The sequence below is a fragment of the Silene latifolia genome, chromosome 5 (genome assembly GCF_048544455.1).
Source record: "Silene latifolia isolate original U9 population chromosome 5, ASM4854445v1, whole genome shotgun sequence".
Classification (NCBI taxonomy): domain Eukaryota; kingdom Viridiplantae; phylum Streptophyta; class Magnoliopsida; order Caryophyllales; family Caryophyllaceae; genus Silene; species Silene latifolia.
This window is the reverse complement of record NC_133530.1, coordinates 2,624,552-2,696,640: the sequence shown is the minus strand read 5'-3', so window position 1 is coordinate 2,696,640 and position 72,089 is coordinate 2,624,552. Positions and strand designations below refer to the sequence as shown.

At 39.2% G+C, this 72,089-nt stretch overlaps 1 protein-coding gene, 1 long non-coding RNA gene and 2 pseudogenes across 17 annotated transcripts; 3 read left to right on the top strand and 1 right to left on the bottom strand.

Moving 5' to 3' along the window:
- The first annotated feature begins 10,521 nt into the window (after positions 1-10,521).
- On the top strand, positions 10,522-25,706 carry LOC141656391 (trafficking protein particle complex II-specific subunit 130 homolog). Of its 16 annotated transcripts, XR_012548475.1 has the most exons (13): positions 10,522-10,767; positions 12,046-12,275; positions 13,591-13,772; positions 14,276-14,459; positions 17,131-17,374; positions 18,713-18,879; positions 19,432-19,616; positions 20,050-20,156; positions 20,324-20,426; positions 20,677-20,764; positions 21,038-21,145; positions 21,543-24,490; positions 25,581-25,706. XR_012548475.1 is itself a non-coding variant. In XM_074463262.1 (11 exons), the coding sequence occupies exons 7-11, from the start codon at positions 19,578-19,580 to the stop codon at positions 21,043-21,045; spliced, it is 345 nt and encodes a 114-aa protein (XP_074319363.1). In that variant the 5' UTR covers positions 10,522-10,767; positions 12,046-12,275; positions 13,591-13,772; positions 14,276-14,459; positions 17,131-17,374; positions 18,713-18,879; positions 19,432-19,577; the 3' UTR covers positions 21,046-21,461. The 16 variants fall into 16 exon arrangements, 2 of the variants coding, with proteins under 2 accessions (XP_074319363.1, XP_074319364.1); XR_012548473.1 differs by lacking the exon at positions 21,038-21,145 and having other exon boundaries at positions 20,348-20,426; XR_012548478.1 differs by having other exon boundaries at positions 20,338-20,426; positions 20,677-21,145.
- Positions 25,707-47,621: 21,915 nt separating this feature from the next.
- LOC141657947 (plasma membrane ATPase 2-like) lies at positions 47,622-48,867 on the top strand (annotated as a pseudogene).
- A 1,001-nt stretch (positions 48,868-49,868) lies between these two features.
- Positions 49,869-53,735, bottom strand: LOC141657946 (uncharacterized; annotated as a pseudogene).
- A 1,019-nt stretch (positions 53,736-54,754) lies between these two features.
- Positions 54,755-57,239, top strand: LOC141655796 (uncharacterized). The gene is made up of 3 exons (XR_012548185.1): positions 54,755-54,886; positions 54,984-55,092; positions 56,857-57,239. It is a non-coding gene; the product is annotated as an uncharacterized LOC141655796 (long non-coding RNA).
- Positions 57,240-72,089: the final 14,850 nt, after the last annotated feature.

The window sequence follows — 72,089 nt, the reverse complement described above, 5'->3', positions numbered from 1 at the left end:
TGTTATTATTATTGTTTTTAATTTTATTTTATTATAATAAGATAACGTATGGTATGTGGATAATCAATCTATCAACTGATAATCAACAATGTCTTCCCAAACGACATTTGTCAAAGCACAAAGAGCAGACAAATTAAATAAATACATACGAGGATTACAAAAAACGAGGGAAATGTATTCCTACGACAGTTGCATGTAATAGCAGTGGCGAATTCAGGAAAAAAAGTTTACGGAGTCCTTTATATTTTGGTCTGCGTATATTGAATAAAAATTCAAAATTTTACTCTAGAAGCTTTTTTTTTTCTTTTTGTTGTAAAATGGGGAGACTTTCTTAAACTCAAATTTACATTTTATTTTGAAATTCTAAAATGGTTTTTTTAAGTTTTGAAGGGTACAAGTCAAAACTATGTTTCAAACTTTTAATGACACTAAGTTTCTGGCAATTCTATGAAAATCTAAGACAAAGGTGAATATTTTGAACTTTGAAGTACACAATTAATAAAATTCACCAACAATGAGTGTCCTTTTTTAAATATTCATATAATTACACATAAATAAAAATAAGGAATAAATTACAAAGTATTTTGTACAAGACAAAATGAATAAGAATAACCCATACGAGTATACTATACTCCGTATTACTATGTGTGTTGGTTTAGGAGGAAAATTGCAAAATTTTTCATAACTCCTGCCTCAGTAATGCCCCTCCTTAGGATCCTCAACTGATCTTTGTAGTTCTCGAGAGCCAATGTTAGGGTGTTCATGTCAGTCGCATCCTTACCGACAGACGTAGCTGAATGCTTGCGAGTGCCTCCCATACGGGTCAACTTATTGTTGATGGATGTTTGGTTGTGCATAGACATCAACCACTGCAGTTTGTTGATTTTAGCTTCAACATCTTTCTTTTCCGCATCCAGATCTACGAGTTGCTTGAAGTTATCCCCAACGTTGTTAGCAGCCATCATAGGTTAGTTAGTGAGAAACAGTCAGTTGATTGTATTCCAGCAAAACAACAACAACAACAATAATAACAATATATATCAGCAAAGCAGGCGACGGTATTAAACATAAACATGAAGAAATTAATCGAACAAATCTTGCAAACAACGAAGAAACATCTATCTCAAACTTCTCATGAACACAGAGAAAGTAAATTTTGATTAAATCAATAGAATATAATGAGACGACGATTATTATCATAATACTGATTTTAAACATATATAAGCCTAAAACAATGATATTACCCAAATTTAGCAGAAATAATCAAATTCTATGATCAATTAGTACTACGCCATAGCACAACAAAATAATAATGTAGGGAGTAGACGATGATGAATAAAATAATGCGATAAAATGCGAAACGATGAGTAGAAAAAGGAGGAAGAGAAGAATGATACACTGTATAGTAGAGAGAGTATTCAAGTAGAAGTAATACACGTAAAAATGGAGTTGTAATTTGAGAGTGATAATACTTCTGCTGCCTTCAGGTGATAATAATAGAGATAGAGAGAGAAAGTCCAAAAGTAACAGGATATGGAATTAATGGTATGGAATGAGCAGTGAGCTGAATGAGGAGATAGAGTAGAGTAGAGAACCACTCCAAAATTATCGTCCATATGTTAGCTTTCCCCTCCCCCAAGTAACACTCCCCTTCCCCTTATATTATACACAGTTTGAATTTTCACTTAGGCGCCCTTTTTTTTTTTTTTTTTTTTTTTTTTTTTTTTTTTTTTTTATCTCCTTATCAACAAAAAAAATTAAGATTTATTCATTTTAATGGATATGATATTTTTTATAGAATATTTATTTAATACGAAGTAATATTCATTTGGTAAATTTGTTTTGAGTATTAATCATTTCCTCTTGGTAACAACACGTATTTTGCGAAAAAAAAATTAAATTAATTGGTTATAGATAATTTTGTTACTTTTAATAATGTGATGATTAGATTTAATTTATCTAATATATGTAATTCATAAATTTATATATCAATTTTAAAATATTATCATAAATTTTCATATAAAAATAGGTACTATAATAATTTAATTGATGAAATTTATTCTATCGAAAAAAATCACTTAGATCTGTGAATTTTGTTGTTATGTAAATTACTAATTTACCGAGTCATTAAGATTTCATCTTATTGTAAATTGTGGATCTTCATGCTATTTTAATTAATGTTCCATTTAATTTGTAATTATTTGTAAATTTTTGATGTTAAATGAAATTTCATATTGTATTGTATGGCTTCATATTAGATTCAGTGACGACAAAATTATTGAAATGAAGTAATATTTCTAGAAAAACAATTGGAAATTTGAATATAATGTAAATTTAAACAGGGAATAAAAATGCAAAGCAAATGTGTAATGTACATTTAAATATGTAAAGCATAATAATGTATGGTTTGTAATCTTGTATTATATTTTGGAATCTCTTAAATCATGAGAGAATAATTATTTAAGAGGGAGATTAATTAATCCTTCTAAAGAACGTGGAGTAGGCAATTTTTTTTTTTTTCTTTTTAAATCCCTGATAATAAGGAGCCAATAGAAATTGGCAAAAAAACCTAACTTTTATACTAAGTAGATGTCTTCAATCCGCAGCGAGAACATACTTCGTCCCATCCTCCCTTCCTTTATAACTTCAATAACTTGCAGACAGTCACTCTCCACTTCCACAAATTGAATTCCGCGCCACCGCTTCCTCCAATCCATCCAACACCGCACACGCCTCAACAACATGAGCTTCCCATTGTTTTTCTCGCCCAACCGACACTCCCCATAAGACCTCACCACCCGGATCCCAACATACAATACCCGTAGTAACTCCCTCCCCCTCCTTTACTCTGGCATTGACATTAAGCTTGATGTAGCCATTACCGCTGCTTTCCACCCCCTCCCTTCTTGTGTCGAGCTTGACCCGTTCCCATCACCCCCTCGTTACTCTCCCCAACTCCCTCATGGATAACATCTCTTGCACGCCTTACGACTAGTTATGGTTCCACCGCAATATTATCAAAGATGACTTTATTCCGGTGCTCCCAAATCGCCCAACATCCCACCATCACTTTCACACATTCCGTCACACATAATTCCTTCCAACATGCTTCCACCCACTCCTTCACATCACTCCCTCGGTGCTCCGCCACTCCCTCGATGCCAAGACCATCCCACAATCCCGATATAAATGAAGACTCGGCTCTATAGAAGAATGACAAAAGGAACAAAGATAGTACTCACCTCCTACTCGCGCGGCGATGTTTGCCCTTAACCCATTCGAAAGGCAGGAAGAAATGATTAAGTTTGCCCTCATCCCATTCCACCCCATCCGGCCTAAGCAACTCCGCAACACACACTCCCTCATTCCCCGGCCCACATGGCGAGATAACCCGTTCCGTATGCGAATTTGGAATGCTCGCATGACCCCAGACTTTCGTCTCCTTCCCGTCACCAATACGCCGCCTAAGCCCCTGCTCCATAACCGTACGGGCTTCGAAAATATTTCGTCAAGTGTAGATGAGATTATGCCCAAGAAATGCCGTCAAATACTCACCTTCAGGGAAGTACTTCGCCTTCATAAGTCGGGTCCAGAGACTATCCAGATTAGTAATTAAGCGCCATGCCTGTTTACCCAATAGAGCAAGGTTAAACAACCGAAAGTCTCGAAATCCCATCCCTACCACTCCCTTAGACCGAGCCATTCTACTCCACCCCACACATTGGATTCCTCGCTTACTCTCCTCATGTCCCCACCAGAATCGAGCCACGATCGATCTCAGCTCATCGCAAAAGTTAGCAGGAATTTTAAAAACACTCATCACATAGGTAGGTAGCGAATTAGCAACAACCTTTATAAAAATCTCCTTACCAGCCCTAGACAAAATTTTCCCGCGCCATCCTTGTAGCCTTTTGCAAAGCTTATCACGAATAATATCCGTAAAATTTTTTTGATCGACCAATCACCGTGGGTAGACCCAAGTACCGAGCTTGCTCATCAACCTGCACCACACCCAATCTCGCGGCCACTGCATCACTCCGTCCCCTATCCACCCCCTTACTAAATGAAACCGCCGTCTTGTCGAGGCTCACAAGTTGTCCCCGAAACCCTCTCGCATATCGCCTCAAAATATAATTAACAACCGCTGCGTCCTCAATAGTCGCCCACGTGAAAAAGATGCTATCATCTGCAAAGAGAAGGTGTGAAATAACATGAACCGAGGTGGCTAGATGAGAAAAACTTACCCAAATGATCAAAAGTAGCGTTCAAATCAGTGGAATAAGGTAAGTTGATTGTCCTTAGTAAAAATTTGTTCATATAGTGAGTACATTTTCTTTACGGTAAATTATGATAAGGTATGAGTTATAAGTTATACTTATAACCAAGGGTATTTTCGCTAATTTCTTTTAATTATGAGCCGTGTTTGGATTTGGTAGTAAACTTAACTCCTTTATCTATATATATATATATAAAAGAGAGTTTTTTTCGAGCGATTCTAGAGTGTCCACATCATCAAAAATTAATTTAGGAAAGTTTTATAAATAATATTTTCCACATAAAAAATAAAGTGGAGAATCTTTTAATTATTACAATATCTATATTTCCTATTTTATATTCATGAGAAGTTTCTAATTTTTATATAAAAACTTTGACATTTCATCTGGCAAAAAAATGTCGTTATAAAAATTATGAATATAATATAATTAGATTCGTGGCAAAAAATGCTTTCATTAGAGTATAGATTTCATATGATTTGCACATACGAGTATTAAAGATGGTGTACTTCTTTTAATATGTTATATGTCCCACATTGAAAAACAATGTTAGTGAGGTGATTATAATACGTATAAATTATATAATTGTCCCACATCGAAAGATTAACATAAGGTGGGTGATCCTATGATTATAAATAGAAGTCATCATTGAAACCTATATACCAATCAAAAACCTTTTGAGTCTCTTAAGTATTATTTTGGAGAGCTTTTAAGAGTTTATATCATTATCTTCACAGTATGATACATACATATTTTTTCTATATTATGTATTATATTCAAGTGATGTTTATAATCTTTATATAAAAACTTATACATCTCATTTGCCAAAAAAATATTATAAAAAAAACGTGCGAATATTAATAAATAGTACTCCCTCAATTCAAGACCAAATACAACATTTTCATTTACACACTTGCCAAGACACAAATTACAACATAAATATCTTTAAGTTTACATTATAAAAAATTTAAAATTTGATATTCTCATTGTACTTTACAGGTGAATCAAATAAGATCACACATGACCATATTTTGTCTTACATATTGCAAGGAATCGTAAAGATTCTATTCGTTCATGAATAGTGTAAAAAAAGGAATGTTGTATTTGGTCTTGAATCGATGGAGTATAGTATTTGCTCATTATTATTAACCTGAGTTAGATGTCGAATTATGTACGAAAAAGATGGTGTATTTCTAAGTATGTTATTTGTCCCACATTGAAAAATATGTTGGTGTGGTGAATATATTACGTATAAATAATAGAATTGTCCCACATCGAAAGTTTTGCATAAAGTGAGTGATCATATGATTATAAATAGAAGGTATCCTTACAACTTAAATACCAACCCAAAACCTTCCGAGTCTCTTAAACATTGTCTTGGAGAACTCTTAAGAGTTTATATCATTAACTCCACGATATGATATATATATTTTTTAATTATCTATACACTTTACCTTGAGTATATATTTTGCTACACCGAAATCAAAATCCTGGACTCGCCACTGATCATGAGGTGAGGTATCACATACATGATTATAAATATGAGTCATAACTTAGGGGTATCAACCCAAAATCTGTTGAATCACTTAAAAATTATCTTAGAGAGTTATTATAAGAGTTTGTATTAACGGCAAACCTTAGTTACAACAATACCATACAAATATTAATTACGTAGATATTTATAAAAGCGATTATATATTACTATATTAGTGATATTATAATGTTTATTTTAAGACAATCGATAGTATAATAACTTTATTTAAGACATAGTCATAATTAAAAAATAAAATGGGTGCTAAATATACATAAATTTGTTGTGTCATATAATGATAATCTCTGCACTAAAATAGAAAATTTATGAATTATAATACAATCAAGTGTTGCATAAAAAGATCTTGAATCCACAAACAAATCAATAATGAGCTTTTTTACTTTGATAAATAGTAGAATTAAATCTTTTTAACTTTCAAATATAGGTAATTATTATGCCTCATTACATTTGAGTAACTAAAATACATCATAATTTTTAACCATTAATCAAAATCGCACCAGAAAAAAGAAATATTTTGCATTTGTTTATACATTCTATTGTCCCTCAATTACATCTTAAAAGTCGTGTTAGGAAAAAAAATGTAATTTAAATCATATCATTTGTACATATTTTAATTATGACAAAAAATGGAAAAAACGTACAAATATAAATAAATAGTATAATATTTTCTCATTATTAAATCGGGTTGGATATCGAAATAGGTGCAAAAAAGATGGTGTACTTTTTCGTGTGTTATTTGTCCCACATTGAAAAATAATGTAGGTGTAGTAAATATACTACATATAAATAGTTGAATTGTCCCACATTAGAAAATTAAGATAAGGTGGGGTGATCTTAAAAATTAATTTAGGAAAATATTATAAATAATATTTTTTGAATTAAAGAATAAAGTGGAGAATCTTTTAATTATTATAAAATTTATTTCCTATATTATATTCAAGTGATGTTTCTAATTTTTATATAAAAGATTTTACATTTCATTTGGTAAAAAAATATCATTAAGAAAATTATGAAAATTATGAAAATAACATAATTTGATTCGTGGTAAAAATGATATCATTAGCGTATAGATTTCATATAATTTGTACATATATAAAATTGTATACTTCTTAGTATGTTATATGTCCCACATTGAAAAATCAATACATATATATAAAGCAGAAACTTTTCAAGCGATATTAGAGAGTCCAACTTTTTTAGAATTCCTAATAAGAGTAGATTTCAAAACATATTTAATAAAATTAATCCTAATAAAAGTAGATTTCTTAATATTTAAAACAAATTTTAATAAAATTATCCTAATATAAGTAGATCAAACATATTTTAATCAAATTATCATAATAAAAGTAGATTAAAATTATCAAATACTCCTTTCGTCCGTGCATTTGTTTACCATTTTCATTTCAAGTTGTTTCATTCATTCCTTTACTTTTCTATATTGGGGGTGATTTTTATAAGTATTTGATCACCCATATCCACAATGATCCACTTGTCATTTAACAACACTAACCACAATTGGTCCCTTTCCTTTTCCTTAATAATAATTGTGCCAAAATCAAAGATAAACAAATTGTCGGGACGGAGGGATTAGATAATAGGCACTCATAACAGTTTAAGTTATCGTTTTTGTTTTTCCCCCTCTTATGGTCTCATATAATTGTAATTTGCATTCTTGCATCAAATTTCTAGAAGCTGATGGATAAAAAATGAATTTATTAGATTAAAAGTTTATGTTAAGATGATGCATGTAGTGTAATCTTACATGGTTACATGAACTATAAAAACTACGGTTCCAACAAAATATAATCACTAAATAATCATTGGAGTGTGTCTATAAATCATAAATGCCTCCATAGACATTCAAGCGATCAATACATAAAAAAACAATTCACCGATCTATATACTCCCTCCCATCCACTCTTTTCTTCCTCTTTGAGGTGGGCACGGAGATTAAGGGTGGGGAGTATAATATTGATAAAGTTATGAGTGGGGTTTGGTAATTGGAGAGAGGTATGAATAATTAGGATTAAATATTAATAAAGGAAATGGGTGAGGTTTGGTTATTGGAGAGAGGTAGGAATAGTTAGAATTAAATATTAATAAAGGATATGGTGGGGTTTGATGAGTGGAAAGAGGTAGGAGTATAATATTAATAAAAACTTTCTCAAAAAGGAAAGGGGAAGAAAATCTGAATAATCCGTTTTAGGAAATAAGGAAGAAAAGAGTGGATGGGAGGGAGTATATGTTACCTATTTTTGTTTCGTTAATTTACTCTGTATAAGAATGTGTAGATCATTTAATTTGGTGGTGTATCGAAACCGAGAAGCACTGAAGTAGAATTTCATTAGTTCATACTAAAATATATCTCAGATTTCATTAGTTCATACTAAAATCGAAAAGTTAACTAAAACCTAAAAATGTAGCTTTAAATGTAATTGAAAATTAGGAGCCGATAAGTCAACTGATTAAATAAAAAATGTTTGGCAAACTAACCGAAAGGTTACTGTTTTCTTTCGGTAATATGACATAAAAGGACATAATAAGTACTCCATAATTAATATTTTAAATTGAAGGATTAAAAAAAACAAATAAGTTATTTCTCACATGCTACTCTTATTTTGGTAAAAAAATTATCTACCAAATACTTATAAAAATTTAAGAAAAATGAAAATTTGGTCAAATAGTCTTAATTGTAGATAGTCAGGATTATTTCGGTTAAAAACTGATAGTGCGTGAGACAGTAAGAATGATAACTCTATAATCCGACTATATCTTTGAATGTTATGCAACTGATATTGTTAATACCAAATGCTACAACGTTTTCGTTTAATTTTTGTTATGGGAACCGATGATTAATCAATCCTCATCTAAATCCCCTCTAAATTTTGTTTGCCCCCACTTTCAGCATGGTTTGACTTTCGTTAAATTTAGTAGTTTTCTACCACCAGACCACGGTAATGTAAACCAACGTTATCGGTTGGTAACAAATGATTTTAATAATGTCATAAATTACTAACTAATGTTGTCACATGATACTACTATGTTCCCTATGCATTCTATGTAATAGAATCAGATATATTTTTTATCGTTGTTTAAAGACTAATAATTCTATTGGATTTCGTTTTGATTTGATTTTGCAGGGGGTTTATAAAGAGTTAATACTCTTAATTGTAGATAGTCAAAGTAAAATTATGTTGCAAGAGATCTAGCATTTTATCTGAACACACTAAATATATATAATTATGATGCCCCAGTTGTTTTGTGTAACATCATTTAGTTTTACGTAGTTGTTGTAGGTTAAATTAATTTGCAAGACTCATAAAAGCATGTTTATGTCATTAAGGGTTCATTTTGATGAACTGCATCATGCTTATAGAGACAGCGTTTTATATTTAATTAAAAGTCGGTTGTGTCTGTAACAATAAAAAAAATTACATACTATAACTATGTCACTTTATGTTATACTATTGAATGACAAAAATTTTATGCTAAAAGCACTAATAATTCATCAGTGGTCAACTGCACCAACCACGAATTTTTTTTCCATCAATGATTCAACATAGTTTGACTTTTTTATCAACTTAAGAATATACTCCCTCTCATTCACTATAATGTTCCATCTTTCCAGAAACGGATTATTCAAGTAATGTTCCCCTTTCCTTTTTTTGCAACTTTTACTCTTATTTTATTCATCCCCATGTCCTATCACCAAACCCCACACAACTCTTTTACTCTTATTTTATTACTTTCTTTAATGTTTTGGCCCCACAATTCTTTATTTAACTTCTAAGAGCATCCACATTGAAGAGGATGGTGCATCCTCTTAGCACTATCTCTCTTCTAAGAGGATATCCTCTTCAATGTGGAACCAATTTGGACATCCTCTTTGGAAGAGGAAGAGGAAGACTTCCTCTATTTTTAGAGGAAGTTAATCCTAGGCCCTTGTGCCCATTCTCCCATAAAGTTAGACCATGTGGATTATAATTTATGTTTATAAATTTATCAACTTTTATAAAAATAATTAAAATATAAAAGAGGAAGAAGAGAGGATCCTCTTTGATATGGGGAAAAAATGGAAAAAAAGTTAGAAGGAGGATGATGATAGTGGAAAATGAGGTTTCAAAAAAATAGAGGGAAAAAGAGGAAAAAAGAGGAAATAAGAGGAAGAAGAATCTTTCTTGATGTGCATCTTCTAATTATTAAATGCCTCTCTCCTATCACCAAACCCCACCCAACCCTTTCCTCATTTTTATATAGTTTTCCTAAAGTATTGTGCCCATATGATATGTGAACATTATAGTGATTGAGAGGGAGTATTTTACAGATAATCCTAATAGGTGCCCCGTGCAACGCACGGGCTTTCCAACTAGTAATATAGGATTATATAAAAATAATAGAATTGTCCCACATCGAAAGATTAACATAAGATGTAGTGGTCTTACGATTATAAATATGAGGCATCTTTGGAACTTAGGTATCAACCTAACATCTTTTGCGTTTCTTAAATAAGATGTTTTGACTTTTGATCATATCTAAATAAACGATTAGAGATAAGATGTAAATATTAAGATCTTATAACCAATTTTTTTAAACTAAGTTAATTACCCCGTTGCAACGCACGGGCATCCAAACTAGTATACGGAGTATATAAAGAGTGATTTTAAAACTAAGATCGATTTGGTAACTTACGTTTTCGACAACGAATAAAACACTCAATTACTAAAATAACTCCGGAGATTTACCAATCGCACCAAAGATAGTGGCTCAGAAACCCGTTACAAAAAAAATGTTAAAAATGGCGAATCATTACTATCAATTTATTTCTTCGAATCATGAATACCACATGCTGTTTCTTAGGATCAATCATCTTTAATTCAATGGCGAATGACTTAGCTCAATTTCAAGCTATTAAAAATGTATGCGATCATCTCGTTGTTGCAGGTGAATTCTCTCGCTTTTACGATTAATCGCAAATTTCTTTTGATTCAGTATTTTATATAGGATTAATAGTTGTGAAATGTTAGTTTAATTGTGAAATTAGTTGATTGTGTGATGATGAATTTTCTCTGTTGATGAAATTGAAGTATATTGTTGTTTTATTGGTGTAATTTGATGTTTTAGTGTCGCGAAATCGAAGTTTAATTGGAGTTCGCTGGAATACATAGATCACTGGAAACTGTAACTAGTTTTTTCGTTGAATTTGTTGATAAAACTGAAGTACATTGTTCGTATATTGGTGAAATTTTGATAATCTAATTTGCGAAATTGAATGTGGTAAAGATTTCGTTGCTAGTGTTGTTGGCGTTGATGGATATAGGTTACGATTTTTGAAATTTGAGTTAGGGTTTTAGATTACATAGATCATTGAAAAGGCGAATTTAAGTAGTTTTTTCGTTGAGTTTGTTGATGAAATAGAAGTACATTGTTCTTGTACTGGTGGAAGTTTGTTATTCTGGTGTTGTCGGAGTTTATGCATTATGATTGTTTGAAATTCGAGGTAGTGTTTCCTAAAAAATGTAAGTGAAGTAGTTTTCTCGCTGAGTTCTTGATGAAATCAGTGTATTCTTTATATTGGAGGAAGTTTGTTATTCTAGTGTGCGAAGTTGAGAGGTGGTTATGATTTTGCTACTAGTGCTGTCGGATTTCATTGGATATGGATTGTGATTGTGGAAATTTGAGGTTGTATTTTGTATAAGAAATGCAGGAGACAGTAGATTTGGAACAAATGTCATGATACCTAAATGAAAATGTCGACGAAATAGACAAATGGGAATAGGTAGGATGAAGGGTTTAGTATTGTAATGATTAGTGTTGCCTGGATATGGTTGGTGTTTAGATATTGTATTGTGATTGTGGAAATTATAGGTAGTGTTTCGGAATGATGAATGCAGAAAACAGTAGATCTGGAACAAATGTCCTGTTTATCAAATTGAAACATAGAAGAAATAGACGAATGAGCATAGGTAATGTAAAAGGTTTCATGTTGTTTTGAGGAAGTATTTAAAGGCGTGTCATTCAAACATGAATATGAGTCCCGGTTTGTTGTAGCTACTGGTATCTGGGAAGACTGTTCAATCAAACTCAAATTTATATATGTGTCTTCTAGAAGTTTGCCCTCTCCCATCTTCAATTTTTTTTATGCAGTTGCCATCTGTCACTTGTTATTTGTCAATTGCCATGTACTTCACCATTCATTCACGAGATGTAAATCTATTGCAGTTGAGGATGTGACTGATTTCTGGCCCAAAGTCAACAATTTATTCGATGAACGGCTGCCATTCAAGAATTCTTGTTTGAATAACAAGACACGTAATCCTGTATTTCTGGATAAATTGTCAGCTGATTATAGATTAACTACTGATCCAAGGCGCCACAGCTGTTTCCCCCAGGAACAGTCGCTAATTTGGTTCTGAGAGCCATATGCTACTGTGTTTCCTGTGACATGTGAGGTGAGAAATATATCCTGCAGACGGTCTCTTTCTAAGGGAGTGCTGCATAGTTTCTTGTACATGTGCTATGCAGGAGACCCTGCCCATGTAATCTTTTGTCGTACGTGGGTGTATGTTTCAAGTGTATATTTTTTCTGCCTTGAAGCGCACTTGATCAATGACCTCTTCATTGGTAGGGGAGGGAGAGGGTGGCACGGGGCATTGGCTGCTTCCTTTCTAGAGATGATAAACACTGTTTTTGACATTTTGTCTTCATGCTTAGATGATATTGACTTGGTGGCAGGGATGGGAGGTATAAGATTGTTAACATAAAGTTTGAGGGTTCTGTTTTAAGTTGACATATTCTGTAACTTTTACCCTGTTGGTTGAATAGTTGTTCGCCTTGTATCTTTTTGTTGCCAACTACTACCTTGCCATTTTACTCCCTAGACCCCTAACTCAAAATCCCAGCTGTGCCATGCGCATCACTCTTGAGGGTGTAATCCATTTTTTGGGCAGATGTAGTGATTATTGAGTGGCTGATTTTTCCATGGAGAAAGATTATCAGATTTGGTTTTTCCACTTCAGTTCTTCAAGTATTAGTCAATATTAATTGAAGGACACCAAAGGGTGACACCTCTCTAGAAAAAAAGATACCTAGGGGGTGATGCATGTACACAAAAGAAGAGTTAGATGCTTGAAGTCTTAACTCTCTTGAGTACATTTTCTACAATAAGAAGAAAAAAATGTAAGTTTATGTGAGAGGGGGGCACTTGATTTCTTCTATACATAAACATCAGAAAGCAAAGTCTGTAACCTTGATACATAGAGGCAATATCATTTTAAATAACCTATCGTTCCAAGCACACCACCAAGTAGCTGAAGGAGTTCTTCCTATTCAGTTTGATACTTTTACGTGTATCTGATGTGGAAGAATTATTATGATTTATTTCTGAAACTTTTATAGCAGACTTTTTCGTTCTTTTTATTTTTCGCACAGAATAGATGAGTATGATAAAGATATGGCTATCATGAGATTGACCTATTAGTATACCAAGTCAGCCCAGATGACAAAACAGTTTTATTGCATCAACAATTCATGTATACGTCTAGAAGTTTATTCCTTCTTACCGTGATCTAAATCACATTAGAATTTTCAATAATCTGATCATGTTAGAATATGCATGTGTTCAAATTTGTTTCTTCTTTTATCTGAACTCTAAAGATAGTAGGAGGTGTCATGCACATAAGCTAATGATTAATTATTTGTGTATCCTGTTCTGACATCAACTATTTGTCATTATTAAACCTGACTTTTTGTGATATTTGTTTGCAGGATCTTGATGAATTCAAATCTATCCTTAAACCTCGTGTGTAGTTAATTGTGCAACATGACGAGAAGGAATGGTTCATAGTGTTTATGAATAGAGCTCTTCCCAGTAATGCTCAAGCCACCAAGATGGCAAAAAGAGTGTATGCCCAAGTGGATATAGAATTCAGCTCGAAGAAAAGAGAAAGGTGAAATAGAGCAGTTCGTATATTTATACTTTTGCACCAACTTTTTTTGGAGCATAACTGGGGCCTTGATCAAAACCAAAAACACCTTGATCAAGTGTGTATATACAAAAATTAGTCCGGAAAAGATATTGTGGAGTTATTGATTCTTAATTTTACTGGTGGGTGTTCTGCATCCTTTGTCATATTCAGGAATTTAGGTTTGGAAAGCTTTAAACTAGTCTTCTGATATGTTTATAGAATTAACAATCCGCTTGGTCTTATGACCATTTTTCTGTTACTGGATGAGTTAGTAGTTAATATTGTTCTGTTTTGCTTCTTCACATTGAAGTCAGAGGATCTCCATAGCTTCTCATGCAGGCCTTTAGTTCAATCTTTTAGTCTTCTCCATTGGTAATGGAATAAATGGAGAGAGTAATATGTTAATCATGCACTTTTATTAATGATTTTATTAGGTTGTGGTCCTCTTCTTATGTAAAGTGTGTTCGACTTTTTGCATTACCCAGCTGCTGCAAAATAGATTTACATGGACCAGAAGCAAATTTGTGGGAAGACTTCTAGACCAAGATTATGGAATGCATTCGTAATACATTGGATAGGTGTGCACAATTTTATGAGGACGAGATGCGAAAGCTAAGTGAGCAGCAATTCATGCCAGTCTGGAACTTCTATAACTTCTTTATTCTGAAGGTTTGACAATTTACACTAAATAACTTCCTTTTCGCCCCTTCTTTTTGGATTTCTTCTAAGAGAACTTTTATGGTGTTAAAGGTTTCTGGTGGAGTAAATAAGTTATATGTATAGCTGTATAGGTTGTGATGCCCGGGTAGTAGTTGTACAGTTATACAGTTATAGCTGCTTCAAATTAGTTTAAACCGACGACTGTGGTAGGCTAGGGTACATCTATAATTGTAATCTCTGTTGTATTCTTAATAGATTTCCTTAAGAAGCTTTTCAGGTCATAAGCTAGTTCTGACTGTTCACTCTGTTGGTATATCACTCATGTTCAATGCTTGTGAATTGCTTCTAGCCTTTATTGGTTTTGAAGAGCAACTCATCAAAAACCAATTTTTGTTGAAGTCTCAGTACAATAATTCTTTTCCTGAGATCATGACCACCCGTTGTAACATTACATGGATCAAACTAGCTCTCACCTGCAGTTTCAGTCCCACCCTTGAGGACAAGGGTGATTTTAGGGGTGAGGAAGGTATTAGTATCGAATGTACTTGGTAACTATTCGACCCTCTGACCTCTAGGTCTAACTACATAACTAGTAGGACAGATAAGAGTATTGTGTTTCTTACCCATGTTTTTGACCCGGGGGGTTTGTGCTGGCAATATGGTTTGGAGGACAACCATTGTTACATACCTGAAACTAATAGGGAATAACGAACATGCCATTATGTCCAGAAGAATCTTGATGGAGGCAGGTTTAAAATAAAACAGACTCTGTCCAGTAAATTCTATTGCTAGAATGGCTGAGAAAGCTATCAAGGTTCTTATTAGCTACTACAATCCCTTTTGGCTGCAAATTGGCTCTTATATTATCTTCAATGGTGCATTATTGTTACCTACTGAAGATTCAAAAAGTGAACATGATATTACTTGTGGGGAAATGGTGGTCCTCACACATTTCAGTCTAGGAAGAGATTTTGCATACAAGTTGGGTGATGGCCTGTATCAACATGGTCATTTCATAACTAAGGAATTTTATGCAAAAGGGCATTTTGTTCTTTGTGCTTACACTTGTTCGATGGACAAGTCAGAGGAGTTTGTCACTCAACTATGTGTTTGATCGCGGAGGTGGTACTGAGATCATGATGTCATTTTTCCCTCCAGTAGAGGCAGGTCCATTAGAAGATGGGATGAAACTATTTTGGGTAGTTAATCCTAATGGTGCTGCAGGTTTAAGCCGCAACATGCTATCAACCTTCAAGTACTTCAAAGAGAATTCAAGATGGGGGAAGGAATGTGCAATAAGCAACTGCTACTTTCTAAGGACCATGGCAATTAGTTCCGTTATTTTTATCCAAGTGGAAGTTATGACTGTTGGCCTGTGATGACGGATCTGCAAGCATATGAATGGGAAGGTAGCCAACTTGGAGAACAAACCTATGAAAACAATCAGTGTTATGTCTTTGATCCAGGGGGGTTATGGCGGATACAAGTCGCTAAACATGCAGAGGTTTTTGATCTGGGTGGAAGGTGTCATATTATGCCTCACTTGTATCACTTGTCTTTGATCCTTGAGGACAAGGATCGTTTCAAGGGGGTCGGGTATTGATACACATAAAAAATGAGACTAAGGGTAGCTTAGTCATTTAGCCCTTTTGTTTCTTATTTCCCAAGTCATTAAGCTATATAAGGGCATTAGCTAATGTGTAAAAATCATCAATGAATTTTATGAATGAACTTGTGAGATTTATCTCATTTGTTATAATGGAATATAGGTGATTAATTCACCACAATTCTGCTATTGGGGTAGCCTATCGATCCTTGCGATCGAACAGCTGCATTTCTATCCTCTTGTATTTCCGTCTTAATTTAAATCTATCAGCTAATTTAAGTAGTTTTTTCGTTGAGTTTGTTGATGAAATAGAAGTACATTGTTCTTGTACTGGTGGAAGTTTGTTTTTCTGGTGTTGTCGGAGTTTATGCATTATGATTGTTTGAAATTGGAGGTAGTGTTTCCGAATACATAGAGCACTAAAAAGTGTAAGTGAAGTAGTTTTAGCTGAGTTTCTTGATGATATCAGTGTATTCTTTATATTGGAAGAAGTTTGTTATTCTAGTGTGCGAAGTTGAGACGTGGTTATGGTTTTGCTACTGGTGCTGTCGCATTTCATTGGATATGGATTGTGATTGTGGAAATTTGAGGTTGTATTTTGTATGAGAAATGCAGGAGACAGATTTGGAACAAATGTCATGATACCTAAATGAAAATGTTGACGAAATAGACAAATGGGAATAGGTAGGATGAAGGGTTTAGTATTGTAATGATTAGTGTTGTCTGGATATGGTTGGTGTTTAGGTATTGTATTGTGATTGTGGAAATTGGAGGTAGTGTTTCGGAATGAGAAATACAGAAACAGTAGATCTGGAACAAAGGCCCTGTTAATGAAATTGATACATTGAAAAAATAGACAAATGAGCAGTAGGTAATGTCAAAGGTTTCATGTTCTGTTAAGGAAGGATTTAAAGGCGTGTCATTCAACCATGAATGTTGGTTTGGTTTTCTTCAATTTTATATATGTGTCATCGAGAATTTTGCCTCTCCCATCTTCAAAGTTTTTTATGCTGTTGCCATTTGTCACTTGCCATGTACTTAGCCATTCATTGACAATATGTAAATCCATTGCAGTTGAGGATGCGAGTTATTTCTGGGATTCTGGCCCAACGTAAAGATTTTGTTCGAACAACGGCTGCCATTCAAGAAGGCTTGTTTGAAGAACAAGACACATACTCCTGTGTTTCTGGATAAATTGTCGGCTGATTATAGATTAACCACTGATGCAATGCCCTATTGCCTTGCAACCGTTTCCCCAGTAACAGTCACTATTTGGTGTAGAGAGCCATATCCTACTGTGTTTCTTGTGACATGTGAGGTGAGAAATATATCCTGCAAACAGTCTCTCTTTCTATGGGGTGCAGGCTTCTTTCTTGTACATGTGCTGTGCAGGAGACCCTTTCCATGTAATCTTTTGTCGTACGTGGGTGTATGTTTCATGTGTATTTTTTTTTGCCTTGAAGTGCACTTGATCAATGACCTCTTCATTGGCGGGGGACGGAGAGGGTGGCAGGGGTCATTGGCTGCTTCCCTTGCTGGAGATAATAAACACTGTTTTTGACTTTTTGTCTTAATGCTTACATGAATAACATGATATTGACTTGGTGGCAGGGATGGGGGATATAGGATTGCTGTCAGCACAGAGTTTGAGGGTTCTATTTTAAGTAGAACATTCTTTAACTTTTGCCCTGTTGGTTGAATAGTTGTTCGCCTTGTACTTTTTTCTTGCCAACTACTACGTTGCCATTTTACTCCCTAGTCCCCTAGCTCAAACTCCCAGCTGCGCCATGCGCATCACCCGTGGGGGTCTCGTCCATTTCGTGGGCAGATTTACTGATTATTGGGCGGCAGATTTCTCCATGGAGAAAGATTATCAGATTTGGTTTTTCCACTTCAGTTCTTCTACAAGTATTAGTCAATATTAATTGAAGGACACCAAGGGTGACACCTATTTAGAAAAAAAGATGCCTAGGGGGTGATTCCTGTACACAAAAGAAGAGCTAGATGCTTGAACTTTTAACTCTCTTGAGTAAATTTTCTACAATAAGAAAAAATAAATATAAGTTTCTGTGAGAGGGGGGCACTTTATTTCTTCTACACATCAACATCAGAAAGCAAAGTCTGTAACCTTGATACATAGAAGCAATATCATTTTAAACAACCTATTGTTCCAAGCACACCAAATAGCTGAAGCAGTTATTCCTGTTCAGTTTGATACTTATACGTGTAGTATCTGATGTGGAAGAATTTTATAAATTGATTTCTGAAACTTCTATAGCAGACTTTTTTCGTTCTTGTTATTTTTCGCACAGAATAGATGAGTATGATAAAAAAAAAGATGTGGCTATCATGAGATTGACCTATTAGTATACCAAGCCAGCCCAGATGACAAAACAGTTTTATTTCATCAACAATTCATGTATACCTGTCTTGAAGTTTATTCCTTCTTACCGTGATCTAAATCACATTAGAATTTTCAATAACCTGATCATGTTAGAATATGCATGTGTTCAAATTTGTTTCTTCCTTTATCTGAACGCTGAAGATAGTAGGATGTGTCCTGCACATAAGCTAATGATTAACTATTTGTGTATCCTGTTCTGACATTATCTATTTGTCATTATTAAACCTTACTTTTTGTGATATTTGTTTGCAGGATCTTGATGAATTCAAATCTATCCTGTTAATTGTGCAAAATGACGAGAAGGAATCATTCATTGTGTTTATGAATAGAGCTCTTCCCAGTAATCATCAAGCCACCAAGATGGCAAAAAGAGTGTATGCCAAAGTGGAAGTAGAATTCAGCTTAAAGAAAAGAGAAAGGTGAAATATAGCAGTTCCGTATATTTATTCTTTCGCACAAACTTTTTTGGAGCGTAACTGGGCCCTTGATCAAAACCAAAAACTTTGATCAAGTGTGTATATACGAAAATTAGTCGGGAAAAGATATTGTGGAGTTAATGATTCTTAATTTTACTGGTGGGTGTCCTGCAATCTTTTGTCATATTCAGGAATTTAGGTTTGGAAAAAATGCCATGTGCTTTAAACTAGTCCTCTGATATGTTTAGAGAATAAACAATCCGCTTGGTCAGATGACCATTTTCTGTTACTGGATGAGTTAATAGTGAATATTGCTCTGTTTTGCTTCTTCACGTTGAATTCGAAGGATCTCCATAGCTTCTCATCTAGGCGGTTAGTTATATCTTTGAGTCTTCTAGCTGAAATACTCCCTCCATTAATTCCATTTCCGTCAACATATCGTAATGGAATGAATGGAGGGAGTAATATGTTAATAATGCACTTTTATTAACGATTGTATTAGGTTGTGGTCCTCTTCTTATCTAAAATGTGTTTTCGACTTTTTGTATTACCCAGCTGCTGCAAATTAGATTTACGTGGACCAGAAGCAAATATTTGAACGACTTCGAGACCAAGATTATGGAATGCATTCATAAAATACATTGGATAGGCGTGCACAATTTTATGAGGACGAGATTCGAAAGCTGAGTGAGCAGTGATTCATGCCAGTCTGGAACTTCTATAACTTCTTTATTTTGAAGGTTTGACAATTTATCTCTATAGTCTTGACTCTTGACGATAAATGTTGAATTGCTATCATTCTGGATTGTATCAAGACTCTATAGTCTTGACTTTTGAAGATAAATGTTGAATTTCTATTATTCTGGATTGTTTCAAGACTCTTTCTTTTCGCCCCTTCTTTTTTTATTTCTTCTAAGAGAACTGTTATGGTCTTAAAGGTTTCTGGTGGAGTAAATAAGTTATATGTATAGGGTTGTGATTTCCTGATAGTAGTTGTACAATTATATAGTTATATCTGCTTCAAATTAGTTTAAACCGATGACTGGCAGACAAGGGTGCATCTATAACTGTAATCTCTGTTGTATTCTTACAAGATTTTCCTGAGAAGGTTTTCAGGTTATATGCCCTTCTCTATCTCCTTTTAGTCTGAAACTGTTGTGTTTGTTGCTTTAGGAAAGCCTAGCATTTATGTTTGATATGGCTCATCTTCATGAAGACACATTACCCGAGTATGATGAACTTGAAGTTCGAACCTTGTGGCTCGTGATATCTGGAAACAGGTGAGTTGTTTTATGCCTACAATAGATTGTTCGTTCCATCATGCTTTAGGTGTTTTTCTTTTGGTAAAAAACGACCTTATATTTAGGGGTTGTTTGTAAAAAGATTACCCTACTTTTATTATTTAGTTGTCCACTACCTTTATTTTATTGATTTTTGCTTGCTAAAGTTCAGTTCCTTCAGATGGCCTCAGGGTTGGCCAACTTGCTGCTGTAAATTGGAGGATGGAGAGGTTGAAAGACTCAGATGACAAAATAGTTCCTCAAAGCAATGTAAGTCATTAAATTCGTATTGACTCCCCGGCATTTTTTTTAACCGTGATTCATGAGCCTCGTTTACAACTGTTGATGATCATCTATCTCATTTCCACTCAAATCTCAAGGGTTACTATTCTTTGGATGTGAAATATTATAAAATAAGCCAAAGTGTTGATCACCTGTGCTTTAAAATGTTAAATATATCATACATGCATGGGAGCCTTTGAGATATCGGGGTAAAGTTGCTGATCATCATAATCTGCAGGAGGTATTGTATGAGGTAGATGCAAATTCAGAAAACTGGATGATTGCGGGTAGAAAGCGAGGGCATGTTGCTCTCTCCACTAAGCAAGGTAAGGCTAAATAAAATCCATCTCACGGAGTGTATACTTGGCTCAATATGATTAATACTCCATATTTTCATTTGGAACATTTTCCGTTTTCCAAAATCCATATAAAACTACATTTCCAGTTTGGGTAAGAAATACTCCGTAATCCATTAAGTAGTTTTAAGTACGCTGTATCATGCGAGATTGTGAGTGTGTACCCATATTCTTCTTTCACAGTTTGTTTTCCGTCTCTCAAAACATTGGTTCATAAACAATTGTAATGTTCGCTGGCTGTAGAATTGTGATCTCAATTTATGTGTACCGTTGGTGGTCGGCTATGTGCGACCACTGCATCTTGTGCTGCCAAGTATCGATGAGTCGAATATCAGTTCTACACCTCAAATGGTCAGTGTCTTGCCTCCTCTTTTCAGTTGCTCCTACTGCATACCCACTTAACCCTTCTGGACCCGTTAAGTAGTTTTAAGTAGTTTGCGATTGTTTCTAGAAAGTGGCGGTTTCTGTAGGCACACAAAATTCATCAGTATCTAGCTTACGGGTTACATGTCAATATAGTATCTAATTACCTCCACGGCTCCACCCCATGCCCACATACGGCAAATGAATTTTTGTAAGATGTATTATTACTTGAATCTGTAGATTCTGAAGATGTGAGCGGCTCTTTGATGCCCAGATTATTGGTCTATATATCAGTTCTCTGTAATTTATTCCTGACTTTTCAGGACTTTCTAGTCTTTGTTTTCGGTTGAGTGATTTATTAACACGATTTAACGGCCTTAAACAGCTAAACCCCAACACCCTAAAGCAGGGAGCCTAGGATGCAATTTCTGATCTTCGGAAAAGTTTGTATTGTGCCAGCAATGTGAGTTAGTTCTTCCTGCCTCAACAAATTCTTTCCGTTTTCCTTATTGTGCTGTTATAAGTTTCAACAGATTATTATTCTGGTTCGTTTTCCTCATCGACTTGTTTCAACAGATTCTTTACATCTCGTTTTTAGATAACTTTTACTCTCAACACAATTTACTAACATAACCCCATCTTAACATCGTCTCCAGTTTCATCAACTAACCCACCATTTACCGTGAATCCGTGACGCACTACAACCTGAAACCAGCAACACAAAGCCCATTGCTACCCAGCTAAAACACCCTTACAACGCCGACAACAAACGAAAATCACCCTCAAAATCACTTGTATGCCGCCGGAAAAACTACCCACACCACCATAATATACAGCTATTCAGAAACTCTCCTTAATCCCATTGAGACGACATGACTATCGTGCTTATATTGATAAGATTCTTGACCGGTTCAAAATGAAAGACTCTAAAAGAAGCTTTCTACCAATGGGTCATGAGATTACACTAAGCACGTCACAGTGTCTTACTGAACCCAATTAATATTGAACCTTGATTCTTGACTCCAACAAGCGCATATAAAGTTATAAACCATTGTGAAGATGAGAATTTGAAATCGTATCAAAAACCCTAAAATATCGACATATCATAAGCTTTTTTCTTTCGAATTTGTTCGTTCCTTTCCAAATGTCTAATAGAATAGCTAAGATGCCACAGGCCTACTTTGCACTACGTACGGCTATAACCATAACAAGAATATATGATTTGTTAGTACGTGTAAAAGTGACAACAAAAATTTCCCATTATAATGTGACAAGATTTCCATTTATAGCTTGATGTCGACATATTTTAACGCGGCATATAAACGCTAGCACAATAACTTTACCGGATAAGCTGACCATTATGAATCGGAATTTCAATCTGGCTACGGGCTGGGTTTGGGTCGGTCCAGGCTCACCTCAATGAGCCCTTAACTGGCCCGTGAACGAAGCAGGTCGGGCTGCAGAGGAAGTAACCTAGACCCGGTCGGTGGTGGGTCTTAGGCGGGTTGTCACTGGGCCAGGTTGTCAGGCCTTGTTATTTTTTTAACTTAGCCTAAAATGACGGGCTAGGTTCGAAATTTAAAACCCATACCCGACCCGAATATGGGGACAGTTCTGGCTAGTCAACATACAGGCTTGGTAGGCCGGGCCAAATGTAACCTAGGGGACGAGTTGGGCTAGGGTGGCCCGTTACTTCGGCTAGGTCTATTCAATATGTTGTGAATTGTGATCTTCATTCCTATGGATCAATGTAATTACTCAGATTGACCATTGTTTCATTCAAACTTATCGTTGTCTCGTTGTGACATGTCCCTTACTTGGATTGTATTATTAATTCAATTCTAAAGATAAATTAAAAGGAATTTAAAAAATTAATCGTTCCATCGTATTATTATCATTTCAATTTGACGTTTGAGGTCAAAAATCAATTACTTTGACCATAAATAAGTATTCAAATTATAAAAACTACTACGAAGTAAGATATTATAATAAAATATTTACATTTATTGTATATAAGTCTTATATAAGCATGTTTTTTTTAATGTAAAAAATGAATACAATTGGAGAAACCGGGTTAAAGTAGTGTCTTGAAACCGTGCAAGTCAAATTAGAAAGATTCTTATAGGATAAATGGAGTACTATAACTTATCGATTGATAAAGCTCTCCATTTTCAACCAATATCTCTCATTTTTAGAACAACAAGTCTCTCTTGTCTACTTCAAAAAAAAAAAAAAAAAAAGTCTCTCTTGTGATGAACATATCTGTCACAAGCTTGCGATGAGTCAAATAAACTCATGTGGATAGATAAGACAAAACAGATTGTTAATTTGTTACTCGTTAGGCATTCTCCTTTTGTCTTATATTCCCGCCACAAATAAGAATTTGTGTTTTTAGAATCACTAGATCGACGAGTCCATGACTACATTTGTCCTTATATGTTCAAATGTATGATATCAAGACGGATACCTCTATCTTAAGGGTAATTAATACTCCCTCTGTCCCGGTCATTTGTTGTCCTTTTCTATTTTGGGGTGTCTCAGTCATTTGTTGTCATTTCTATTTTAAGAATGAACTTGATGAGTAATTTGATCATTCTCATTCAATTTGTTCCACTTGTCATTTAGTTATTCGCCTTTTGCTCATTCCTTGGTCTTTGTGCCAAAACAAAAGGACAACATTTGAACGGAACGGAGGGAGTATAAAATTAGAATATGTGCCAACTTTAGCTTGTGTATGCATGCAACTATTCCAAGATAAGGGTATCTAACATATCACATTATTATCATAAAAGTCATAAACAACATCATGCATCTAATTCTTTGCCTCCCACCCTAATATTCACTTTCCAACATTATAAATTAGTGTCTATGGTACACCATTATATCATATAGTACATCAATCTTCAAAGTTTTTTAAACACCAAATTCAGATTAAGTACTATCCAAGACCTACCTGAAAAATGTATAATCCATTTCACAACAACAACCAAGGATACAACCATAACGGGGCCGGCTATGACAACTACAACCACAACAACTATGGCTCAAACACCCATGGTCACCTTCCCGGTATGGGCGGCTATGGCTCATCCCACGTCCCTGGGGCGATGGGTGGTTATGGCTCGACCCATGCCCCTGGTGGCTATGGTGGTGTAACCCAGTTTCCTGGGACGGGTTATGGAAATGGTTACGGGTCTGGTCATAGTCATGGTCATGGTGGTCATGGTCATAATGGTGGCTTCATGAACCATGCTGGTGGTCTCTTCAAGGCTAAGGGCCATAGACGCCGTCACTATGATGATGGTCACAGCAGCAGCGACGACAGCGATTAAGGTCAAGTATTTATTTCATTATCTTTTCACGTACGGCAAGTTAAAAATTTTAGGGGTATTCTCTCGTGTACCCCAAATTTTTTTCGTTTTCTATGGTGTACGGTGTACCCCTCGTTTTTCACAAAAAAAAAATTGACCGACAATAATTTTCTGTTACGAGTTCAGAAAACGTTTATTTTTTGTTTCAAACCAATTATCTAATCAAGGCCTTCAATTTGAAAAAAAAAAAATCGTCGCTTTTTGAACTCGTAGCCGGTAGTTATGGTTGGTCAAACATTTTTTAACGAATAAACTTTGACCGACCATAATTCCCATCTACGAGTTGAGACGTCGGTGAATTTTTTTTCAAACGAAAGACCTCTTAAAGACGGTCAATTTGAAAAAGAAGTTTATCGTATTCTGAACTTGTAGCCCAGAGTTATCGACAGTCAAATTTTTTTTTGCATGAAAAGAGGGGTATATCATAGAAAATGAAAAAGTTGAGGGGTACACGAGAGAATATCCCAAAATTTTATGATTTTTCAATGTTTTTGTAAATACAATTTAGTTCAGTTTATTCAGTCGCCGTCTAAAACAGTAAGTGGATTATACATCTGATGTAGTACATCAGATGATATAATTTTTGAGTTTTAATCTAAAATTTTTGAGTTTTATTATAAAGTTTTTGAGTTTATTTACTTAAACTTTAATCTCAAAGAGTTACATTATAACTCAAAAAAATTACATATAAGCTCAAAAAAAATTGATTTTTGACCTCATAAAACTAAAATGTAATGTATAAACTCTATAGTACTCGAAAAAAATACACAAAAATTCAAAAAGTCATTAAATATGATATAGTATCAGATGTACAATCTTTTTTCTCCCGTCTAAAATGCCCAAAAATCACGTGATATAAAAATAATCTAAGGAAACTTTAATTTAACGAATACAAATTGAGGTAATGTGACCTAGACCTGACCGGAATGGTTCGACCCAAACCTATATACTGTATCTATTATCGATGTTTTTTTTTTAAATGTTCGATGTTTTTTGTTTTTTAAAATGTTGTCGTGCTAACCTTGTTTATGGTTGGCGTATGATCCATGCAGGAGCTCGGCCTGAGTCGAATCGCAACCAAGATCCAAGAACAGCGAGATGATTCGCTACCTACTATCTTATGTATTATGCATTATATATGAAATAATAAAGAGACTCTTTGGATGTTTTACCCATTATATATCAAGTCTTTTGTGTGCAAAGATTAAGATTATTACTCAAGTAATAGATTCGAAAACTATGAAATTAACTAGTTAAAGGAGCAAAGATTAAGATTACTCAAGTACCGAGCGAGTACAGCAAGTACTATAAAGATCGCAAGACGGAACTCAATAATGGCCAACAAGTTTCTTCTTTTCTATACAACCAATACAACTGGTTGTATAATCTATTTACTGCATGCATACACATGAGCTAAAGTTGGCACATACTCCGTATTCTAATTTCATATTAATTACCCTTAAGACAGAGGTATCCGTCTTGATATCATACATTTGAACATATAAGGACAAATGTAGTCATGGACTCGTCGATCTAGTGATTCTAAAAACACAAATTCTTATTTGTGACGGGAATATCTGTCGCAAGCTTGTGACGGGAATATCCGTCATCGCAAGCTCATGTGGGTAGATAAGACAAAAGGAGAATGTCTAAGGAGTAACAAATTAACAATTTGTTTTGTCTTATCTACCCACATGGTATTACTTGACCCGTCTTAAGCTTGTGACAGATATGTCCATCACAAGAGAGACTTTTTTTTTTTCTTTTTTTTTTGGCAGCTGTAAAAAAGGTTAAACCTATCTAACCATAGCCTTGCAAACAAGGCTATGTGCAACAGTATTAAACGATCTTGGAATAAAACTAAAAGCTAAGCAATGGAAAAAGGTAAAACAAGCATATATATCATCCAAAATAGCCTTGAGAAGATGATGTGGTTTCTCCATCCTTGCCAGTAGACGGACCAAAGAGAGGCAATCCGAGGAGATCTCCAAATGACGAATGCCCCTTTCCCTAGCCCACAAAAGCACCAAGTACACACCAAGACCTTCAGCTTGCAATGCCGACTCAGCTCTAATCCTTTTGTTTGACCAAAACAACCTCTCTCCCCACTTCCAGACATAGCGATCCAACCAATCCTCGCATTATTATTCCCCTTCCATCCCGCATCAACCATCACTCGAACAATGTCACAATATCTGATCATGCCTACAAGAGAGACTTGTTGTTCTAAAAATGGGAGATATTGGTTGAAAATGGAGAGCTTTATTAATCGATAAGTTATACTACTCCATTTATCCTATAAGAATCTTTCTAATTTAACTTGCACGGTTTCACGACACCACTTTAACTCGGTTTCTCCAATTATATTCATTTATTACATTAAAAAAACATGCTTACATAAGACTTATATACGATAAATGTAAATATTTTATTATAATATCTTACTTCGTAGTAGTGTTTATAATTTTAACTTTTTTTGTGGTCAAAGTAATTGATTTTTGACCTCAAACGTCAAATTGAAACGATAATAATATGAAGGATTAATTTTTTTTGTTCCTTTTAATTTATCTTTAGGATTGAACTAATAATAATACAATTTAAGTAAGGGACATGCCACAATGAGACAACGATAAGTTTGAATGAAACAATGGTCAATTGGTCATTACATTGATCCATAGCGATTGAATAGACATAGTCGAAGTAACGGGCTAACCTAGCCCAAGTGCCCAACTCGTCCCCTAGGTTACATTTGGCCCGACCTACCAAGCCTGTATGTTGACTAGCTAGGCCCGTCCCCATATTCGGGTCGGGTATGGGTTCTAAATTTCAAACCTGGCCCGCCATTTTAGGCGAAGTTAAAAAAAAATAATAACAAGGCCCAACAACCTGGCCCAGTGACAACCCACCTTAGACCCACCACCGACCGGGTCTAGGTAACTTCCTCTCCAGCCCGGCCTGCTTCATTCACGGGCCGGTTAAGGGCTCATTGAGGTGAGCCCGGGCCGGCTCAAACCCGGCCCAGGGCCAGATTGATATTTTGATTCATAATGGTTAGCTTATCAGATAAAGTTATTGTGCTAGCGTTTATAACCCGCGTTCAAAATATGTCGACATCAAGCTATAAATGAAAATCTGGATTCCGGTCACATTATAATGGGAATAACCAATTTTTGTCACTTTTACGCGTACTAACAAATCATATTCTTGTTATGGTTATAGCCTCACGTAGTACAAAGTAGGCCTGTGGCATCTTAGCTATTCTATTAGACATTTGGAAAGGAACGAAGAAATTCGAAAGAAAAAAGATTATGATATGTCGATGTTCAATGACGTAGCTAGGACTGGGTCAGACCGGGCCATGGCGGGTCCTTTTAAAATGTTATATAAAGTTGAAAACAGCAGATAGAACATGTTAATCTTGTGGCACAGTTGGCCATAGGTGTTCTTATGAGATATTGCTGCTAGACAGTTCACGTGTTCGAATCCTTATAGACTCATTCTTTACTTTTTATTTTTTTTCATCGACTGAAACTCTCCTGTTTTATTATTTTTTTTCATCGACTGAAACTCTCCTGTTTTATTAATGAAAAAGCTTATTGCATTAGCTGATCCTCTAACTTTTACCTCTTGTAATATCTTACCCTTAGGCTATTTTTTATATGTTCCATACACATTCTTTATTAATTTGTACTTTCTTCATTTCAATCATTTCAATACATTTGTTAAATATATGCGAGTTATTTTAATCAAATGTGTATAATTGATTCGAATGGGGGGAGGAAATGTTTTCATATACTCCGTAAGACTTATCTAGTAATTTGTAATTTTGTATTCATACATTTTGAGACATATTGAAAAGATAATTGTTATCGAAAACTGTAACATGTATTATAAGAGATATATAAGGTATTTTAATTTCGTCGACATATTTAAGTCAAAGACAAAATATAATTTCGTCCTCACCTAGGATTCGGTTCTGGCTACGTCCCTGTCAATGTTTTAGGGTTTCTGGTACGGTTTTAAAACGATTTAAAATTCTCATCTTTAGAATGGTTTATAACTTTATACTCCCTCCGTCCCGGTCAATTGTTGTCCTTTGGTTTTGGCACAAAGACCAAGGAAAGAGGAGAGGACGAATAACTAAATGACAAGTGGAACAAATTGAATGAGAATGATCAAATTACTCATTAAGTCCATTCTTAAAATAGAAAGGACAACAAATGACTGAGACACCCAAAAATGGAAAAGGACAACAAATGACCAGGACGGAGGGAGTATGAGTCAAGAATCAAGGTTCAATATCAACGGGTTCAGTAGGACACTCTGACTTGCTCAGAGTAATCTCATGACCCATTGGTAGAAAGCCTCTTTTAGAATCTTTCATTTTGAACCGGTTAAGAATCTTATCAATATAAGCATGATAGTCATGTCGTCTCAATGGGATTGAGGAGTGTTCCTGAACTGCTGTAGATTATGGTGGTGTGGGTAGTGAGGTAGGGTGACTTCTGAGTTCTGACGGCATATAAGTGGTTTTGAGGATGATTTTCGTTTGTTGTAGGCGTTGTGAGGGTGTTTTAGCTGATATTGACCAATAATCTGGGCATCAAAGAGCCGCTCACATCTTCAGAAGCTACAGATGATGTTACCATCACTAGTACTCGTGAAGTATCGTTTCAGCTGAAAGTTGAAATTTGATGCTACCATCGGAAGGTGAGACCATTTTTTTCGTGTTGTCAATGGAGCCACAATAGCACGAGATTATCTTTGCAACTTGAAAGATTCATTTACAGTTGAGAGTATATTGCTCAAGTTATCAATGTACAAAGCGGCGGTGGTATTGTGATTTGTGAGATAGATACCCATATTTATTTTAGCCTACATACATCCGCTAAAATTTCTGGTGTTACGTAAACACCACATCACTATAATGACGTAATGTTACAAACCAATAAAAATAGCTCAAATTGTCATTCTAAAATAAGTCAACCGCATTTTAGGAAAGCAAAATATCCAGCAAGATATTTTCTGAGATTCTGTTAACTTTCCTCATCAAACTTTTACAATTATTTTTAAACTTGACTAAATTGCAATATGGTCACTGCACAAGTACAACCACCGCCAAAAAATTATATGAGCATCATGAACGCTGTTCGGAGACATTTTACTTCAAAGACTAATACTTCCTCCTATCCACTGTAAAGGTAACATGAACCCACTTTTCTCCTCACAAAAAATGGATTCATGTTACCTTTGGAGTGGATAGGAGGGAGTATTCCCTCCAAATAATCATTACATTGACGAATAACTGAACCATAAATTGTTATGAATTAATATTGATAGAAATTCTGGTATAAATCCCGGTATAAATTGAGCTGAAAACACTATTTATTAATCTGCTTCTAAAACAAGATGTACCACTCTTCCAACTACTCCATCATTAAGAGCTCTCGTTCTACCGTTTCCTGCTAAATTGAAAACCAAAAATATTAGATCAAATGTTTCAAGAAACAAATTTCTGTAAATTTAGAAGTTATAAGAACCAAAAGTATAAAATTTATCTATTAACATGGTGGTTGTTCTTTACCTTGTTGATTTTTTTCTCTTCTCAAGGGCCCCTTTAAGTCTAGCATTATATTCACCAACTGGTCTTCTTTTAGTCGGGTTCTTCACTTGTGGAACATGATTTCCATTGCTACCGATTTCACCATTTCCATCGTCATCTGAGTTCGAGGAACTACCATCATTAGACAAATTAATATCCACGACATGGTTTTCGCTCTCCTTTTGCCAGGCTGATAGATATTTCTCTGCAATCTCCACCTCGCTTGAATCTAAAACACTTTGGTTTATGGCCTTATAAGCTGTGTGCATCAAATAACTTCTCTGAAGTGTCACAGAAAGTTTCGGGACTGCTTCATTCAAGCTAGCATCTCCAACTATCCTTGCTCCTTTTTTCACATCTTTGGTCCATCTCTTAAGTATATACTTTGATGGAATCGTACTCGTTCCATGTAGGCGGAGCGCAACTCGAACATTGTTAGCCTAGTCATCAAAGTTATCTAGCTTGAGTTTTACATTGGTGATATGATCACCTGGTCGGTCATGGGTACCGAGGAAGAAAGGAGATGAAGGATCCATCTTTAACGGCAAAGACGCTTCTGGTTTATCTCCCATGGTAGACAATTTTTACAGTGTTTTATTTTGAGAGAGAATTTTAACCTGCCTATGATACTATCATATCATCGTATCATATCATCATCATATCATATATCATATATTTATCTAATGCAAAAGCCAAAGCCGCTGACATGGCATCACAAAATTTGATCTCAAAATGACATGTCAATTAATGAAACAACTAAGTTCAAAACAAAAATATGGCAACAACTATAATAGTAATCCAAATATAAATTTTATAGTAGGAGCTTTTTTGAAAATCATTTTTCAAGTACTTTTTTTCCCAAATTACACGGGTGTAATAATTTTCGAAAGCATATACAGGATAAAGTTGGTTGAACTTATCAACTACGAGTAATTAGTGAAAAATGGAAATCATTCATTTTGAATGAACATGTAAATGTTTTAAAGGTGTTAATAGCAGTATGGCTCAATACATCTATATAACTAATTTTATCAATCTTGAATATATAATAATATACAGAGACTAAATTTTTGTTATAAAATGTTTTACATAATTACAGATAATTGCTAATTGAGAGTTCTTTAAAGCAAATCCGTGAATTTTCACGGGTTTAAACCTAGTGTTAAAATATTTCCGGAAAACCAATCTGTTTCTCTTATTGATAATAAGCCCCCTATTTATACTATTACAATTCCATAATCAATTTCCATAATCCTATCGTAACATAAAACAGGATACCTGCTAAATAATTCTTTCCTAATTAAAGATATGGTAATACTTGCCAAATCAAATATCGGTACATATCGTAATCAATCAATCAATCAATACTATATATTAAATCCAGAAACCAAAGGACTTCAGTGTAATTAAAGAAATTTATATAAATTAATTATACTATATAGTTTTAAATCGATAGCACCGTGTGATGGACCTGATAAAGGGACCTCAATGTAAATATTATATAGTTTTGGTTAATCGTATAATATAAAGATTCCTTGATGAAAAATATTTATGGAAATTACATTAAATTAAAGTAATTAAATTTAGAAAACACAAGAATATAGTGATTTTCCTTAAAATTAACATGTCCCACTTATGGAATTAATTAGTATCATCATAGAATATACCTTAAATTAAATGTAGTAAAAGTAATAGTAGCAACAACTAGATTAATAAAATTAACGGTATTAATGTGGGAGTAGTGACAGTTATAATAATGATAGTGGGAGTAGTGAAAGTAACTACGGATGTAGTGAAAGTAACAGTGGTAACAATGAGAAAAAGTATGAACAATTAAATAACCAATCGACTCAAGAAATATTCTATTTATTTAAATATAGGCCGGATAAAATTAACGGGAATAATGAATTTAACTGAAAAAATAGAGGAATTAATAAAAGAAACAATAGTAACCACGGGAGTAGTGAACGTAATGATATTAAGAAAGAATGTCGTGAAAGTATAATATTAATAGCGGGGTAGTGAACGTGTCTCATAATTTGAAAATAAATTTTACATTTCATCATAATTACAAGATATGCCGTAGAAAAATATATTACAAATAGTAAATGTGTGAGTTAGACAACTCCAACATAGTTTATTTCATTGAAAATAAAATTTAACGGTAAATAGAGGTAGCCCGGGCGAAGCCGGGCACCAAACCTAGTACTATATAAACTGTGTTACAAACTTCTTGTATAAGACCGTTTTACACAAAACTTTATATAGAGTATTATTTTATTTAGCGTCATTCAAAAGTTTTTATTCGCCTATTCAACTTAATGAAATTCTACATTTTGATAGAATGCACCCTTCGTTTCCTTAAAAAGACGATATTTTTTAATAGGTTTTGTGTTGTTCAAGATGGGGCATCCATTTTATTTATAAAATAGATCCAAATATTATCATATGGTAATAGTAAAAACAAATTTTTTTGGTGTTATGAAGTATTATTATAAGGATGTCCATATCTTAGAATACTTTAGGATATATTATCTTATGGAACTACTCTTTCTCATTGTATTGTATATACATATATATTTCATAATGGAATGAGAATGTAATTTTGTCCTTCTTTACTTCTCTCTACCTTCTCTCTACAATTCTCTTCACTTTTTATTTCACAACACGTTATCAGCACGAGTCTCTAACCCTATTAATTTTATTTTGGAACAGTAAGATCTCTCTAATTAATATCAATTGTACGACTAGGTTCTTTCACTTAGAATTGCTAAAAGTTTATCAAGGTAATTGTTCTTTGCATGTTGTACACGTATTATGCTAAAATTGTTTGTTTACGTGTTTTCTTCTTTTCTCCAGAGCGAGTATCGTTACCACCCGTGGCTTGTAGAATAATGTCTTGGGTTGAACCCTTCTTGCCTTTATCGTCCCTCTCGGCCTCTCCTGCAACAATGAACGAACTGAGGGCTTGGCTTTGTGCCAAGCGTACTCACTCCGACGCTCAAGTCAGTAAACTTAAAGGATTAAGCTGTGTTACTTGGCTAGATATGTATTGTAGAGAGATAAGGGAGATATTACCAGATGAATAGTGTGTTTAGGTTAAGTTGTGGGATCCTCTCCTCAAAGAAGGTTGAGGAGTATTTATAGGCTTTCACCTTTTGTCACGTAGTGGCCAAGTGGCTAGCAGGTGGAAAGACCGTTCTACCCTCGGCCGATGGACCTATGGCAGGCCGGCCGACGGGTCTTGGATATGAGTACGCGGGTATGTGTCCCGGCTGGCAGGTTGTCGCGCCGAGACCCTGCTAACAGCCGATGGGTGCATCGGCTAGGGTCGTCTAAGTCGTTGACTTCTTTGTGGATATCTTTGACCTTGCTCGGTGTGTTGACTTGGTCGTCGGTGCGAATATGCCCCATCAATTTGCCCCCAGCGTAGTCTATGCCGTGGTATGGGCTCCGATGTATGTTGAGCGTATATTCTGCGCAAGTAATTTGCAAAATTTCCTGCATCGGCTTCTTCTGATTCCACTGATGCATCGGCTTCTTCTCCGTCGGCATTCCTTCCTTCGTAGGCCGTATCATATCCCCCCTCCACATGGATGTGTAAAGGGCATCCGATGTGGAAAAGAAAGTGACGCTGGCCGAGACCAGGGTTGAGAGTGCCGGTTGATTTTGATTGCCCCCGGCCGGTGCTTCCTAGCTTGGTTGACCATGTGGCCGGCGGAGAGCAGTTACATAGGAATTCGTTGAGGAAGATGAACAAGTGAAGAGATGTGAATGGGCGTGTTGAAGACGCTTGGTCACTGTTGCATTGATTGACATTCAACTGTTGCAACGATTGACATTCCGCGGTTGCATGTCTGACACGTGTATGCTCGCTGATTGGTTGACGCTTCATGGGTTGTGCCCTGATTGGTCCTTCTTCATGGGCTTTTCTCTATAAATAGGGCAGTTATTCCGTGATTTTTGCCTCCATTTTATTTTCGAAAATTTTCTCCAAAATCTTCATCTCTCCAAACTTTCAAGGGTTGTCTTCGTCTTCTTAATCTTCGGAGTATTTGATCCGGCGAGTGTTTTTTCTTTAAGGTAAACAAGCAAACTTTTTATTTTTCTTGCTAGTGATTTGTTGTGAATCATGTCTTCTGCTGATGCTGGACCTAGTAAACCTGCGTCGGGGGGCCCTAGGTCTCCTTCTCCTGAAGTTGATCCTCAAATTCTGGAGGAATGGGAGGATTCTGATTCTTTTGGTGATCTTGGTGATGATTTTGGTGATGATGCGGAAAGGTCTCGTCCTAGTGAGGGGAGACAGTACGTCATGGATCACGGCTATGTCTGTAAGATCCGTCTTGACCGTGCTTGGTCCCATAAGCTTGCCCGTTGTTCCGGCGGGAAACTTTTCGAGGATCATTTTTTCTTTGGTAGGGGATACGAAATTGGTATCCCCGAGGAGGGTCGAGCCGTATGTTGTCCTCCGCCGGGCTATCTTGGCGTATACATGCGGCATTTGGAGTACGGGCTCCGGTTTCACTGAATGGGTACGTTATGGCCATAATTAGAGCCATGAACGTTGTCGTTGCCCAACCGCACCCGCCGCCATGAGGACCATAATTGGTTTTGTCTGGCTTTGTCTTTTTAAGGGAGAGGCTCCGATGGTGAATTTATTCCGCCGACTTCATCATCTCAAACCGTCACTCTCGACGGCGCGTCGGATGGTACAAAGTGTGCAAACGGAGCGGGTTATGTCTCTGTTGACAAACTTTCTTCTTGCAAGGACTGGCAAGGTCGGTGGGTGTACGTTAAAGTGCCGGATGACTATCCGCTGCCCCGCTCCTTCCAGCACCAGGTTAATTTGCGGTGTGAGACTAGGGCGGAGCATGACAGATGGGTCACTCGGAAGCATCTTAAAATGGATGCCAGCAGGGTCGTTCTCAAGGAGGATGAGAGGGTCAGGCAATGAGGCTCTTTGAGGTGGACAAGAGTGGGATGCCGAAAAGATGGATTCCCCCGACGCAGATCATTCTTCAGGATGAGCCGCTTTGCTATGTCGGCCTCATACCGGCCCTAGCACGGGGTGAGTGGGGTCGGTGTGAGGCCCATCGCCGCTCTCAATGTTCCTGCTTTTCGAACTTCGATTTATTTCCTCTACTTGACTCTTGCTTTGTTTATTTTGCAGACCACTTTGGACCGGACCTATCTGAGGATATTCTTCGGAGAATGGGGCTGCACAAAGATAAAACCGTTGCTAACTTGCATCCCAAGGCTCTAGCCCATGACCGCAGGACGTCGCCGAATGATCTTATGGAACAGCGGCTGAAGGTCTTGAGCAAGGAGGAGGCGCAGGCGAGGGTTGTTAGCGGCGTAGTGCGTCGGACGCGGAAAACAAAGCCTTCAGCGGCAACGGCGTCGACACCGGTTCCAACTCACATCCCCTCCCTTAAGAAGGTGGAGATTGTTGATATTCCCGATGAGGGGGATTCTGACGCAGAGGGATCTCCCCTTATCCGTAAGAGGAAAGGGACAGCTTCTACCGCTGGCAAGGAAGTGCCTCCTCCGGTCAAGAAGGCCAAACATGGTACCTATCTAGCTTGTGGCTTAAATTTAGCCGTGCCATTAGGTGTTTCTGATAAGTCAATGTTGATACGATGTTTTAATTGAATTTCTCGCAGACCGGCCCGCGATCGGCTATTGCTCACGTTGGGCGGCGGGCGGAGGGGTCCTCTGCGCAGGTTGGTGATCAAGGCGCCACCGTCAACCCTTCATCCCAGAAGGCTTTCGTCTCCCAGCCGCAGGCTGGTGGTCAAATTGTCACCACCGTCCCTTCATCCCAGAAGGCTTCCGTCTCCGAGCTTATAGAGGAAGGCACGAAGCTAATTAGGGAGCTGGCGAGGTGGAACGTGGTTACCGGTGCTCGTCTCATGGAGCAAGAGAAGGCCGTGGCTCGGGTCATTCATGAGCGTAACGCCACTAAGCGGTGGTGGCTGCGTCGGCGCGCCGGATCTCCTCAATGAGCGAGAGGCTTAGGGAGAAGCCGAGAAGGCGCTCTTGGCTGAGAGAAAACTTAGGGAGGACGCTGAAAAGGAGGTCCTTGCTGAGAGGGCTAAGGCCGAGGCTGCGGCGGCCGAAGCTGCGAAGCTGCTGAGTAAATGTGACCTTGTTCAGGGGCGTGCCGACCTCTATCTCCAGCAGAGGAACGAGTCCAGGGGCCTGTTTAAGGCTCAGGCGGAGGTGGTTCGGGGCAAAGAGGCCATCATCAAGCAAAAGGAGGTGGACATCGAGATGCTCCAAACCGTCATGCTCCCCAAACTGTGCGCCGAATTCCGGGATTTGGCCGAAGATGCTGCTAGGGAAGTGATCGGGGAGCTTTTCCCTCTTGATGGTTCCTTCCCGTGGGGCAGGTTTGACGTGCTGCTTGATGACAAGCTCGAGGCTAAGGAGAAAGCCGTGGCGGAGAAGGCCAAGGAGGCGGTGAGGGCGAAGATGGAGAGGGAGGCGGCCGCGGAGAAAGCAACTCTTGCTGAGAAGGCTAAGGCGGCTAAGGAAGAAGCCGAAAGGATGAGGGCGGTGACGCCGAGAGCCAAGGCGTGGGTCGCTAGAAAAGTCTGCTTTGGGTTGCCCTCATCAAGAAGATGCGGCTACCGATCTTTGATGGCCGGCACAACAGGCTTAGGAGAGCAAGTTTACGCAGACTGTTTCGACTCCTCACATACTACCAGGTGCTGCTTGATGAGAACAAGTTTACAGCAGATCTGCTTCAGCTGTTCGGGGGCCAATTACTCAGCCCTTCCTCCCCGCTATCTCTTGGTACACGAACATAATTGTAGCTTTTGCTTTGTAGGTTGTGTTTCGGCTTATCCCTGTGAGGACGGCCGTCGTCTGTATTCTTTTCGCTTGTAATCTTACTTGTAATTTATCTTCTAATAATAGTTCGTTTCTTTCGCCTTCGGCCTGGCCGAGGTCTTTATCTCATCTTTGTCAGAGTTGTCTTCCTGTATTCCTAATTGAGCGCCCCTTTTGTTTCCGCCTCGGCTTGGCCGGGGCAGTTTTAGAGTGCGTATCTCAACTGTGTTTCAGCGCTTCCAAGACACTTCGATTGTTTTCGTGAGTATAGTGTGCGCTGGCCGTTACTGCCGCGGTGTCCGCCTTATGAGGGTGATTGCCGCTCTTGTCGGATTGACAGTGGGAGCCGGCGTTGGTTTCTTGATAGAGATTGCCGCTCTTGTCGGTATGACAGTGTGAGCCGGCGTCTGTTTCTTGATAGCGTGTTACGTGGCGTCTACCACTTGGAGTGACTGCGACGGCGTCTACCTCTTCGGGTGACTGCCGTGGCGTCTACTACTTGGGGTGACTGCGACGGCGCTAATTTCTTGATGGAGACTGCTGCTCTTGTCGGTATGACAGTGTGAGCCGGCGTCTCTTTCTTGATAGCGTGTTACGTGGCGTCTACGACTTGGAGTGACTGCGACGGCGTCTACCTCTTCGGGTGACTGCCGTGGCGTCTACTACTTGGGGTGACTGCGACGGCGCTAATTTCTTGATGGAGACTGCCGCTCTTGTCGGTATGACGGTGTGAGCGGCGTCATTTCTTGATAGCGTGTTACGTGGCGTCTACCACTTGGAGTGATCGACGACGGCGTCTACCTCTTCGGGTGATTGCCGTGGCGTCTACTACTTGGGGTGACTGCGACGACGCTAATTTCTTGATGGAGACTGCCGCTCTTGTCGGTATGACAATGTGAGCCGGCGTGCTGTTTCTTGATAAATAACTGATGGGAAAAATTTGCTTTGATGGAAGGCTTGGATGGTTTTTCATTAGGTAAAAACATGCGTTGGGGTGTCCACAGCTATTTTGGACACCTCCGCCGCTACATAAATTTTCACGAGATTACCAACGCCCTAATGGCTCATCATAGGCACACCTTCCCGATCGGCCCACTAGTTGTATCCATGAGGTCGCCCTCCCGCCGTAAGGACGGACTTTTTCCTTTTTCGGACTTCTTCGCCTCTTTGAGGGACTGCATGTTGCATCCTCGGGCAGCTATCTGGACGTTGACCACCTCATCCCTCTCGTTTTTGGAGACGAGCTTATGCGCTTCCCCCCGGTCCGAGACATACATCAGTGTTAGGGCCCGGATGGACATCACTGCGTCGGCCTCGCTCAGGGTGACCCGGCCTATGAGAACGTTGTAGGCGGACGAGCCGTCGATGACCACGAACTCAGCTAGGATGTTTTTAGCCGCAGTCTTTTCGCCGAACGTCACCGGGAGTTTGATTGATCCCAGCGGTACCAGGCCGGCCCCAGAGAAGCTGTATAGGGGGTTGGTGCAGGGGCTCAAGTCCTTGATCTTCAGGCCGAGGCCGAGAAATCACTCTCTGAACATGATGTTCGTGTATGCGCCTGTGTCAATCAGGCACCTCTTGACCAGGTGGTTGGATATGTCCAAATTGACTACAAGCGGGTCGCTGTGAGGGGCGATGACCTCTTCGTAGTCCTTTCTTCCAATAGTCATATCGGGGATGTTTGTAGAGGGGATCCCTGAGTTGGGCACAAAGTTGATGGCCTGATATAGCTCGTTCAGGTGTCGTTTGTGCCCATGAGCGGACCCTCCGTTTTCGTTGCCCCCGATGACAACATGAATCACTCCTATCCGCTCGAAGACGGACTTCTTATCTGAATCTATGGCGTCGTCTTTTGGCCTTTTGCAACGTACTTGCCGAGGCTTCCCTTCCGGATCGGTTCCTCTATGGCATTCTTCGGATGGCGGCGATCGTTGGTTAAATGGCCGGTGTGGCCGTGGTACTCACGATCGGCTCGTGTCACCGTCACTTTTTGGCTTGGGGGGTCTCTCCCACTTCTGGCCCTCGTTTTTGCTCAGGGCGAAGACTTCGGCGGCTGATACGATGAGAGGGGTTTTATCACTATACCGCCTTTGGTGGTACGTTCCTGAATTCCACCCGGCGCCCGCCGAGTCCTGTTTCCGGTCGGATCTGTCCGACTGTGACCTATTATTCTCACGGCGTCTTCCATCGGACCGCGACCCGTTGTTGTCGCGGCGTCTTTCGTCCTGGCTGTCCTCCCGGTGACTCTTCTTTTCTGAGTGCTCGCACTACTATAGATACAGGCTATAACAACGGTCAAAAACCGTTGTTATATAAAAAAGCGGACGTTGTTAAAGCGTCCGTTGTAGAAGGTTTTAACAACGGTTAGTTTTCTTACGGAAACCGTTGTTAAAACTATTAAATATAAAAACCCGTTGTGGAAAGTGTGACTCAATTTTGGGGGGAAAGTTATAACAACGGGTTTTAATATACAAAACCGTTGTTATAACTAAAGACAACGGGTTGTTTGTAAATAACCGTTGTTGTTTGTTCTTAAAAAATAAAAAAAAATTAAATTAAATATTACTAGCTATAAATATTAAAGCATCCTACCAACATATTAAAGCATCCTTTACTAACATTCATTAATTGAAACAACATGGCAATGAACCCTAATTTTATCAACAACGAAGAATGGCTTACACAAACGATTGAAGATGATGGGAAGGTTCTCGCCGGGCTTCCCGCCGATCAACACCCATTAATCAAAGCATCCCTTGAACATCAACGGAATTATTGGATTAAGAGGCGTGAAGCAGTCCGGCTTGTCAACAAAGCCTCATCATCATCATCATCATCTTCATACCCTAGTCGGCTGTTACTTACTCGCAACTTGGTCTGCAGCCCAGAGATATGTTGAGTTGTACTCTTCCAACCTTATCTCCACATGCAAGTCGTGTCCTTGCATATATTCAATCTGTTATTGCAAAATATGAAGCCAATGACCCGGAAGTTAGCGGTATACCAGAGTGGCGTGATTGGTGGCAGGTTGAGAAGCGCTTTTTACGCTTAACCGGGGTTGTTCCGGCTTATTATACATCTTTTGATTTCTGATAATTGCTTTAATGTATTTGGTTTAAAATTAAATGAAATGATCATTTTGAAAGTGTTGAGTTATGCTTGTTTGATTTGCTTCCATTTTTTCAACTCCATAGATCTATCATTCATCATCAAGATCTGATTATGGCACAACTTCCTAACATATATGGCACAACTTCCTAACATATATATTAATTAAAAAACAACTCAACCCACACATTAGTATAAATACATTGCATTATCTCAACTAACATGCATTTCCATTATCTCAATATATTCTCCAAACCCTAACTCGCTAAAACATGCTCGATCCGTCTCAAGGACGCCAAAGAAGATGGAAATGAAATAATTAGAAACACATACATGGAAATGAAATAATTAGCAGATCTTTGAACGGAACCTAATGGTCGATAAAAACACATACATTGAAATGAAATAATTAGAACAATAAAATAATGACGATGAAACAAACCTGATAATTACAGAACGTACGTAAAGAGACGATGAAATCAACAATGACGGCGAGAAGATAAAGCGACGATGAGAAAGAGAGAAAGAGACGATGAGAAAGTGTGTGTTTTGTGTTTGTGTTTGGTCTTCTGGGTTTGTGTTTGTGTATTAAGGTTTGTGTTTTGTGGGTGCAGCAGACTTGTGTTTGTGTGGTTTATAGTATGGAAGGTATTGACAACGGTTATTAAACAACAACCGTTGTGAAATATGTTTTAACAACGGTTGTAGAAAACACCCGTTGTTAAATAAGTTTTAACAACGGGTTTCAAAAATAACCGTTGTGATTACTTTTCACTAACTTTGCGCCAATTTTGCGCCAAATTATTAACAACGGTTGTTCATGTGTGACCCGTTGTTAAAACGAATAACAACGGTTTTTATAACCATACCCGTTGTAATTGATTTTAGTAAAATTCGCGCCATACATTCTACAACGTCTATTGTGATTTTCGTGAATAATCGTTGTTAAAGGGGCGTTGTAGTTGCCTGGATTTGTAGTAGTGTCGGCCTCGCTGGGATCTACCCAGGTCTTGTGATAGTCCTCCACCTTGATGGCTTGGTCGGCCAACTTCCTGGCGGCGTCCAAGCCCAGGCCTCCGCTCTTGATGAGCTCATTTTTTAAGACTCCCCTTGGGAGGCCCTTCATCGCGTGGCCGCCACTCGGGTTAATTTCTCGAATCTGCTGGACCTTTCCATCGAACCTCTTCACATAGCTCCGGAGAGACTCGCCTCCCTCCTGTCTGATAGTCAGGAGGTCAGATGTCTCCACGGCTCTTCTCTTGTTGCAGGAATACTGGGCTAGGAAAGCGTCTTTCAGGTCGGCGTAATAGTACACCGAGCCGTCGGGAAGCCCTTTGTACCAGCTCTGAGCCATCCCATGCAAAGTTGTTGGGAAAACTCGGCACCAGACCTCATCAGGCTGTTCCCATACCGACATGTAAGATTCGAAAGCCTCGGCGTGGTCGGTTGGATCACTATCTCCTTTATATGATATGGGTGGCAACTTGAGCTTAGTTGGCACCGGGACTTCTAGGACGTAGGCGTTGAGGGGCTGCCTAACAACGTGTCGAACGACACGCGGCGATCGGCTCCTTGCATCCCTAACCTGGCTCCTCCCCCCGTGGCGGGAAGGACTCCTTCTTCGGCTTAGACTTCTCCTCCAACTCTGTTGAGTCGGACTCCTCTGGCTCCTCTGGGGTATGCCTCGTTCGTGTGGCGGGGACGCTGTCCTCCCACGAGTGCGGGAAGGGCTTATGTCTACCGCGCCCACTTTGGGCTCCCCCGGCGTTTTATTTGGGTCAGCTTCTCCTAGTGCTTCGTTCAAATTTCTCGGAGTCACGTTTTGGGCCCTGGTCTCCTGGACGATTTCCGCCGCTCTTGTCGGCGTGACAGTGTGAGCAGGCGCATTACTGATTAGGTCCAGGAGCATTTTCAGTTTTGCTACGTCAACCACATGTCCCATGATGGTGACCTGGTTGGCTGGTAGCGGCGTGTCGGGTATTATTGGCATTCCGAACTCTGGTTGGATTACTCCGCCGGTGGAGGGCTGCACGACTCCAGAATTGTTGAAAGTGTCATCTTGGTAGAAAGCGGTTTCGTCGGTCACGACTGCGTCTTGTTGCTTCGACATTTTCTTAGCTTTTTGGGTGGGTTTTTTGTTTTTTTTTTTTTTTTTTTTGCTTGGGAATGAATGTGACTAGCTTCTAGTGTCCTTTCCCACAGACGGCGCCAATTGTTCCGGGTGTAATTCCAGAGCGAGTATCGTTACCACCCGTGGCTTGTAGAATAATGTCTTGGGTTGAACCCTTCTTGCCTTTATCGTCCCTCTCGGCCTCTCCTGCAACAATGAACGAACTGAGGGCTTGGCTTTGTGCCAAGCGTACTCACTCCGACGCTCAAGTCAGTAAACTTAAAGGATTAAGCTGTGTTACTTGGCTAGATATGTATTGTAGAGATAAGGAGATATTACCGGATGAATAGTGTGTTTAGGTTAAGTTGTGGGATCCTCTCCTCAAAGAAGGTTGAGGAGTATTTATAGGCTTTCACCTTTTGTCACGTAGTGGCCAAGTGGCTAGCGGTGTGGAAAGACCGTTCTACTCTCTCCGGCCGATGGACCTATGGCGGGCCGTAATGACGGGTCTTGGATATGAGTACGCGGGTATGTGTCCCACGGCGGGTTGTCGCGCGAGACCACTGCTAACAGCCGATGGGTCAGATCGGCTAGGTTTGTCTAAGTCGTTGACTTGCTGTGGATATCTTTGACCTTGCTCAGTGTGTTGACTTGGTCAGCGGTGCAGAATATGCCCCATCAAATACAATAAATAAACTAAGAACAATAGGGCCCAACTAATACTAACCTTATTATTTTATATCTCGCACGGCCTCTGTATTTTTCAATGATATGTTGTCAAATTAGATTTTATCTTGTTTCACTTTAACTATTGCGCATATTGTCCTCGTTCTTTAGATCTAAAGTTATATATAAGTGATCAAGTTTTGAAAAGGGACATATCATATAATTGGGCCAGAAGTTCCAAAAGATTTAGGCCTTCTTTTTTTTTGGATGAAACTTATCTGATCGATCTGAATCAATCGAATCGAACTTATAGGATCTCGAACTAAACTTATTGGATTCGAATCAACTTAACTTATAGGATCTCGAATCGAACTTATAAGATCCGAATCAAACTTATAGGATCTCGAATCGAATCAATCAACTTATAGGATCTGAAGTGAACTTAAATTAAGTGAGGTATAGGATCTCGAATCGAACTTATAGGATCTCGAATCAATCAATTGAACTTATAGGATTCGAACTCAACTTATAAGATCTCGAATCAATCGATAGGATTCGAATCGAATCAACTTATAGGATCTCGAATCAATCAACATAACTTATAGGATCTGAAGTGAACTTATATTAAGTGACTTTAAGTCCAAAAGAACAGGGCCTTATTTTATAAAGATGAGCAAATATGTCCATATTATAACTTTGGTCTGAAGTTCAAAGTTTTGAAGGTGTGTGATAACTTTAACACCGTTTCATCATTACAATACATTCATATGTAAATATAAGTGGCCAGAAGTCCACCGAGATGATTTTATAAATTGCAATTGAGTTTAGAGCGGTCTTTATGAATGGCAGATTTATTTGGGAATTGTTTCTTGTTCATCCGAAGTTGAACAAGATAATTAATATTGAACGGCAAAATTTCTTTCAACTAGCTCTGTCCATTCCTTATATGAATCGTACATTTTATAAAGACTCGGGTCAAGGACATGGCATAAGAATAAAGCGAGTGATGAGGCCTTTAGTAAGCCTAATAATGTGGCCTTTGGTGAGCCAAAGTTTTTCATTGAAAGGAAATAGGTAATGAAAAGTCATGTGGGACTCATATACACTGGAAATTCAATATGAGAAAGGAAAAATATTATATAAGAATTGAAATTTTAATACACGCATTATGACCCGAAGTTCATAGTGTTGGAAGCTGGAACTATGCCCAGAAGTCATAGTGTTTTGTTTGGTATGGACGACAGTGTTTATTTTAATTGGCAGCTGAAGTTCACTTACGACCTGATGCTTCTCCTAGACGCAAAATAGTTGAATCTAAAGAGTTTGGGGGTGCCAATACGTCCTTACAAGATAGGACAAAGTGGCCAGACCTGAAAGCACTCAAGAAAGTGAGTTAGTACTGTCTGTAGTTGACTGCGTTGATTTTTGACTGCTCTTATAAAATTTGTTTTCCTTTTATAGCATCCTACACAAATTGTAGCTTAGTCGGGTACATACCATCGATAATATGTGCTGTTCTTGGTATTATGGGTCTACTCTAGGTGACTCGACAAATATCAAGTTTAATGTAATGCATTTGCGCGGTCTGCGTGATTTGTCCTAATAATTGTGCCTACTATATGCAGCCATCCATTTTTTTATGCCTCCGTTCTATTCCTTCAAATTGCAAAAGCGTTTGGCACTTTGAATATGCACTTGCTCTAGTGAGATGGACTTTATGTGAAATTCTTCCATTTGATCATACATTAATTAAGACCCACTTATCATCCACTAATAGCCACCACAAATAACCGGGATAAAGGAAACCGTACACATAGACACACACTCCTTAGTCCTTATAATTATTAGGTCCTCTAGTGAGACTACAAAACTTGAGTATATCGGTTAAATAGTTCGTAATCCCTTAACTTGGTTAATATAATTTAGCTCATTCTAGTCCACTTCAGTTTAATTCAACTCAATTCAGTTCAATCTAACTTATTTCAACTCTATTTATCTCAGCAAATTTCGATTCGCTTTAGCTCATATCAATTCAACGATTCAGCTCAGTTCAGCCCAAAAAACAAGACCTTAATGGTCTAAGTAGATTTATATTAGCGAATAATGTTAACAAAATACGTTTTAACAGGTCTTAGTAGTAGGCTTGATTATTAAACTAAATTAACATAATTAAGAAAGAATGTTTTATAATTAGCAGATTAGACAATTAGATTATTTTTATATATAAATTGAATATGATGTTATCAATTGAGACCCTTATTTTTTTTCGACTTAGTTTCAAAACAGATCAAAACAGATTTTATGAGATCGATCTAAAAGAACGAGCCTAAATCTCTCTAAAATAAAACGGATCCAAAAACATACAAGCTGACACTTGCTAAGTGGACTCCCCCTCATCGGGTCATCCATACATATTACATACCAACAAATCATCACCCCCACGATCTCCAGAAAATAACATCCTCCTAAACCCTAGACCCTAAACCCTCAAAAATGGTGAACCCAACCCCAACCACCACCACCACCACCATCACCACCACGAGCGACACCGAAAATGCCAACGAAACCCGACAATCCAGTCCTACTTGTAGTCTATAAACGACTCCGTGCTCAGCATAAAAAACTCAAAAATGAAAAATCCCTCTCCGACGGGGAAATTCCAACGGACAACCAAATCAGAATATCTAAGGTTGAAGCAATTGTCAAGGAACTCCATACGGTGTTTGGATACAATTCTCCCCAATTATTTCTGATTGTTTTGCTTCTGATTGTTTAGAACCTGACTCAAGTGCCTTGCAAGGAGAAGTTTTATCTACTCGTTATCTTATTATCATTGTTGTCAGAATCGCGATTCGATCCAACGATTCTACGATTTTACGATCCAAAAATGCTTGACCGATCCTGGATCCTACGATTCTATCATAGTTGTAGAATCTTACGATCCTATTAATTTGAAAATTTCTAGAGATGAGATCATAATACGATCCTACGATTTTACGATCGTACGATTCGATTCCATAATAAAAAAATTAATATATATTTTTATATAATGACATCGTAAAACCCAAATTTCGTGCAAATTGTTCATACAATGATACTAAAATCATTAATTACCAATGTTTTATGAATAAATATTTATAAATAAGTGTGTTGATTTTCAATTATATGTTTTTAACAAATAAAAAATTATATTTAGTGAGTTTGTAGAATCTTGCGATTCTACGATCCGATTCTACCGATTCGATCCTATCCTCCACATCGATCCAAAGTAGAATCCCGATCCTGACAACATTGCTTATTATAATAAAATAAAATTGAAAACAATAATAATAACAATAATCTTTGCAAAACCAAACAAAAATAGCAATATTCGTGACAAAATATTAATTAACCGTGGCAAAAATTTAGTAAATTGTGGTCACATAACTATTAATTAATAAAATATTTTCTTACAAGTCTCTTTTGATACACGATACCATAAACTATCCATACATAATCTGATCCAAAAATCATCTTATCCAAATTAAAATTAACCAAGAAAAAGACTTTTTATTTAAGGAATACAAACTGAAGTAAATGGTAGTGGCGCCTAAAAATTTCGTCTGATTTCAATTGTAACACCCACGAATTTTTCATTTTGACATTTATAAATTATTTAACCATTCAATTACTTTATTTTATATTTTTAAATTATTTAATTTAATTAGTTTCGTTTTAAACATAAATTTTATAAAGTTACATTTTTATAAGCTTGTCTATATAAAAATAAATATTTTCAGTGGAATAGTAGTAATAGAGATAATAATAATAATAGTTTTCCGTCTTAAGTTAATATGGACTTGAGACATTTTCCCGTCTAGCATAAGACCGTCACAATTACTTGTAAGGCTAAGTTTATTTTTCGACCAATCAAATCTTGACAGCACTCATACTACTCACCTCACACACTCTACATTTATATATATATATATATATATATATATATATATATATATATATATATATATATATATATATATATATATATATATATATATATATATATAGATTCGGGATCCTATGAGAACCAACAAGATAATGAGAACCATGAGAACCACTCATATTAAAACTATTTTTCCAACCGCCTCTCTCAATTTTCTATCAATATGCGTTTTACTTAGTCTCTCTCCTCTCCTTCATCACGCTGTCCGCGATAAATCCTATTTTCTGTGATTTCGAGCACCATCAGTATGATTTCGATCAAATTAGTCCATACATCCGACTTCAATTTTGCTTCCTTCTTTATTCTTGCTGCTTTCATCATCGATTTTTCCTACTTCGAGCAGATTACAATTTAGGTAATTCCTCAATTTCCCCATTTCTTTCTTATTCCTCGCTTTTTATGTTTGTTATGATTCAAATTAGTTGACTAGGCTTGTATTCCTCATTTGTAGGATTTTCTTTTATTTTGTTGCTTTCAAATGTCGTTAGATAATTTTTGGAGAAAAAATTATCAACAGCCCTTAACTCTGACTTGTTTCTAGATTGTAATGCGTCCGTGTTAATAGTGCGTCCGTGTTTCTAGATTGTAATGCGTCCGTGTTTCTAGATTGTAATGCGTCCGTGCACCAGCGCTTTTTTTTTTTCCAGGGTGTCATTACAAAACGCATGACAATAGAAGAAATGGCCGGAATGGATGTTTTATGCGGTGACAAAACCGGAACTCTTACCCCGAATCGACTCACTCGTTGTGACAGAACCTCGTCAAGGTACACTAGCGCTTAGAACAAGGATATGGATAAAGATACTATAATCTTACTAGCGGCCGAGCATCGAGACCGGAAAATCAAGATGCCATTGATACTCGCTTTGTAGTTAACATGCTTGGTGATCCAAAGGAGGTAATGAGATGATAGCGAACTCGAGACCTATCAACCTCTTGGGTGGTTTTTCTTTTTTTCTTCTGAAAAACTCTAAACCTCCATTTACAGTTTACATTTTCTCTTCTAGGCTCGTGCAAAAATCGAGGAAGTTCGTTTCTTGCCTTTTAATCCAGTCGACAAACGTACAGCTATCACTTACATTGATGCTGATGGTAATTGGTATAGGGCCAGTAAAGGTGCCCCTGAGCAGGTATGCAACTCATTAAATCTCCGTAAATCTTGTTCAAGTTATTTTAGATGCTGAGAATCCAGTTTTGCAATGAACGCAGCAGAATCTATTAAGTCGTAATGTTCAAGACTTTTGTCATTCCTTAGGGCAGACAGAATGCTACTATTCCCTTTGGTGCTCTCCGTTTATTGATGTTGCACCCTTTAGTCTGACAAAGAACACATTGCCTTGTAGATGCCATCAAAGGGCCTCCGATTTATGAATTGAGCTACTAATAGTAATATACCAGAACGGTCTGATTTTAAAGAATACCCCAGACCGGAGAAGTAAAGATGAGATTGTTCTGAAGCAGAATACTGTAACTCATCTGTGATATTCCGAGCATAATCATTTCACATTAATGTTCAGTTTGCTCCCTCTTGTTTTCCAGATTCTGGCTTACGCGATTGCTAGAGAAGTCCATAGTATAATTGACAATTTTGCTGAAAGAGGACTAAGATCATTAGTCGTTGCCTTGCAGGTATAGAGTAAGAACTCGGAAGTTATCTTTTGAAAAATCCATTGTCAGAGTTTTTTCTGAATCTAGAGCTTGATTATATAACAATGACTTAATGCGTCATTTGACTCTAAACTATATCGCTTCAAGGTGAATCTGGTTGGAATTCGTACATTAAAGCATTGTAAAAGGAGACTAAACTTGTTATAATTGCTTTCACAGAATATCCCTGAGAAAAGAAAGGCTAGTAATGGAGACCCTTGGACATTCTGTGGGTTGTTGCCTCTCTTCGATCCCCCAAGACATGATAGCGCTGAGACCATTCGTAGAGCTCTTAACCTTGGGGTTTGTGTTAAGATGATAACAGGTACTCCTCTAATGTTACTGTTAAAGCTTTCAGGATATGGTTGTGTTTGCTTCTTCATGAAATAAGGTTCTATGTACATCAAATAAGGTTCTATGTACATGAAATAATGTTCTATGTGCATGAAATAAGTGTTAAATGGGCATGAAATAAATTTATATGTGCATGAAATAAGGTTCTATGTGCATGAAATAAGGTTCTATGTGCATTAAAAAGTTATTCAGTTGAATCAGTTGGTTATATTATGATACTAATTACCATTGGTTAAGGACATTAGTTTCATATGTGCATGAAATAAGGTTCTATGTGCATGAAATAAGGTTCTATGTGCATTAAAAAGTTCTTCAGTTGGATCAGTTGGTTATATTATGATACTAATTACTGTTGGTTAAGGACGTTAATTTTATATGTGCATGAAATAAGGTTCTATGTGCATGAAATAAGGTTTTATGTGCATTAAAAAGTTCTTCAGTTGCATCAGTTGGTTATATTATGATACTAATTATTGTTGGTTAAGGACATTACTTTTATATAGGCATAAAATAAGATTATATGTGCATGAAATAAGGTTCTATGCGCATGAAATAAGATTCTATGTACATGAAATAAGGGAAATGACTATGAAGGAGATTTAATGTATTAACCGGCCTTTTTATGTAACTACAAGGCATTTTAGTGTATCTATTACATATCTTACTAATATGTGAGAAACATTTCAGGGTACTTATGTTAGTTTTTTTGTACTCGTATTTGTTTAGTGTATTTTAAAGGCTATTAGCTCAATGGTAGAGCAATGTGCAAATTTTGCACAAAGGTATGGGTTCGAGTCCCATATAGCCTATTAGATGCATGAAAAAGCAACCTATGTGCATTAAACAACCATGTACATGCATGAAAAAGTGTCCAACTTCCTCATCTTTTTTTGTCTTTAGATCCTTGATAAGAAGTGGAAATAGGATTACCAATTACATTATTTCATTCTTAGAATAAAAGAAAGATTTGGTATTTCATAGCCAATATGGGAGTCGAACCCACATCTTGTGCATTGCACAATGCTCTTCCATTTGAGCTAATTGACTTTCAAAATAAGTAAAACGTAAACATTCAATCTATTTTCCTTGCATAAGGCGAAAATAAGAATAGAAAATGTGTACCCATTTGGAGACAATTTCATATGTATCATTTCATTCAAAACCTTCAAACTCTCGTCCACTAGTCCAATCCGACAGTAACCATGGATGCGAGAAGTGAAGGTAATAACATCAGGCTGAAGCTTAAGAGAAATCATCTTTTCATACATAGCAGACGCGGAAGCTATGTCCCCCACCTTGCCAAAACCATCAATAAGAACATTGAGCGTTGTGGTGGTAGGTCTAATACCAATGGTCAACATTTCTGAAACAAAGCAAGGAAGCCTCATCCATCCTACCAAGTTTACAAGAAACCGATATCATACACGTATATGTTACAACAAAGAGGCGTAATCTCATTCCTCGATCTAGCTTCAAAAACCAACTCTCGAACCTTATCTACCTTCTTCACCTTAAATAATCCATCTATCATAGTGTTATAAGTTATAATGTCTGGTAACAAACCAAAACCTCTAATACCATTGAACAATCTTATCGCCTCATCCACCTTTCCAAATCCTACAAAGGCCTCTAATCAATATATTAAAACTACAAACATCAAAGCAAGATTTCGATACCATCTCCTCACTAAAGAAACTAACAGCGTCATCTACCCTATTACTCCTAACCAAACCACTTAAAAGTACGTTATATAAATACGAATCCACTCCTCCCTCGCGACATTTCACTCCACCAAGCAATTTTCGTGCAACATCAAACCTACCCACTTAAACAAACAAGCCAACCAATTGACCCAAACCCGAACAATCCAATTCACACCCATCAATTATCATCCAATCAACAACAATTTGAGCATTATTATGAAAACCCATCTGACAAAGTGACCTCAACAAGCAATTATAAGTGTCAAAATTATGAATCATGCTAAATCTAACACAGAAAACAGAGAATGAATGAGATGACAGCTTTCCAAAGCAACAGCATTGCAATCAATGGCAATTGAAGAATATATGATCATGAACTCCCTTCGTTCCAATCATTTATTTACTTTTGATTAAAATACGAATACGAAAAAGGTAAACAAATGATTGGGACGGATGACGAATCAAATGGTAGGTGATTTTAACTATTCAGCACAAAGAACACGGAATTGATACATCATCTAAACATCAAGCTAATAATTCAAATTAAATAAATCAAAATATAACAAAATAAAGGGAGATCAATGCAAATCATACAGAAATAAATCAATAATTGAAGATTATATATTGGAAAAAAAGAGATCTTACTTTTCCACCAATAATAAGCCAGCAATCTTTCGTAACATTGTGCTTTGATACATCCTCAAAGGTAAGAACTTTACGATCTGCTGACATTTTCTGATGATGCTAATCAAAAATTAAAAAGATGGTAAAAAAATTATTAAAAATAATTATCCTCGACTGTGGAAGAGATACATATGATATAACTTCGCGCCAAAAATTCCACAGGCTAGTCATACTATGTTGGATTCTAACGATTATCTCATTGGATGTTATTTGGAACCTACTTCGTCATTGAAAGGTAAGCATTGTGGCTCTTGACAGTCAGTGGCTTAATGGCTTTCAGTCTCCCAATCATTGTTTCCTTATAAAAAAAAAAGCTCTTGCCAACAATGACTCGACATAATAGGAGTCGAGCCAAAGCGACCTCGAACTCGCACATCTCCAAAGATGTGCATCTCCATTTGCGGCAAAAAACGAAAGCAAGCTAGCGATTTAACACCTAAATCAAAGATCAAATTCTACTCGGATAAGGCCTGAAATTTTCGCCCAATAATAGACTCAATTCGCTACCAGAAAATGAGAGTAACATCCTCTGAAAGTCGACCATAACTTGAACTAATTGAACCCAAAGAAAGAATTTCTCAAACCCTAATTTCACAAATTCGACAACTTGGTGCAATTAAAAAAATTAGGGATTAGAAGGCACCTGAAATTGGAGATATGATGCCAATTAAACCCTACTTGAATCAATTAGAACACTAGCCACACTCAGATTCGAAGCAATAATTGCGTAGAAATCAACTCGAAGCAGCAAAACGGCACCGAAATTGTGACAACAAATAAGATTGATATGGATTGGGTTTGTTGCGGTGGTCGCTACAAAAGGGGGACGGCGGAGGTGGAGATGAGGATGGGGGTCCTTGCGAAGTAAGAGAGACGGAGCTCGAAAATATGGTCTTTGGTAGAGGTGTGCGTCGCGGCGACAAATAGGGGATGATGGTCGAAGAGAGAGAAGAAATATGAGAGAGCAGGGAAAATTGGGAAATGAATTTGTTTGGAGGGGTTAGGGGATGCGCGTCGACTATTCTATTAGATTAAGGTGGTTCTCACGGTTCTCATTATATGGGTGGTTCTCACTGGATCCCGACCCTATATATATATATATATATATATAATCTTAAACAGATGCGGATTAAAAATTATTTAAAATAAAACTGAGATTCTCATTGATTATGAAATACGTAAACAGGAAGATAAGAAGGACACGAGAGCTTAAACATATACAACGAAGCAAGAACTAAGAAGAAACACATGCGGATTAGAAATTATTTAAAATTAATACTTAAAAAAAAAAAGTGTTCTTCCAAGACGAGCGCAAGCAACCCTAACTTCAGGTAGATGCTCAAGAGGAAACGTGGGTTCAAGCTAGATGTCATATTGTTGGTATTGAATCACATGTCTAGCTTCTTTTAAAGTCTCAACAACTAGGAAGCCATGAGTGTTGAGATACCTGGTTTTGCTACCAATCGCAACTTGTAGTTGATAAGCTTCAAATTTGGCCTGTGTTAAACCATGGATTAGCTTAGCTTCGTCTTCCCTTGCTGAATTTAGACCAACAGTAAAGTCTTCAATCGCACCTTGATTTGCAATCAAGATAGATTCACACTTTTTGACTTCGACAACCTGAGAATTCACCAAATCAGATTCATGCATTGGTTGAGGAAGAACATCTCTATTTGGGGAATTCTCCATTTTGAGTGAGTGAGTGAATTTATTATTATTATTATTATTATTATTATTATTATTATTATTATTATTATTATTATTATTATTATTATTATTATTATTATTATTATTATTATTATTATTATTATTATGGATGCGCGCAGCTTTCATTAAAAGAAAAATAAAAGTTTACATGAAATTGGTGGGGAGCCGAGATACAATCTGGGCTCCCACACCCTTAGAAATAGCAAAGCTAAGTCTAGTAGGAATGTCCAACACAACAAAGTCGGTAGGAATTGAAAGCTTACCAATTTGAACCATGATATCCTTGAGAATCCCATTCGGAGACTTGATTGTCCCATCGGCAAGCTTGACTGTAATGGAAGTGCAGGTTAAGCTTGAAATATTTAACCACTTCACAAGGGCAAGTGGTATGACACTCACACTTGCCCCTAAGTCACACAAAGCACTATCCACCTTTTGGTCACCAACGGTACAAGGAATTGAGAAACTCCCGGGATCATCAAGTTTGACGGGAATTTCTTTAGATTTGACCACATTGCACTCCTCACTTGAGGCATCAAGCTCATGGCTACTAATGTCCACTCTTCTAGAAATGACTTCTTCAAGGAATTCGGAGTAACAAGGCATATCCACCAAAGGTGGATTGGAGGCTTCCATTTTCTTTACCAAGTCCATAAATTTATCATACCTTGAATTATCATTGACCCCTTCTTGCTTGGCCAAAGAGTGTTCTTCTATCATCACCATCTCTTCTTCTTCCGGGTTCTCCTCAACCTCTACCATCACATTTGGTAATTTCACAATTTCTTCAAGCACAAATTCTTCACTCATAGTGGTTGGTTAAGTCATAATCATCTCTCCCTTACCCAGGTCAACTTCAACATCCAAGCTTGTACCATGAATTGTCATTATTTGCTCAAGCACATAATCTCCCATGCTCTCTTTTTCGGGCTCATGGTCAACTTCATGAAATGTTTTCATAGCCATGGAAAAAGGAGTAGTGTATGATAACTCCTCTTGACTTGGCAAATCAAATGACTCTTCTTTTTCCTCTTCAACTCCCACCATGATAGCATTAACTTCCTTTGACTTCATAGGGTCCCTTGGATTTTGCCCTTGTCTTAGAAATACACCCGGTGGTTTTTGAGAACTCATGAGAGCTTGGGAAGCCAATTTAGCTTCAAGACTCTTGATTTGTTGTTAGGTATTACTTGTCAAATCCCCTATCAACTTCACTAAGTTGTCATATTGGGCATCTCCCAAGAAATTGCTTGCTTGAGGTGGTGGCTCTTGATTGGAATATTGGTTGGCAAGTGAGAAAGGAGAGTCATGGTTGTACCGGTTTTGAAAATTCGAACCTTGGCCTTTGTAACGCCCCGTAATTTCGGACCGTTAATATATTTCAAAAATGATTTATTAATCAAATAAAATTTGATATTTAAAGTAATTAAAGTAAAAATAATTCAAAGAAATATAATTTTATTATATTTTGAAGAAAAGTATTTGTTTTGATAGTTTTGAAATGTTTAAAAATAGTTTAAACCGTGTAAAATCTTTTATTTCGAAATAAGGGCGTATCGGGGGGAAAATGACAATTCGTTTGAACGTTGGGTAAACGAATTTGGAAATGGGTCGTATGAATACTCAATTTTATTGTAATCTCGTGTTTAAAGACTTTGGTCTTGACGGAATTTGCGTTTGACTTACGGATTTAATTATTATTGAAACAAGTCAAACCCGACTCGTAAAAATCCCGACTAAAAATCCCGCACCTCCTTTCCTCCTTTCCTTCCTCCCTTACGCGGACCACACCTTCCCCCTTTTCTTTTTTTTCTGATTTCCCCTATCATCATCATCATCAACATTTTACCAAAAACACCATTTTCACATTCAAGCTTAAAATCGCCATAAATTCTTCGTTACTAGTCCGTTTTTCGCATAATTTACCTTTCCGGAATCCCCTCGCCACGATCTACAACTTAGTATGTTCTAATTTCAGTTTTCATTAAGTTGTTTTAAGACCAAATTTCGGAATTTTCGGTTTATATGCTTATTTTTGTGTTTTAATTGTTTATTTAGGTGAAGAATTGGAGGACGAGTTCGGGGACTCGTATATTATAGAGGATAGCGGCTAGTTGTTGTTAGGGTTTCGGTTTTGAGGTGCTAATTGCTCATTTTCTAGCTTAAGGTAACATATTTCGAGTTACTCGACGAAAGATCGTCACATGTTTTTGATTTTTGTATGTTTGGTGATTTTTACTTGAGTAGTAGTTTTCACATGATAAATTTGTTGTATGCATGTTTAATTTGTGCCTTTTGTTAGTTTAAATTATTAAAGTTGAATTGGGGACGATTAATTAATTTTCAGACGGTCTCTTACTAAACAAAGATGGAAAAATAAGGTGGTGTAGGGGGACGGGCAGCAGGCCGTGGCAGGCCCGTGGCAGGCCCACGGCTAGCCCACGGCTGCCCGGGTTGGTCCGTGCTTGTTTTGCGGTTTTCGTACAATATTGGTCATTTTAGGTTGAGTAATGTTATAACTAATATAAGTAACAAAGGGGTAGTATTTTGAATTGATTCATACTAGTAATAAAAAGTATGTTAATGATAAAACTATGCTTATGTTAATAGTTATCACATGTTAGGATAGTTTACAAAATGAATTTGTAAATAATAGGCTCAAAATGAATTTTATAGCGATAATTATAATGTTTTGTTGATTGTGCTTGAAAACCCGAGCCTTAGTCCCTTTGATGATGCGATGTCGATTAATTGAGTGATTGGTCGACGCAATTTGACCCGTACACTTCGCAGGTCAGGGTTGCGGGTAAAAATTCGGTTGAATGAATTAGATAATCGGCCTTTTTCTTGTTTTAGGCCATTTATTATATCTCTATTTCACATGTGTAGTTAGTTGAATTTAAATAGCTTCTTATTTAGTTAGTTGAATTTAAATAGCTTCTTATTTTGTAGTAATGGCCCTAGATTCCCCTAAAGCCTTTAATATTGTTAAAATTGCTAGAATTGGAAGTTACTATTGAATTCTTATTGAGGAACTGTTGGTTTATCTGCTGAATAGACATTTATATAGCTTTCACATGATAGAATGTTAGAATTTATGTTGGTAAGTAGGACTTTTTGCCCTCTTAAAGTTAAGTGGGTGTCTTACTTGACTTGTGTGGTGAGTCTTGGGTGGTGTGGGCTAAAATATTCAAGCTGGGACTAGCTGGGACTAGGTCCTAGGTGAGTATTTCGGCCTTCATCATAGATAGGTCTTTATAGTCTCTGACGAGTATATGTTCACTGCTTGATAGCCTTTGTGTTCCTGACTAGTGGATTTATATCCAAGTTGGGGCATGACCTCAGGTACTAATTTTGATAGTATGGGGTCAGCTTAAGTACTAGCCAACCCTTCGGTGGTGTCCTTAGGGTACTCACTTCACTTTGTTTTAAAAAAAGTTGTGGGTCTTGGGTGCGGTGGTGTGTATCCGCATGTCTAGGTCTGCGCAGATTTTAGGCTAGGGTTGTGTTGTCTCTTGGCCATGTTTTCTTAATAGTAACCGCTGAGCCAAGATACCGGTTCGATTACCTTCCCTACCTCGTGGTATAGACTCGAGTTACAAAGTGACTATTGACGGTACTAAGAACTTATGCCTGTCTTTGATATATTGCTCTTTCTTGTTTGATGATTCTATGAATCATAGAAGGTGAGATGCAAGCCGGCTATGGTTGATAGAGTTTGGATTACAATTTGTTATATGTTTCACATGATAGTCTAGTTTGGTCAATTTAGGGCTCATATGTTAGAATATTGGATAATTGATTTATTTATCATCTTGTTTACATGTTTTACTACATGTTACATTAATTTTGACGATTCGTGGCTGGGAGGACTCGAAGTTACTCCCCACTGAATTGTGGCTTTCGTGTTTGTATAAAATGCGATTGACAGGTTGTTGATGCTTAGTTGGGGTCACAGACGAGCTAGTGAGCAAGGAACCTTGGACCTAGTTTTGGCTATTCTATTAGTAACCCTTTTATCTTTTGGTTTGTATATTATTTGAAGGGACATATGTCTCCCTTTTCTATTTTGGGTTTGTATCATTCTACTTTTTATTTAGCTATGGCAAAGTAGTTCATCAACTTTTGCAGGGTTTTGGCACCCGCTTCTGGGAATGTTGGACTTCTTGAGTTGGATTGGTTGTGAATGGTTTAGTTAGAAAATTTTTTGAAATTGCAGGTTTTTGGATAGTTGAACCATTTACAAACATATCCTACCAGTTTTTCCGTAGAATTTACGCATTTAAGTAATTAGATAACGCTAAATTTTAAGGGTGTCACAGTGGTCAAAGCCTTGGTTGAATCTTTGATAGTTTTGATTGAAATTTTGGTCTTGATAACCTTGGTTGTACCCTTGCTCTTGGTACCCTTAGTTGTACCCTTGGTCAAAACTTTGATAGTTTCCGTTGCAATTTTGATCTTGGTACCCTTGATTGAAGCCTTGATTGGCTTGGTTCCCTTGGTTTCCTTGGTAAAAGTCTTGGTAACCATGGTTGAAGCTTTGTTGATTCATGTTTGGCTTTGTGGTGGGTATTTTTGTAGGGACTTGTATGTTGTGAAATGATTTTCAAATGGGTCAATTGTGTTGTTTGGTTGTTCTTTGGTAAAGGTTTCTTGGTGCGATTGGGTGGATGTGTTGGCTTGGTTTAAAGTTGCCAAGTCGGAATTCTCAATCCTTGCTAAGGTCCTTCTTCTTAAAGCTCTAAAGAGCCTTTCCGATTCCGAGTCACTAAGCAAAATATTACCGTTTCCTCTAGGCATATACTTCAACAAACCGTTAGTCTCCTAGTGCTTTGATGCACTAGGGATAAGCAATAACACAATCACTCTACAAGAAACAAGCAACTACTCAAACAAGCAAACAATAACACTAAAACTAAGCCTTAAGACTCTAACTAACTAAGTATAACCTAACGCCATCCCCGGCAACGGCGCCATTTTGATATAAGGGATTTGTCGTCATTTCCCAATCAAAAACAATTTATAAATTACCCAATAAAAGTAGTATTTATTCGGGTGTCGAACACAAAGATGGCGGGGGTGTATACTTAGTCCGTTTAAGTCTTAATTTAGTCAAATAAAAATAAGAGGTTGATTAATATAAAACTAAGATGCAAACTACGATAAATGACTAAACTAAATGAAATTGCTTTTTTAATTAATAAGGGGAAGCTAAGGTCTTTGGGTTCACAAAGGGCAATTAGGGGGAGAAACAAGGTCTAACAAGAGAAGGGTAATAATAGTGGTCAAGGGTTTAAGACTAATTTCTTAGTCACCTTAAGCTCCTCAATAAGTTGTCACTTGATCGAGATGAACTAGTTACAAATAAAGCATAAAGACTACCCAATAGCATGAGCACCAAGACGGATCGAATGCATCAAAGAGATGTTCTAACTTTCATTAAAACTCATCGATAAACACTTCTAAAATTATCTAATAGCACAATGCACCAAGGTAAGCCAAACATGTTAATGAAATGTCCAATTTTCATTGAGGCATTTCCACAAACACTTCAAATGCATTAAGAGTAGAAACCACATAATCACCCAATTCAAAAGGTTAACAACCCAAATTCATCCCCTTAATTACCCAAATTCCCCCTAGACCCTAGATTAGACTACTCACACATGTTCATGGGTGAGAAATTAACAACAAATTGCAACAAAACACAAGTAAACATGATAAAGATTACTACTTTAGATGAATAATGATTAAACAACATAAGAAATGTAAACAAATGAAGTAAATGTAAACAAAAGATGAGAATTATACCAACTAAGAGGAAAGGAACAAGCTTGGATAATAATGGAAGATGAATTTCTTCTTGTCTTCCAAATACAACCCAAATGACTAATTGTATACTAATGAGAAATGAAGAACTTGGATAAACTAAGGAAGAATTAAACTAAAATTAAAGAAAGACTACAACTTTTTATTGAATGAAAATGAGAGAGGAAATATTAGGGTTCTACAATATTTGAGATGAGGATGAACTAAGCTAGTCTAATTCTATTCTAATTGGTAGTCTATTTTCTAATATCTAGTGTAGTAATGTGTTTTGAGAGTGGAGCAATATATAAGCCCCCTCTAATTCCCAGCCAAATAATCCTAATAAAACTAAGGAAAAATGGCAAAATACTACCTATTAAAGTTCGGTTTTTTTATTTTACTACATATTATGTTCAAAAGTACAAACTACTACCTATTAAACTGCAAATAACCTCAGACTACTACCTAATTGACGGAAAACACAACTAATTCGTCCAATCTCACGTAAGATTTGCTTTCTTTCAATTTTTCTTTTCTTTACTTATCCTTTATACCCATATTACCCTTCTCGAATTCACCATAATCATTCAAAACACAACTCTCCCTCCATTATTAGCTTCTTCTTCTTCAATCCATTTCTTCTCTCCTCCATTAAAGGTAAGTTTTCTCTCTCTTAAACTTAACACTTGTTTCCATTAATTAGTCTCCCTCTTCTCTGCCATTAATCTGCTCCGTTCTTAACAATTAATCGGTTACTTTTTTTTTCTGATTTTTTCTGGGTTTTGTTGGAGTAGATCTGGAATTCGATGTCTTTAAGAAACTCTCACTCACATGGCTCATGTCCATTAACATGTCACTCCATGGTAATACCTCATGCAAAAGAAAGGATGTGTATATGACATCCTACGAATGGACAAATGGGGGTGATTAATCAACAAAATATCAAACAATGTAAACATCAACTTTAATTAATCATGGAATTTTAAGCCTTTAATCAATAACCAACAAAAACCCCCAAAATGATTATGCAGTTAGGGTTTCAAGAACAATGTGAACTGTTTCAGGAAAAATAACAAGATAAACAAGTGAAAAATAAAAGTAACTGGCCTGAATGTATGATGGGAAGCTGCTATCCAGGATGATGAAGACGAAGAAGACGATGAGTTATGGTGATGATTGTGGTTTACAGTAATTTGAAGAGTTAGGATTAAATTAGAAAATTTGAATGGTAAATGTGAGAGTGTGAGGTGGGTAATTGGGGGGAGTGTGTTAAGTAAGGGTAGAGTTGTCATTTTACAAGCTCCGGCAACTTATTTGTACCGAATTCGCACTTTCCGTCAAAAAAGTAGTATAATATATTTAGTTGTAGTGTTTTGGGTGGTATTTTGCAGAAATAGACTTATTAGGTAGTATTTTGAAAATTTCAGACTTTAATAGGTAGTAGTATGCAAATCGTCCTAAAACTAATAATAATAATTGTTCCGGGTGTAATTCCAGAGCAGATATTTGTTACCACTCGTAGCTTGTAGAATGACGTCTTTGCTTGAATCCTCCTTTGATCTCTCCTGAAACGATGAACAAACTGAGGGCTCGGCTTGTGCCGAGCGTACTCACTCCGACGCTCAAGTCAGTAAGCTTAAAGGGCTAAGTATGCGTTACTTGACTAAACGTGTATTGTAGAGAGATAAGGAAGATATTACCAGATGAATAGTGGTTATTAGGTCAATTTTTGTGGATCCTTTCCTCAATGAAGGTTGAGGAGTATTTATAGACTTTCACCTTTTGTCACGTAGTGGCCAAGTGGCCAAGTGGCTAGCAGGCGGAAAGACCGTTCTACCCTCGGCCGATGGACCTACGGCAGGCCGGCCGAGGGGTCTTGGATATGAGTACGCGGATATGTGCCCCGGCTGGCTGGTTGCCTGGCCGAGACCCAGGTGACAGGCCGATGGATTGCATCGGCTAGACTGTCTAAGTCATTGACTTTGCTGTGGATACCCTTGACCTTGCTCAATATGTTGACTTGGTCAGCGGTGCAGAATATGCCCCATCAATTTGCCCCCAGCGTAGTCTATGCCGTGGTATGGGCTCCGATGTATGTTGAGCGTATATTCTGCGTAAGTATTTTTGCAAATTTTCTTTCCTTGTATTTTGTACAACTTTGGTAGGTTGTGTTTTGGCTTATCCCAATGGGGACGGCGTCGTCTGCATTCTTTTCACCTGTAACCTGTTATTATTAATAAGAGTTCGTTTCTTTTGCCTTAGGCATGGCCGAGGTCTTTACCTTATTTCTTTTACTTGCGCTTTTAAAAGTTGAGCGTCTCAACTGTATTTAGCGTTTCCACTTTGCCTCTGGCTTGGCCGAGGTCTTCTCTCGTTTTTGTCTGAGTTGCCCTCTTACGTTATTAATTGAGCGTCTCTTTTGTTTCCGCTTCGGCTTGGCCGAGGCAGTTTAGAGTGTGTATCTCAACTGTGTTTAACGCTTTTAAGGTATTTTGATTGTTTATCAATCGCTGGCCGCGATCGCCGCGGTGTCTCCGCTTCGATGGAGATCGCCGCTCTTGTCGATGCATTTACAAGTATGAGCCGCGTATGTTCCCGGATAGCGTGTTACGCGGCGTCTATCACTTGGAGTGACTGCGACGCGCGCCACACCTCTGGGGTGACTAGTAACGTCTACTACTTGGGGTGATCGCCACGCGCTACATTTCTTGATGGAGACCACCGCTCTTGTCTATGACGACAAGTGAGCGCGTTCCTGGATAGCGTGTTACGCGGCGTCTACCACTTGGAGTGACTGCGACGGCGCCACACCTCTGGGGGTGACTGCCGTTACGTCTACTACTTGGGGTGACTGCCACAGCGCTACATTTCTTGATGGAGACTGCCGCTCTTGTCGAGAGGACAGTGTGAGCCGGCGTCTGTTCCAGGATAGCGTGTTACGCGGCGTCTACCACTTGGAGTGACTGCGACGGCGCCACACCTCTGGGGGTGACTGCCGTTACGTCTACTACTTGGGGTGACTGCCACAGCGCTACATTTCTTGATGGAGACTGCCGCTCTTGTCGGGAGGACAGTGTGAGCCGGCGTCTGTTTCTTCATAACGACCGCCGCTCTTGTCGGTATGACAGTGTGAGCCAGCGTCGGCTTCTTGGTAGAGACTGCCGCTCTTGTCGGGAGGACAGTGTGAGCCGGCGTCTGTTTCTTCATAACGATCGCCGCTCTTGTCGGTATGACAGTGTGAGCCGGCGTCGACTTCTTGGTAGAGATCTAGCTCTTGTCGGGAGGACAGTGTGGCCGGCGTCGTTTCTTCATAACGACCGCCGCTCTTGTCGGTATGACAGTGTGAGCCGGCGTCGGCTTCTTGGTAGAGACTGCCGCTCTTGTCGGGAGGACAGTGTGAGCCGGCGTCTGTTTCTTCATAACGATCGCCGCTCTTGTCGGCATGACAGTGTGAGCCGGCGTCGGCTTCTTTGGTAGAGACTGCCGCTCTTGTCGATATGACAGTGTGAGTCGGCGTATGTTTCTTCATAACGAGTGACTATGTGGAAAAAGAACGTTTTGTTGGGAGACTTGGTCGATTTTACATTTAGATATAAAAAATGCGTCGGGGTGCCCACAGCCATTTTGGACACCTCCGCCGCTATACAATGTCTACTAGCTCCCTAATGCCTTTTCAGTGGCGCTCCTTCCCTGTTAGCCGTCAGTCGCGTCCATGAGGTCGCCCTCCTGTTGTAAGGATGAGCTTTTCCCCCTCTCTGATTGCTTTGCCACTTTGAGGGATTGCATGTTGCATCCTCTGGCAGATACCTGAACGTTGACCACCTCGTCCTTCTCGTCCTTGGAGATGAGTTTATGCGCTTCCCCCCGGTCCGAGACATACATCGTTGTCGTCGGGCCGGATGGACATTACCGCGTCGGCCTCGCTCAGAGTGACTCGGCCTATGAGGACGTTGTAGGCGGACGAGCCGTCAATAACGACGAACTCAGCTAAGACATTCTTAGCCGCATTCCCCTCGCCGAGCATCACTGGCAGTCTGATTGAACCCAGGGGTACCAGGCCAGCCCCGGAGAAGCTGTACAGTGGATTGGTGCAGGGGCTCAAGTCCTTGACTTTCAGGCCGAGGCTAAGGAAGCACTCCCTGAACATGATGTTTGTGTAGGCGCCTGTGTCAATCAGGCACCTCTTCACCAGGTGGTTGGATATGTCCAAGTTGACTACAAGCGGGTCGCTGTGAGGTGCGATGACTCCCTCGTAGTCCTTTCTCCTAATAGTCATATCGGGAATGTCAGGGGCGATCGCTGTGTTGGGCACAAAGTTGATAGCTTGATACAGCTCGTTTAGGTGCCGTTTGTGCCCATGAGTTGACCCGCCGTTCTCGTTTCCCCCGATGACCACATGGATCACTCCTATCCGTTGAAAGACGGATTTCTTATCTGAGCCGCTGACGTCAGACTTTTGGCCTTTGGCCACATACTTGTCGAGGCTTCCCTTCCGGATTAGCTCTTCAATGGCATTCTTCAGATGCCGGCAGTTGTCAGTGAGGTGGCCGGTGCAACCGTGGTACTCACAGTACTGGCTCGTGTCGCCGTCTCCTTTTGGCTTGGGAGGCCGTTCCCACTTCTGGCCCTCGTTTCTGCTCAGGGCGAAGACCTCGGCGGCCGATGCGACCAAAGGGGTTTTATCATGGTAATGCCTTTGGTAAAACGTTCCCGAACTCCCCCCGGCGCCCGTCGAGTCCTGTTTCCTGGCAGATCTATCAGACCGTGACCTGTTATTGTCACGGCGTTTCTCGTCGGACCGTGACCCGTTATTGTCACGGCGTCTCTCGTCCGAGTTGTCATCCCGGCGGCCTTTCTTTTCTGAGGGTTCGGCCTCGCTGGGGCCTACCCAGGTCTTGTGATAATCTTCCACCTTGATGGCCTGGTCGGCCATCTTCCTAGCGGCGTCTAGGCCCAAACCCCCGTACTTGATGAGCTCGTTTTTCAAGTCTCCTCTTGGGAGGCCTTTCATCAGTGCGAAAGCCGCCAGTTCGGGGTTGATCTCCCGAATCTGCTGAACCTTGCCGTCGAACCTCTTCACATAGCTTCGTAGAGACTCGCCCTCCTCCTGTTTGATAGTTAGGAGGTCCGACGTCTCCACGGCTCTCCTCTTGTTGCAAGAGTACTGGGCTACGAAGGCGTCTCTTAGGTCGGCGAAGCAGTATACCGAGCCGTCGGGGAGCCCCTTGTACCAATTTTGAGCCATCCCATGCAGAGTCGTTGGGAAGACTCGGCACCAGACCTCATCGGGCTGTTCCCATACCGACATGTAAGACTCGAAGGCCTCGGCGTGGTCGGTTGGGTCACTGTCTCCTTTGTACGTGAACGCCGGTAACTTCAGCTTAGTTGGCACGGCGGTGTCAAGGACATAATCACTGAGTGGCTGGCTGACCACGTGTCGAATGACACGCGGCGATCGGCTCCTCGTATTCCTAGTCCGGCTCCTCTCCTCGTAGCGGGAAGGACTCCTCCTTCGACTCGGGCTTCTTCTCCGACTCTGCTGAGTCGGACTTCTCTGGTCCCTCCGGGGTGTGCCTCGTCGGTGCTGCGGCGACGCTGTCCTCTCACGAGTACGAGAAGGACTTATGTTTACCACGACCACTTTGGGCTCCTCCGGCGTCTTGGTAGGGTCGGCTTCTCCCAGCGCTCCGTTCAAATTTCTTGGGGTTACGTTTTGGGCCCTGGTCTCCTGGACGGTTTCCGCCGCTCTTGTCGGCGTGACAGTGTTAGCTGGCGTACTCCCAATTAGGTCCAGGAGCATCTTCAGTTTTGCTACGTCAACCACCTGTCCCATGATGGTGACCTGATTGGCGGGCGGCGGCGTGTCTGGTATTATCGGCATTCCGAATTCCGGTTGGATTACCCCGCCGGTGGAGGGCTGCACGACTCCAGAATTGTGAAAAGTATCATCTTGGCAGAGTGCGTTTTCTTCGGTCACTACTACCTCTTGTTGCTTCGACATCTTCTTGGCTTTCTGGGTGGGTTTTTTGTGTTGTTTGGGAATGAATGTGACTAGCTTCTAGTGTCTTTCCCCACAGACGGCGCCAATTGTTCCGGGTGTAATTCCAGAGCAGATATTTGTTACCACTCGTAGCTTGTAGAATGACGTCTTTGCTTGAATCCTCCTTTGATCTCTCCTGAAACGATGAACAAACTGAGGGCTCGGTTTGTGCCGAGCGTACTCACTCCGACGCTCAAGTCAGTAAGCTTAAAGGGCTAAGTATGCGTTACTTGACTAAACGTGTATTGTAGAGAGATAAGGAAGATATTACCAGATGAATAGTGGTTATTAGGTCAATTTTTGTGGATCCTTTCCTCAATGAAGGTTGAGGAGTATTTATAGACTTTCACCTTTTGTCACGTAGTGACTTGTGGCTAGCAGGCGGAAAGACCGTTCTACCCTCGGCCGATGGACCTACGGCAGGCCGGCCGAGGGGTCTTGGATATGAGTACGCGGATATGTGCCCCGGCTGGCTGGTTGCCTGGCCGAGACCCAGGTGACAGGCCGATGGATTGCATCGGCTAGACTGTCTAAGTCGTTGACTTTGCTGTGGATACCCTTGACCTTGCTCAATATGTTGACTTGGTCAGCGGTGCAGAATATGCCCCATCAATAATAATAATAATAATAATAATAATAATAATAATAAAGGGTGAGAGAGGTGAGAGAGGCGATCAGCGTTTAGGGCTTTGCGCACGACATCACCCCGCCGTCGGCCACCTCACGTCGCCGCCGTCATCTATCATCACCGCCGGCAACCTCACGTTGTCGTCGTTCCATGCGTGGGTGGTGTTTTCCTTTCTTTGCCGTTTCTTTTTAGGGTTCTGTCTCTTTTTTGTTTTTGTTTTTTCGCTTGCAGTTTCTGATCACGACCGTCTGTTGCCGGCCGCCACTGCTCATCACTGTTGCATTTTCGTCCTTCCCTCGTCGGCCACCTATCTTTGTCGGCGGTTTAGGACACTCATTTGTCGACAGTTTCGGGTTTTCGGTGTTTCGGGTTTTCGATATCGTTGTTTGGTTTGTCTGCTGCCGTTCGCCGGGCATTCTTGCTTCGTCAGTACACAGGCATCGACGACGACGCTGTCTCAGGTGGTTGTATTCTCGCTGTTTTCCCTGTTTTTCTTTTTTTTTCCTTCCTGTTCTCGTCATTTTTTTTTGGGTTGGCTGCCGCTGGGTCTGGTTGGCTCTTTTGTCGGTGTGGTTACCCAGGGGGGTCGTCTGCTGGTGGTTGTGAGTTGCTAGGTCACTGTCGCTGGTTTTTGCCGCTGCCTAGTCACGGTTCTTGCTGTTTTCAGCCGCTGATACAGTAGGTTAGGACTTCCACCGTGTTTAGGTTGTCGTGGGTTGCCTTTTTGCGGGTTGCTGCTCTCTTTTTCCGGTGTCCGGCCATTTCAGCCGCCTCTGCCATTGTGGTTTGGGGTGGTTGTGTGGGTGTTACGGGTTGCGGGTGCTGCGGAGTTTTGGGTGTTGTCCTCTTTGAGCTTTTAGCTGCTTGTGCGTGAGCCTGGGTAGTGGTTTCCGTTCGGGTGGTTGTTGGTGGCTCTCTTGTTTTCCGTGCAGGTAAGAGGTGTGTTCCTTCATGCCTGAACTTGTACGGTACCATTGTCCTTTTTCGAGTCTTCATGGATGTCGGGATGGTTTCGGTAAGGGCCTTACAAAGGCAGCTTGGCAGAAACATTTTCAGGATCGACATTGTCATGACGGGGCGTTGGACCTTACGCGGCAGACTCTTTCTGATAGTTTGACTGTTTATTCCAACGCCGAGAGTTCTTTGAGACGGATGGGGCTCTGGTTGTGTGGGGTGTGTTTTATGACCCGTACTGTTAGAGCTAGATGTCGGCATAATCGGGGTGATATTGTGGAGCATCCGGGGTGTGTTGATGGCATTTACACCTTCCATATTCATGGTATTCCGAGACCTTTGGCTCCTTCTACTTCGGTTTCTTCTGATGATAGTGTGGAGCTCGTTCAGTGGTCTATATCTTCGCTGGATCGTTTGCTGTCTTTGGGCCTTCGCACTGTGAAATCTATTCCTCCTAAGTGCCGTCTTGGGTTTGCTCGGGCTTTGAAAGGGGCCTTGGATGTGGTGTTTGATGCCCCTAGTGATCTCTCCCGCTGGGTTCGTTTGCTTGCTTTACCTCTTTGTTTGCTCAGGACTTTCGCTCCTCGGAGTAATCATGAGTGTCGGACTGCTATTCGGCGTCAGCATCAAGAGGAGAGTATTGCCAGGGCTATTCTTGCTTGGGGGACACCTGGGGGAGGTTTGCAGTTGTTACAGGAGTGCTTTGATGAGGGTCCTTCTACTTTTTCTGTGGACGAGGATCTCGATTTGAGTGACCTTAACCTCCGCCAATGTCGGCGGAAGATATCAGATGGCCATTATACTGCTGCTGTCCGAGTGCTTTCTTCCTCTGGGGTCGCCCCCTACTCCGATGCCACTCTCGTGGCCTTGCGTTAGAAGCATCCTGTCGCCCCGCCTCCTTCATTGCCTCCTCTGTCTGGGGATCATCATCCTCTGGTTGCCTCTTCCGCGGTGGTCCTGGATATGATTCGTAGCTTCCCTCGTGGTACTTCTTGTGGGAGGGATGGTTTTCGTGCTCAGCACCTTATGGACTGTTTGAGTGGCGCTGCTGTGGCTCTCTCCGATGATTTGATCACTTCTATTACTAGGGTGGTTAATCTTTTTCTTGAGGGTCGGTGCCCTCTTCCTCTGGGTGAGTACATCGCTAGCGCCCCTCTCACACCACTCGTTAAACCGGGCGGTGGAGTTCGTCCTATTGCTGTCGGTACGGTCTGGAGACGGCTTGTCTCTAAGGTTGGTGCTTCTATGGTTGGCCCGTCTTTATCTTCTTATTTTGATGGGCTTCAGTTCGGGGTGGGTGTGTCCGGTGGAGGAGAGGCTATCTTGCATGCCTTGAACCGCTCATTGAGGCTCGGGGAACAGTGGGGCTTTCTATGTTGCTTTGGTTGATTTCGAGATGCGTTCAACCTTGTTGACCGTTCGACCATGCTTCAGGAGGTCCGCCGTCGGTCCCCGGCTCTCTCCCGTTGGGTGGAGTTTTGTTATTCCAGCCCGGCCCGCCTTTTTTATGGGGAGCACTGCTTGTGGTCTTGTCAGGGTGTTCAGCAGGGTGATCCATTGGGGCCTTTGCTTTTCGCGTTGGTTTTGCATCCCTTGGTTTGCAAGATCCGGGACACTTTTGACCTCACTTTGCAGGCATGGTACTTAGATGATGGCACCATTGTGGGAGATACTTTGGAGGTGGGGAAGGTGTTGGACTTGATTAGGTTGGATGGCCCTCGTTTTGGTTTACACCTAAATGTCTCCAAGACGGAGGTCTTTTGGCTCTGTGAGGATCCACGGAGCCGGCTTCCGGGGTTTTCCCCACTTCTATTTCTCGGCCATTGCGCGGTGTTACGGATTGGGAGGACTCACAAGACTTGTCCTGGTTTTAGCAGTGAGATTGTGGCGACGAGAGTAACTAAGACCATTGAGTTGATGGACTTGGTTGCGAGGATTGAGGACCCGCAGTGTGAGTTGCTTCTTCTTCGAGCTTGTACCGGTATATCTAAGCTCTACTTCTCTCTTCGTACTTGCTCCCCTAGTGTTTTTGGGTCTGTCCATCTTCCTTTTGACGCCGCTCTGCGTTCTAGCTTGGAACGTATTGTCACCGCGTCAGGGCCGGGTTTTGGGGATTGGCAGTGGCGCCTTGCTACTTTCCCTTTTCATCTTGGTGGCCTTGGTGTTTATGCGGCCGGAGATGTTTTGTTCTATGCTTTTATTGCGTCCCCGCTTGCGGTCTGCCGGTTTGCGGGCTAAGCTCCTCGCCCTTCTCTTGTTGTAGCCGCCGGCCCCGCTTTTGATGATGCCGCGCAGTGTTTATGCGACTACGAGGTTCGATATATTAGGTCGCCCTAGTGAAATTGCTGCCCCCAAACTTATGAAGAAATTGGCGGACATTTATTTCACGACGGTTGCTCTTGCCTCGTAGTCTGTTTTTCTTTTGACACCTCGCCAGATCGCTCTATGGCGGTCTCGGCGGGTTCTCACTCCTCGATTGGTTACGTGCGGTTCCTATCTCGGGGTTGGGGTAGACTATGAACGGAGGACTTATCGTAGTGTCTTTGGGGTATCGTCTGGGTGTTCCGTTATTCTCGGTATCTAGGCCCCGTCCCCGCTTGCTCTCGGGTTTTTTGGGGATGTTTTTGGGGACCACGCTGTTTCTTGTCTTTGGTACGTGGGCGTTAAACATCGGCATAACCTTGTCCGGGACACTCTCTTCGACATCTGCTATAGATCCGGTATTTCTGCGGGGAAGGAGGTTGATATCGGTTTGGTTGATGGGCATGGTGGCTCTCTTCGTCCTGCGGATTTATTGCTTTATTCTTGGGACGGGGGCGTGATGTGTGCGTCGACCGACAGGTTCTTCACCTTTGACTCGGGCGGGTTGGCGATTTTGTGCTTGGGCGGGTTGTCGCCGATCTTTGCTCGGCGAAAGTGTGCTAAGTATGGGGATTTGTGCGCGGTAGCTGGTTATGGTTTCCTACCTTTCTCTTTCTCTTCACTTGGGAGTTGAGTTCGGATCTTTGTCACCTTGCTCAAGCGGATCCGAAAATTCTCGGTATCTCGGATGCTTTGGGGCTCGGGTAGCCGCTTACATTTTTACTCGTATTAGCTTTACTATTGCTAAGGGTGTGGGAGCCCAGATTGTCTCTCGGCTCCCCACCAATTTCATGTAAACCTTTTATTTTTATTATAATGAAAGCTGCGCGCACCCTTTATAAAAAAAAAAAAAATAAAAAAAAAAATATAATAATAATAATAATAATAAGACTAATAATAAGACTAATCTACCAAAAGAAGACCCACGACACTCAATTATCTCCACAAATTATAAAGCAAGACAAAAGCAAAGAGGGCAAATGAGTAAAAACGAAACATGAAATCAAAGCAAAAGGGCCTCCTGCCGGTCAACCGGCGGCCGGGCTGGTCACCGGTAGCGAGACCATTGAAGCAAGAGGAAGAATTAAATGTTTGTTGTTGTGTGCCGGTTGAGCTGCTGCCGGGGCATCGGTAGAATAGACAAAGTTGATGCGAGATTTTGATTTGGTGCGTTATGCCGGTTCGTCGGCTGCCGGTTGCTATGCCGGTAGCGAGATCTTCACAAAAAGGAGGTGAAAATGATGTTGTGCCTACCGGGGCACCGGCATGGAGCAGTATTGACTTCAAATTGACCCGGTTTCGATTTCGACTTTGAATAATTCAGTGATGGTGCGTGCCAATGGTGGAGATGGTGTTTATTGGAGGTGCGGCTGGTTGTGGTGCCATGGACGGAGGTGAGTGATGGTGAATAAGAATGGTGGATGGGTATGAGTGAATGGTGGAGCTGCTTTCGGGTTCGAAACCGAGTTAATTGATGAACACGGTGGTGTGTCGAGGTGAGGGAATGTTGGTGTATACAGGGTTGTGAGTTGTTGCTGGTGGTTTCATTGCGAATGGTCGCTGGTGATGATGTTTGAATGGAGGAATTGGGTAATGGGGATGGTGGTTGAGGTTGTGCGACAGTGGTGGTACAGGCTGGTTCAGAGGAGCAGGGGTGTTGAAATGTTGTCGGGTTTGATGGTGGTGCTTGTTGCGTGGTGAAGGGGAAGTGCAGCCGTGGTTGTTTTATGCAGGAATGGTGTTGATATGAAACACGATGGTGATGTAGGCAGGGATTGAAGGTGATGATGATGAGTGTGAATAGATGATGATAATGAAAGTATGATTAGTGATGTCGTTGTGGCTGGTACTTGTGTGAGCGTTGGTGACGGAATGCGAGCAGGGTGGTTGTTCGAAAATGGAGGTGATGGTGGAGGTAAGTTGATGGTGGTAATGGCGAAGTGATGGTTGAGGAGGTGAACTGGTTGTTGTTTCGTGAATGGAGGTGAGAGTATGGTTGCAGATTTGAAATGGTTGAATTGGTGATGACGGAGGGCAGTTGTCGTCGCATTGAGAAACGGAGCAGGGGACTAATGGAGTATGAATGACGATGATGACTGGTGAATGATGGTGAAGAGGGGGTATGATGGTATGACAACGAAGGAAGCAGGCTTTGTAAATGGTAGTGTGTGTGTGACTGCGAATTGAGTTTCAATTTCAAAAGGTTGACCGTGGACTTTGTCTTGCCATTGCTCCTCTGTTTTCCTCCCTTTGACCCGTCTTCATTTCTTTACCATTTGACTCCGCTTTGACCCGCTTTCACTTGTTCGGCACCTACAAATATTAAATAGACAAAAGCAGTAACTAATTCTTGAAATATGACATTATTCATATTATTTATAATTAAAATTAATAATTACTAATTAACAAATAAAACGAGCTACAAAACTAAATTCCGACATATAAATATATTTATTCGCGATAAATAGAATTAAACTATTAAATACTAATTAACTAATAAAACTAATAAATGAGCTATTTAAACATTTAACGCACACAAAATCGAGTTGAATAAGAGTAAAAGAGCGGGGTAAAAGCTATCAAAATACTACTCATCAATGTCCTACTTAAGACCCTCTCTTAAGTTTCACATTATCTTAGGATCGCAAGAATCTAAAAAACTCAAGATATGTATTGAATACATTCCTTCTAATTGAAGAAGTGGGTTTTAGATTCACTCGCTATATATCTCATAATGAAACACAATCCCTAAGAAGATCCAAATAGACTTAAGCATTTCAACTAGTGCAAAACTCTTTGCCACCAATCAAGCTTTGATATCTAACAATTCACTTGGAATTTATTTCGGATTTTCATGGCTCTAAGCCTTGTATTGAGTTGTGACTTAACCACTCTCATGTAAGTCATATGTTCATTACTTTCCAGAAGTAACTTGAATCAAACAATTTCTTTGTAAGTTGTAAGCTCTTTGCTTTCTTAAAAGTAACATGAATTCATCATCTTCAACAAGTGATGAATTTAACCTCCTAGGTTTCGAAGAAACAACGTCATGTAGCCAAGAAAATACAGTTTCTTGCGACATACAATTTCATACAATTTTTGACACAATTCTATTGTGGCTCTTGAATATTTTCTCCCACTCTGTCTTCTAGAAATAAACTTGTATTCTAGAAAGACAGCTTCACGAGCCACAAACCCGTTGTACTCGTGATTATTGTAAGAAAAATGAGCATTTGTTTCTTGTGAAAACTTACAAACATGGTACCTTACTTTTTCATATCTCATATGAATCGATTTAGATTTAGTGGAAAAATAATTTAGACAAAATGATAAAATCCCCAAAGGTGTAACTTGATTGAAGTCCAAACCATAT

What these genes read in the sequence shown, in the direction of transcription:
- LOC141656391 (XM_074463263.1), top strand. Translation starts at nt 19,578, where the DNA reads ATGCCAGTCTGGAACTTCTATAACTTCTTTATTTTGAAG. An exon ending in CTCGTGATATCTGGAAACAG is followed by an intron (nt 20,157 to 20,323) that starts GTGAGTTGTTTT and finishes TGCTTGCTAAAG; the next exon opens with TTCAGTTCCTTCAGATGGCC. An exon ending in AAATAGTTCCTCAAAGCAAT is followed by an intron (nt 20,427 to 20,676) that starts GTAAGTCATTAA and finishes CATAATCTGCAG; the next exon opens with GAGGTATTGTATGAGGTAGA.